This window comes from Arachis hypogaea, chromosome 14, assembly GCF_003086295.3.
Source record: "Arachis hypogaea cultivar Tifrunner chromosome 14, arahy.Tifrunner.gnm2.J5K5, whole genome shotgun sequence".
NCBI classification, from domain to species: domain Eukaryota; kingdom Viridiplantae; phylum Streptophyta; class Magnoliopsida; order Fabales; family Fabaceae; genus Arachis; species Arachis hypogaea.
Window position 1 is genome coordinate 106,821,445 of NC_092049.1, and position 72,089 is coordinate 106,893,533.

Here is a 72,089-nt window from a genome sequence, read left to right on the forward strand (position 1 = left end):
TGCTAGAAATGTAGTGTATGGGGATGAGAAAGAGCAATATAGGATGGTTAGGGATTATGGTATGACGCTGTTGAAGACTAATCCCGGTTCTAGTGTACAAATATGCACCACCCCCCAACCAGATGGTGAAGTTACCTTTGATAGGATGTATGTATGCTTAGGCGGCTGTAAAAATGGGTTCAAGGATGGCTGCCGTCCATTGATTGGTCTGGATGGTGCTTTCCTGAAGACAAAGTTTGGTGGCCAGATTTTGTCAGCCGTGGGGTTAGATGCAAATCACCATATCTATGTCATAGCCTGGGCTGTTGTGAGAGTGGAGAATACAAAGACATGGAGATGGTTTCTTGAGCTACTTCATCAGGACTTGGATTACTATAAAGATCATGACTGGTGCTTCATATCAGATATGCAAAAGGTATATGCTTATATTGGATATTCATTGTTAGATGGTCCATTAAGAATTGTGCTGTTATATGCTTATATGCTTGTATGTAGAACTTGTAATTATGGTGTGTAAACTCAAACTTTGCTGCTATATGGAGAATGTTGCTTTCATTGGATATTGATGCCGTTAACAATTGTGCTTTCGTTATGCTTGTATGCTTATATAGAGAACTTGTAATTATTGGCTGAAATCTGATTAATCAGGGTGTCCTGTAAGCATGTTATATACTGCCTGAGTCATTATGTGCACGCTGGATAAATGTTAGGGACTTGTATGGGTCACGACTACGAATTGTAGGGACCATTATGGAGATACTAACCAAATTTCAGGGACTTTTATGTGTCACGATTATAATTTCAGGGACGTTTATATGCAAATTACTTTTATAGTCATGTATGTATAATGTTTATAATGTTGCAAGAATCTGGCAGGGACTGATATCAGCAGTGAAAGAGGTGATGCCTAATGTGCATCACCGTTTCTGCGTCTGGCATTTATAGAAAAATTTCAACAAGAATTGGAAGGACTTACAGCTACGGGGACTTTTATGGGAATGTGCAAGGGCAACAACATACCAAGAATTCAGGGATGGAATGGACAAGATCAAAAGGTTAAATGAGGATGCTTGGGTATATTTGGAGAAGTGGCCGATGGATGCTTGGACCAGAAGCTTATTCAGCCATAAGCCGAAGTTGGATAATATTTGTAACAACGCATGCAAGGTGTTCAATTCTAAGATCAAGGATGCACGAGCCAAACCCATCATAACATTGCTGGAGGAGGTAAGGATGTTTGTTATGCGCACCATAGCGAAAAACAAGGTAAAACTGAAGAATCATACTGGAAAGCTCACACCAGTTATAAAGAGCAGGCTGGAAAAGGTTAGGAAAGAATCCAAACATTGGAAGCCTATTTGGACTGGGAATAACAGATAAGAAAAATTTGAGGTGCACGGACATCCAACTAACCATGTTGTGGACATAGGAAAAAGATTGTGCACCTGCCAATTTCGGATGCTAACGGGTATGTTGATTGTGTAACACAATTGTCTTTATGCATTTTACTCACTTCAACCATAAATATTATAATGTTCATGTCAATATTTGGTACCTGTAGGTATTCCGTGTGTGCACGCTTGTGCTGCCCTCTCTCGTGTGAATAAGCAGCCAGAGGACTTCTGTCACAGATGGCTGACCATGGAATCATACAGGAAAACTTATAACCACCACATTAATCCAATTCCAGGGCAACCAATGTGGGAGCAAGCAGAGTACTGTCACATACCACATGCCCCTAAAATCAAGACAAAACCTAGAAAACTAAAGATGAAGAGGATGATGGATGCAGATGAGAAGAGTGGTTTTGGACCTAAGAAGCCTAAGGTTGATCCAAAACTGTCGGGCAACACTGTAGATGGTGTGCACCTAAAAAGACAACTGGGGACCTTTACATGCAGTTTCTGTGGTGAAAAGGGGCATACGAAGAGAGGCTGCAAAAAGAAGAAAAATGATGAAGAACATCCTGCGCCTGAGCAGCCTATTCAGCAGCACCAAGACGATTCTGGCCAAGTAGATTTGGAAAGCAATCCCCAGGAGATCGACATAACTCAGCCTATTACTTCTGAGCAAGAGGATTCTCAAAAGGTAACTAAAATTTTACATATTCAAGCTTTTATTATTTCCATGCATCAATCATGTTTATAATGCCAAGTTTTTCTCGTATAGGATCCTGGACAGAAAAGACATTCGAAGCTGTCACCAAGAAGACGATCCTCTCTGCCGCCAACCGCACCAACGGTGGACCTTTTGCAGGGTGCATCTTCAGCCACAGCTTCAAAGTTTGCCAACTTGATGCAGTTCATCCCAATGCCAGGATTTAAATCGCCAAAAAAGAAGAACTGAAGACTTTAGATACATCTACTTAGGAGTTTCTTTTTTGTGTTATTAGTCTTCTCCATCGTACAATGACCAGATCGTGAATTGTGATCCAAAGGCCTTTTTGATATGCCTTGGCCTTGCTTTTGATGAAACTACAGAGTGTAGCATAATGGTTTCTAGGCTACCTTTTACCTTCATCTTTTGTTCTTTTTTGACAAACAATAAAATTTATCTTAATATACTATGCTTTTTGGTTTACCATTCAAGCAGCAATTTTTTTATTTTTTTCATAAACAATAGAATTTATCCTAACAACAGTTTCATAGTTAATAGCATTTTTTATTCCATCAAGAAGCAGTTTTTTTGATAAACAATGGAACTTATCTTAACAACAATTTCATATTTAACAACATTTTTCATTCCATCAAGAAGGATTTTTTTACATTTGTCGCTAACAGGGAACCCTAAACCACCAACTAATTCATCATTTACAATACAGGATCACCACCAACACTATCAATACAAACACAGCTAACACTAACATATGGGTAATCAATTTCTGCATCTGGACATCCTCCTCCAACCTTCGAAGTCTCCAATCAAAGTTCATCTTCACTTCATTCCCATATGATTCTGACTTCTCAACCTGTTCCTCATTCACAGAATCTGCCCACACAAAAAGCCCATACCATCTCTTCCCACTTGTCTGTAACCAAGAAAGGATTAAAGTTCAGAGAGGAACAACACAAGAACAGTCAGGGGAGGAGAATCATAACAACACAAGTAATTATTTTAATCCACATTATAGTTGGGGCAGCCATAAAACGGTTTGTTCGGATTCGAATCTGTGCTAGACTATCTGAGGACCGGCCTACAGCCACAGCCGCACCATTCTGGCGGGACCGATCTTCTGCTCTTCGTTTGCGTTCTACTCCGGTTCCAGCTAGATGGGGGAACGAACAGAGCTTCCACCTACAGTGCTACCACCGCCAATAATCGACATGAGTAGCAGCCCCAACTGGAACTGTGTGAGAACAGGAAGAAGTGTATGAAAAAAGAAGAAGAAGAAGAGATGAATAAGACGAAGGGATGAAGTATCTGAGAATTTGGGAATTTAGGGTTACATATAGTACGAGGGACCAATATGAGTACAAATTGCAAATTAGCCAGTTCAGCTAGCCGTTGAGAGCCCTCCAACGTGGTAATCTGCGGCCACGTCAGCGCTCCAGTGATGAGTCATCACCTGAAATATGGCAAAGGATCAGTTTGAGTGCTTGGAGCTCTATCTGGAGGAATACAATAGGAAAGTTGAGATCTTAGAGATTACTATGAGTAATTGCGTGAATCTCAGGGACGACTATGGGTATTTACTCGAACTTGGCGAGTTCTCCCAAACGGCGCGGTTTCATTCATATCAAAAAAAAAAAAAAAAAAAAGAAGAAAAACAATCACTTCAGTTCAGTAGCTGAGCCAAGCCCATTCTCCCCTTCTCCAGAACTCAGAAGCAAGGTCCGAGAACCCTTGCCTCTCTTCGTCCGTCCGTCCGTCCGTCCGTCCGTCGAGCCACTATCGCCGTCCGTCGAACACAGGGGCTTCTCTTCGTCCGTCGAGCAGAACTGCGAGTAGCCCTAGCCCCTCACTGAACCTCGCAACTTCTTCGTGGAGCTTGGCGGCCGTCGTCTTCGTCTGCTCAGCCGCGCTTCCACCTTCGTCCGTCGCGCTCAGGATATTCCGTCCTCGCCTGGTCGCCAGCCTCCAAGTCTCGAACCCCTCTCATTCCCCAATCGTGTGGTCGTCCTCTGGTCTTTGCCTGGTCGCCGTCTTCCGTCGTGCTCAACCGCTCTCCGGCGTCCGTGGAAGGTCAGTGCTCACTGCTAGTGCTGTTTATTCGTTTTTTATGCTCTGTTCAGAAATCAAACCCTCTTCCTGGTTTTTTTATGCTCACTGCTACTGCTAGTATTTTGTGTTTTTATTGAATAATTAATTGATTAGCTCTGGCTGCTCTGCTGTGCTGCTGTTTTGTATGATCCACTTACAAATCCTTTTTATGATCCACTTTGTATTTGGAATGTGAAGCATAGAAAGAATTAATCTAAATTATTTACTCAAAGCATTGAACTGAGTGCAAATTATAATCAGAACATTTTTTATCGGAGAGTTGTGAGAAAACCCTAGTCGATCATCAAATGAAAAACTTTGAGGCTGATTTAGATTCTACTTCTCCAACAAATGTTGGTGTGCAAGCTTGAAGCAACAAAACTTTCGTAGAGAATGCTGGGAAGAAGAAACTAGATTAATTGAAACTAATTAGCACTTTTGTTAAAAACTCATCATATGTATTTTGGATATGTGATTAGTCGTAGGAGCTTTTCCAAATCTTAACTAATTATAAGAAATTTCTTCAGGTTAGTTTATATTTCGTTGGTTGGTTAAATTTGTTTCAAAGATGGAAATATCTTGATTTTAATTATTTTGTGTGCTTAGGCTTTTACTTATGCTTTTGGTTCTATCATCATGGAGAACATTAGTAGGGGATCAAGTAGTACTAGTACTTTATTAGCATATAAGCATCTAATTTGGTTCAGATGGGACAATAATTGCTTAACAAAAAAGTTATTATTATTATTATTAATTTCCATTCTCATCAATAATGAGATTAGAGTTAGATTCAAAATATATTCAAAATATATTCTAATTTCATCTATCATGGTGGAGCTAACATAGTGCTTCATTTCTCCCTTGATCGTCTATTTATTATGTAGGTGTACTATGAAATGAAAAATTAGATTTTTACTTGTCAAAGTAGACTTTGGGTTTTTCACAATTTTTCTATGTTTATTTACTCTTACATGTGCTTTTAGTTTATTAACCTTTGTGCATATGTTGACTATGAATAAGATTGTACTATGGTTTATGTCTCTGCTGCTGATTCTGATGAAAAGGAATGTTACTTGAAAATTTATCCATGAAATCTTATTGAAATTGACAAGAATAAATTTGGTTATGAAGTAAGACAACATTAATAAAATATAATGCAAGGTTAAAGTACCAAACCTAATATGCTTTTAGTTCAAAGATTAAGCCAAGCTGCTGCACAATTAGTTTTGCTTTCAAACAAATGCATGCACATTTATCAAACAAGCAGCGCAAATCTAAAAGTTGAATGGTTTAATTTCTTTTAATTTGATGCCTGAAAGTTGCTGCATCTATATTCGGATACTATGAATTAAATTTTGTAGCACTCTTATTCATTGGAGAGAATGAATTTAAGGAGGATTTGATTTTCTTCTTCTGAATGGAGCTGAAATTATTTCGTTGACTTGTGTAATTAATAATTAATTAAGTTCTACTGCCTTTGCAGCCTGTAACTGAAAACAATGCCAATCTAAAGACATGCTTTTTTCATGTTCTCTTCAAGGTTTGGTTTATCTGATTATTATCTCTTGCCATATCTTCCTCTTCCTATGAGTCATATCTTCCTATTAGTGTGGATGAATAATCAAATGTGTTTTTGTTTTATTTTTTAAATTATTTAAAGTTTGAAATTATAAGATTAAAATTAGTTGAATTTTCAAATTTGATTAATTTAAAGGGGTAGTTTTTGTTTAACATAAAAAAAGATATTTAAGCCTTTTCATAACATTTAAAAAAATATTTTTATTTTTATTAAATTATAAGGGTATTTTAGTAAAAGTATTGATATGATATATATTTTTTGAAAAAAGATTAGATGCTGACGTGGAAAATATAGTCCACGTGTCGTTTTGTTATTTGTCCACGTTCTTAACGTATCGGTACGTATGAATTTATCATTGTACCGAAATAAACACCTTTGATGTATATTGACTTCTGCAATAGAATTAGATGTCACAATGAAAATAATAATAAATATTAATAATAAGATAATGAATAATCGGAAAAACAGGGAGGATATGGTGAGTGCGTGTCTTGTTCCCATTCGAAGTTAATTGTGCAGAGAGATATCGCAAAAGCATGCTTTTGGACAAATCCCCTCCAACACCAAAGCAAAAGAAACTGTGCCTTCTTCCTTGCTTATTATTCTCTTCTCTTCTGACACCAATCCGAAATTGATTCTGAGAGCATCTTGTCTTTTTTATCTGCAAATTAAAGGCACCGATGTGTTTCCCAGGTAAGACATCATTGCTATCTTGTTTTTTGCTCAAATTAAGATTCACTAATGGATCAAGTTAAGTACCTTCTGAAAAAGCATTAGTTAGGTAGAGCTTAGGAGTTAGGTAGTGACTCTGTGGCCCTCTCTCACGATCCCAAGTTAGATCTAAATACAATTCGCATCCATCAAATCAAAATACTACTAGTTTGAAACTACAACTCTTGCTGATTCACTTCAAATGTTTAACCCTTCAGTGGCTTTGTTCTAATCTTAGTAATTTATTCATCACTAGTTGCTACTGAATCACAACCATTTATAATATTTTATTTATTTTCATTTTCCAAATAGGTGGTGTGTCTTGACTTGCGTCATTTCGTTTGTAAATCGTACTCAATCTAGCTTGGGAAAGTGGAAGTCATGAACGCTTATGCTCAACTTCATTAGCCCTTTCTAAGAGATATCAACAGCTAGCAGCAAGGATTATAAAATTTTGATCACAAGCCATACAAATAAAAGATGCCACAGGTTGTAAATCCCAGGCAGGGTATTTTGCATACCTATTCCTTTGCCTGTTTCAGAGAGCACTTGAAGGAGCCAGCTGATTCTAGGATTTCCCATGTGGTTTTCAGCTTGTTTTCAAGGCACCATCGCGGGAAACTTTGTCTTGGTGACACAAAAATTAAGCCTTTAAAATTGATGAGGCGCACATTATGCCCTTGTAGTAGAACAGGAGTTGTTGCAGATGAACATCAAGAAGACTTTCCTGATGAAGATGAGGACCTGTGTCCCGTTGATTGTGTAAGGGAATTCACGACGGATGAAGAGTTCTGCAGGATTCTGGACAAGGCTAAAGGAACAGGATCTTTGGTGGTAGTAGATTTCTACCGCACCTCTTGTGGAAGCTGCAAATATATAGAGCAGGGTTTTGCCAAATTGTGCAAGAAGGCTGGTGATGATGAAGCCCCGGTTATTTTCCTAAAGCATAATGTTAGTATATATAAATCAGTGATTCTTATCTTTTGTTGATTACGGGACTGAGCACTCATGCTATCTAGAAAGTCTTTTATAACGCTATTCCTTGCAGGTAATGGACGAGTATGATGAGCAATCCGAAGTTGCAGAGCGACTAAGAATCAGGGTATCTCTCTTTAGTTTGTTATGACATGTCGTTGTAATTTTTCACAGAATCCTCAAGGAATTCTAAATCAGACAGTTTGGTCCCAATAAATCTTTATTCACTAAAAGTCCTCAAGAATTATTCTCATAAATACAAATTGGTCCCTCCATGATGTTCAATTAGGTAAACTAATATTATTATAAGATAAATTAATTCCTCTTCAAAATGACAAAAGAACCAATATGTCCAACGTAAATAACTCTTGAAGATTTATAAGAATAAAAATTTATTAGAGGTTCTTTGGGTACCAATTTGAGTGTTTATTCTTTTTTTAATATCTCTCGAAATATCCTCGTTTCTCCCCTCTCTTTTTTGGATGATCAATCTTCTCTATGTATGGCAGTAGGTATTTGATAATGTATCATTTGTGCTGAAAACAGCATTTTAAGTCTTCATGTTTTATGATCCTAGGAATTCTAAAATAGTAATTCAATTTATGCAGGCTGTGCCTCTTTTCCAATTCTACAAAGATGGGGTCCTGTTGGAAGCATTCCCAACCAGAGATAAAGAAAAGATTGTCGCAGCCATCCTCAAGTATTCATCTCTTGAGCCCCAAGATATTGTGTGTTAATTTTATGGGAAGGGATCACTCATGCAAAATTAGTTCTACATGACACAAGTTCTTTAAACATAATTTTGTAGACCACAAAATATTTTAGCCATGTGATTATATTTCACTTAATTGGAACACTTGCTTAGTCAGTGATTCTCAATTTCTCATAGACCCTTCAGGGGGTTTCAATAAATATTTTTTTTTCTTGTTAACCTTGTACGTCTCGTTTGTTTATATTTGACCAAAACCTTTCACTGCATATAGATTTAAATAATAGTTCAGGCCTACTGGTCTACAGTGCCTGTGGATGTTATTTAATTACTAGTAATACGATAACTTGTGTGTGTATGTCATTAGGAAGAAATATATATGTCCTATTTACATAAACCAAGAAGGGATATGCGATAGCTTTTTTCCATTCCAGGCCACTTTTTTTCAGGAAAAGAAAAATTCATGTTAAATTCAGGTCATTTTTAAGATTGTACAGAGTGTATTGTAGAATTTATCTACACAAATTACAAATATCACCGGTATTAGAAACAGAAATGATTAATCGTATTCATTCAGCATTGGGCGGCACACAATAAAAAACCTTTCCGATTAAAGCTGAACCTGTAAATTGACCTTAGCCCTATTCGAGGCAAGAAATTGATGTTCAAACCAATTAAATTATGCCCTTTTTCCATATGACCTTTCATGGACCCGCACTTCTGGTCCATATATCAAAGGACAATGCTGAACCAACCATCTTAGAGGCTACCTCCTTGAAGAACATAGATGCAATTTGACCAACAGAAAAGGAACGTTGATTAGTCACCACCCGAAAAATACATAATAATGTTAACATTGATTTTATAATGTTAACATTAACGGAGTTTATTATGATGGAATGAGCTGCATAGTAGATTGTATGAACACAGATGCAGGCATATAAGAGGGTTAGACATGTCAAGTTAACATAAAAGTGAGGATAGAATATTGATTCCAAGAAAGCATAATGACATTTAAAATAAGTTGATCAAGACAGATACAGAATGACAGATGTAACACCCTACCATACTTAATCTTATGCTTAAATTATAAGAGTGAGATAGTAAGGTATTATGACCTCAAAAAAAAAAAAAAAAAAAAATATATATATATATATATATATATATATATATATATATATATATATAGGAAAAGAGATACTTAACTAGGAGCCTTGAAAAACAGATAAAACAAAATCGCAAAATTTAAAAGCGCAACCCACAGAAAACGTGGTTACTTGCGTGAGAAGAAAACTAAAGTTCAATAACATATATGTACAGATGATACGAGTAGAGGGCCAAGAACACAGCATAACTAGCTCCTGACCCAAAGTAAAACACTTCGCCGCAGAACCTTCAGACGCCTACCGAGGTGCCGCTCGACCTGCATCTGAAAACAACAACACAGTATGGGGTGAGAACCGGAGGTTCTCAGCATGGTAAAGGTGCCACACATATAATATATAAGGTCTTGGGAATGCTAGAGGCAATCCTAGAACTCCAACATACAGTTATAAGTCTTAAACTCTAAGCAGAAGCCATAAAAGGGTGGTCTTCTAAGGGTACCGAAACTTAACTAAAACTTGACCTACACACTAAACCCTTCTATTCTTCCTCCGTTCCTCCATCCCCGGTAAATACAGGGACAAACAAACAGACAAGGCAAACACATGTAAAATACAGATAATACAGATATCAATTATGACAATTAGCATATTATAATCAATTAGGCAATCTCAATTAATGCACAAACAAGTCATACATGCAAATGCATATGATGCATGCCTGTCCTATGGCTGTTGATATCAACTGTCAGTTACGTAGCCATCCCGACATGTTCTCAAGCTCGAAACTACACCATGGGGAGAATTCCTAAGCTGACATGGGGAAGAGAATGCCCCCAAGCTCAATAATATCCATGGGACAAATCCCAAGCTGACATGGGGAGAAGAGACAACACCCCAAGTTGACATGGGGAAAACAATACCCCAAGCTTAATGTTATCCAATCTTTAGCTTACATATGCAACCCCGGCATACTCGCGACACTACTGCACTTTCTTAATAAATACCACGGGAAAATTCCGGCTGACATGGGAGAGACAACGCCCCAAGCTCAAGTCATTCAATCGTTTCTTACAATTTATCATTTTCAATCTTACAGTGATTCATATCTCATCTCATTATTCTCAGTTTTACTTAACCCATTGATCATACATTTTCTTATTCTTGATTAATTATTAACATTATCAATTCTCAATTCCTTACATTACTCTCTTACTTGCCTCATATACTTCATAATGTAGAAAATTAATCATTCAAGTCGTAACGTCATAATTCATTCCTATATACACCTTCTTATACAATTCATCATTTTTAACCTTTACTTCATTCCCAAGTTATCTCTATTTTCTAGCTTTAACTAATTACTAGGTTTAATATCCCTTTATATGACTAAAGGAATTAAAATAGAGGTTTGGAAGTCTGAAATTTGATTTTAAAACACATCAACCAGTTTTGCAAAAAACAGGGGCCACGCGTACGCGTGGTAGTATGAAAAGGTAGCATGCGCGCGCATTCCCTTACCATGCGTACGCGTTGGTGAGAACATCATGTCACGCGTACGTCTGGGTCATGCGTACGCGTGGTCATGCATGTGGACTCACCGCGCGCACGCATGGGCTATTCGCGCATGCGCAGTTTAAAATGCCATGCCACGCGTGCGCGTGGATGTACGTTTTTCCAAAAAAAATAACTGATTGCCCAGAAAGCTGCAAAACCAGAATTTAGCCACCTGCATACCCATTTTTCACACCAAACTTCTGTTGTCCATAACTTTCTCTACAAAATTTATATCGTTCAAAAGTTTGCAAAACCATCTTTTATTTGAAACAAACCGCATTTCCATCCAAAATTTGAGGAGCAAGCTATGGACTTCCAAAGTTCATCAAAAATCACTTTTTACCAAATTACACCAAACCTCATTTTTTACCAAAACCACATTTTTCCTTTCAAATCTCTTTTTCATTCAACTTAACATACCATAACCATCAATCTAACTAGCCTTTAATCATAGCACAACAATCCTATCATTTCCTTAGCTCATTAATATCTCATTACAATCCAACTCTACAAGTTTTAATCACAACTAACATAATATTCTATATGCACCTATTGTCACTACCACAAAATTCTCCAACCATCAACACATCATTAATCATCATACCAATGCCAACAAATTCAAATAAACACCACTCAACCTCAACCACATCATTATGATATCCAACCTACATTATTAATTGCTCAATTATAACCAAACACCAAGAAAACATCACACATTCACCATATTCCTCAACACATACTCAACATCAATTTATCCAACAATATCATAAAGACTAATCATTTAACACCTTTAACCACTTCAACCTATCCTATAGTTCTCTAGCCTAAGTTTTCACAGAGCCTTACATATTAAATGCGTGAAACCTAAACCATACATTGGCCGATCGCTATATTTAATCCAAGACAGCCACACTAGTCACAAGCACAGCCCCTCAAGCTTGAGAAATCAACCAAAATCTTAGCTCCAATCACCACCAAGCTTCCAATGCTCACAATTCAAGCTCCAACATATACACTTATACACCTAATTTCACATATATCACCACACACTCAAAATTCACAATCTAACATGCTAGAACCGAGATTGGCTAGGGTTGATGAACCTTACCTTGTATATGCCTCAATCAAACCAAAGCCCACCAATTTCTCAAGTCAATTTGATCCTATAACATCAATTTAACCAAAATCTTACCACACCAAAAACCCTATCATTTCAGATTTGAAGAAGAGATAATAGGAGCTGAGATTATGATTGTTTCACCTTGAAAGGTATCGGGTTTTGTAGAGCTCATTACTGTGAACGCGTGGCCACAAACGGGGCGGCGATCGGAGCTTCGGATCAAAATTTATCTTGGTTTAAAGATTGAGCTAGGGTTTGAGAATCTCCTTCCTTCTCTCTTTTCATTGTGCAGCGTGGAAGTGATGAAGAAGAAGGATGAGCTGAAACTCATGTTTTAAATATATTGGGCTGGGCCTTGGGCCAATACGGGCTCGGTTCGTCCGGTTCAGCCCGTTCGGCCCAATCTTGGGCCAAATCCTTTAAAATTGGTGTCAAAATTCTCGTTTTAATTAGCTCTATCCTATTTTACTATTAAATTTGCATTTCTAGTTTTCTTTATTAGAATTTAATTTATTGACTAATTATTCACTAATTTAGCGGGGTTTACAACAGAACCATACCTATATGTGAAGTGGTGACTGAAACTTCAAATCTACCAAAAAATAAAGATTGCAAGTCTCTGGAACTGGGCCTTGATTGGATTTCCATATGTTTATCAAATGATCAAACAGTGTACTTGATGAATCTACATTTCATGATATTTATTTGTTCTATTTGGGTGGATTTCATCAACTTTTCTTGCACTTATCCATTAAAATAGCATAGTTTCATGATTTCTTCCTAAATTGTACTTGAAGGTAAAAACATGCTTTTTAGGCCTTTTAATTGCTAAATTTTATTCGCTTTAATCCTATTTGGTGCCTTGATGTATTTATTAAGTGATTTCAGATTTTCAAGGCAAGTATGGGTTGAAGAAGTGAGAAAAAGAGCTTGCAAAAGAGAAGAAACCATGAAGAAATGGAGTTTGGAAGATTCAGCAGCCGTGGCGTACGCATAGTGATGCGTGCGTACCGTCAGGTGTGAGCTCATGGCGACTCATACGTGTGACTCACGCGTACGCGTGAGGATGAATTTCGCCAGGTGGTCACGCGTACACGTGACCCTTGTCACGTGAGCTCATTAATTGCAAATCGTTGGTGGCGAATTCTTGGCCTCCAAAATCCAGTCCAACTCATTTTTGAAGCTATTTCAAGCCAAAGTGAGGAGGAATGAAGGGGAGAGCAATTAGGGTAGATTAGAAACATGCTTTAGGTCATATTCTAGAGAGAGAAGCTCTCCCTTCTCTCTAGAATTAGGGTAGATCAGGTTAGATCTCTCTGAGATTTAGGTTTAATTCTTGTTTTCATTCAGTTTTCTTTGCCATTTATTGTTATTGCACCTTGTTCTTTACTCCTATTTGTTATTTCCCTTCTTTTGTTCTTTTATTTTATGGTACTTTGTTACTTTTAATTTTAATTAATGCAATTCATGTTTTATGTTTCTTATTGTTTAATTTAGTTGTTATTATTGTTTTCTTGCAATTGGTAGTTGTAGATTTTATTATCTCTTGTTATTTTACCATGCTTCTCTTTTAGGCCTTCCAAGTGTTTGATAAAATGCTTGGTTGGATTTTCGCCTAGTTTTTCACACTCTTGGTTGGGAAATTGGGTAATCAGGTGAACTTGAGTTGTGGATGTCCATTCTACATTGTGTTAGGATTGTTAGTTAATTTGGTTTCCACTAACTCTAAGCCTTCCATTAATAGAGTTGGCTAGGACTTGTGGATTGAGATCAATTATGCTCACTTGACCTATCCTACTATCGTAGGTGGGAGACACCCTACCATGGTAACATTGTTCTAACTCTTCTCTATTTGTTTATAGTTCTTTGACTTAATTGCTTTTTGTTATGTTGATTCACTTAGGATTAGTTTAATCTTTGAGTTACATAGGTTAATTTGCTTATGGGTCATGAATGTTTGAATGTTTGTATGTTTGGGGTTGAAATTTTGATTGAGCTAAGGTTGAGTACCTTAGAAATTAAGAAATTTTTTTGGAAAAATAGGGGATCGTGCGTGCGCACAAAGCCTCTATTTTCTGCATCCTGTGCGTGCAAACCAAGTTGTGCGCGCGCACACTCATGTTTATGCCCTCTGTTCGCAACGCCCGCACGGCTTGTGCGTGGGCGCTCCCCTGGTTCTTTTGCGCCTTGTGCGTGTGCACCTGCTTGTGCGTATGTACGCATCACTCTTTCGCACACTCTGTGCGAACGCACAGGCTTGTGCGTCCGCACACCAGCTTGCAGCCATTCTGTTGGGAGCGCTAGCACAGCCTGTGCGCATCAACCCCTGCAACTTTTCGCCCTTGTGCGTGCGCACGGACTTGTGTGCGCACGCACACATAACCCTTCCCCAATTAATTGCAAAAAAAAAAAAAAAAGAAAAAAGAGCTACCTGTGCGCGCGCACAACCTTCAACACACCCATCCTGTTCGTGACGCTCGAACCCAGTGTGCATGGGAACAACCCTTTAATTTCCCTTGTGTGCGCACACACACACCCTTGTCCGCGCGCACAGACCTTGATACCTCTTTTGTTCGCAGCGCTCACACGCTACTGTGTGTTCGCACACCCTTCCATTTCCCTAGTGTGCATGGGCACAAAGCCTTGTGCGTACGCACAAGGCACCTTTCGAACGTTAATTTGAAAGGGGATACCATCGTGCCCCATCAGATAACCCCCCAAAACCCCTTTCTTCTTCTTCCTCCTTTTAGCCCAACCTAAACACACCTCCCAATTACCCCCCGTCCGACGACAACACCACCGGCGACCACCGTCGCCTACCTTCCCTCTCTTCTTTCTTCTCTTTCTTCCCCCTTCCACCATTTCTTCTTTCGCTGCGCGCGACAACTCTACTTTCTGCACGCCAGCCCTAGTCCGTGCTCGTCAAGTTTTCGGCGAGCAACCACCAGCGGTGGCGAAGTTCTGTGCCACCGCAACATCACCACCACCCTTAAGCTTACCCCATTCTTCTTCTTTCTTCATCAACGCAGGTTCTCTTCCTCAGTTCCCTGTCGTTCTTTTCTTTATTTTCACTGCTTTTTAATTTTGATTTTAGAAATTTTAGTTAGGCTTAGTGACAGAGGAAAAATATCAGTAAAGATTTTCATAAAAAAATATCGCGTTGCAAGTATAGTTCCAAACCGACAATTAAACCTCAATCAATATTTAAATTGTTTGTCACTTAAGCAAACCCAATAAAATTAACCGAAGTATTAAACTTCGGATCGTCTCTCAAGGAATTGCAGGGAAGTGTATTTATTATTGGTTATGAAAAAATATATTTGGGTTTTTGAAATAAGGGATAAGAAAATATAAATTGCGAGAAAAATAAACTAATAACTAAGAATGCTCTTAGCAAGGATTAAGAATTAGAAGTCCTATCCTCATTATCATCGTCAATTGTGATGGTAAATGTGAATTGCCTTCACTTAGTTAACCTCTAACCAATGGAGGAAGGTCAAGTGCATACAATCAACTTGAGTTCACAAGTCCTAGTCACTCGTAGTGAGAGACTAGCTTTGGTGAAGTTCAAGCTAACCGGCAATCTTCAATCACCAATCAACAAAAGAGTTTTGATAACTCAAGAGTCTCTAATTGATCAATCCAAGTTAAGAATATAAAAATCTAATTCAAAATCCATCCAAACATTTTATCAAACACTTGGAAGACATAAAATAAAAGCATAGAAAATTAATAAGAGATAATAAAATCTAAACAGCCAATTGCAAGAATCAATGACTATCAATTAAAGAGAGCAACAATAAACATAGAAAACATAAATTGCATTAAAAGATATCAAACGTAACAAGAGCTCATAAACATAAAAATGGTGAAAAAGGGAAATTAACAAGAGAAGAAGATGAACTAAAGTGCTTAAACAAATAAAAGTAAGAGAAAACTAAATTAAAGGAAGATTGAACCTGAACCTAAGGAGAAATTGAAAGAAAAAACCCTAAAACCTAGAGAGAGGAGAGAGCCTCTATCTAGAAACCTACATCTAAATCTAAAATTGTGTGAATGAAAGTTAGTTCCCTTTCCAGCTCCACTCTGTAACATCTAATCTGTATTTTCGGGCCAGAAACTGGGTCAAAAGCAGCCCAGAAATTACCCCCAGCATTTTTTATAAATTGCAACACGTGACGCTCTGTCACGCGTACGCGTCATCCACGCGTACGTGTCGTCCACGTGTACGCATTGCTGAACAAATTCCTGGTCATGCATACGCGTCATCCACGCGTGCGTGTAGCTTGTCTCCTGCACCAGTCACGTGTACGCGTCATCTACGCGTGCGCGTTGCTACCAGATTCTGAAATACTTAATTTCTTGTGTTCCTTCCACTTTTGCATGCTTCTTTTCCATCCTCTAAGCCATTCCTGTCCTATAAACCCTGAAAACACTTAACAAATATATCACGGCATCGAATGGTAATAAGAGAGGATTAAAATTAGCAAATTTAAGGCCAAAGAAGTATGTTTTCAATCATAGCACAAAATGAGGAAGGAAAATATAAAACATGCAAATTATATGCATAAGTATGAGAATAATGGATAAAACTCACTCAATTCAATGCAAAATAAACCATAAAATAGTGGTTTATCACTTAGGTTAGTTAAACTTGTGTATCTGGACTGAAATTATTGTTTGCTGTTTGAAACTAATGCACACTACATGTTCAGTGAAATGCCTGAATGGAGTTTTTGTTTTGATTCTCAAGTCTGATAAGCATGAGCTTTAAATTTTGTTTTCATTAGACATTTGGATTTGTACTTGTGCAATTTTATATAATTTATGATGATGTTTAACATGAGATTCTCTTCTGCACTTGATAGATATTCTTGCTTAACACCAAATTGAACTGAAATTTTAGATTTAATTCCTTGTTTGGTGTTATATGTTAAGTGCATACAGAGTTAGCAAGTGAATTGATGATATTGCCTATCCATGTAGTTGTTGAACATAAATGATCATATACGCAATCACTTGTGTCTTGAAATTTTTGAGCAATTCAATTTGATTTTAATCAAGTAATTGCTTTTTAAACAAGGATTATGGTTATATGATTATTTCCTACTTCTTGACATGGATAAGCAAGCTCCTTTAGTGTTGAATTGGTTGTTGCCTTTGAGCTAATTTTTATGAAATATTACACTTTCAAGGCACAATTAGGCAACAATCAACTTTTGATTCAATTCACTCTCCCTATTTCTACCTATTCCAAGGGTTACCTGAAACTGTAGGTCGATCTCGGACGAGATCTTCTGTACTGGTCGGAGATGACGTGTCCGGCTGGTGGGTGGCGGCCGGAGCTGTCGTGTCCGACTTGTGGGACTGGCTGCACTGCTGATCCTTCGTCACCAGAGGGTGGGAGGTACTTGCAAGAGACTCTGATGCTTAAGTTAGCATGGGTATTAAACAGGTTTTTTGTAGAATCAGAGTATGAGTTATACCTGGGTGCCCCAGTGTATTTATAGTAGTTGTAGAGTGACCTTTTTAGATAAGATAAGTTAGTTATCTTATCTTATCTTATCTTTTTGAGTTGAGGTCAGCTTATCTTCAAGGGAACCGCCCTTATCTCTATAGGCTTGGGCTGCCTTTGGATTCGGGTCGTGTTCCTCTATTTGGACCCTTTACTGGGCTTTCCTGTCGATTTGTCCGAGCTCTTTGAGAAGAGGTCGGATAGTCGGACCTGAAGAGGTTGGTCGCTTTGTTGCTAATCATCCCGGGTCGGACATTGTGACCCAGGGTATGAACAGTGCCCCTGCTCGAGCTCGGTCTTTCTTCTGGGAGGTCGAGTCTTTGACTTCGAACTTTTTCTAGTGAAGCCGAACTCGAGCATTTTGTCGACTTCTTCTTTGTAGATTTCCTCATTTTTTGAATGCGGAACGTTTTCTTCTAAAAGCGCGCGCTTTTGTATTAGCGCTTTGTTCTTGGGAACGTGCGAGGGTTTAATACCTTCATTAATTGGTATTAATTGCCCCGTTTCTCTTGGCTTTATTTTGAATTTTTGCTTATCAGAAACGATTTCTCTTCCTCGTAACCTCTCCTTACTTTTCTTTCTTTCTGTTTTTCGCCTAGACTTCATAGTTTCTCCGAAGCGACGCCTGCTTGCTACTGCTTTCTGTAGAAGAGGGGTGATTCTGGATTTCACCTTCCGTTTCCTACTTTTGGCGAGTTTTTTCGTTTGAGGGGTGGCTCTTTCGCCTACCGCTTCTGCTCTTCAGCTTTCTTTTGAGGTTTTCTCCTGTTTTCCCAGGTTTGATTTTTCTCCCTCTCTCTTTTCCGTGTCACTTTTTCATGTTTGATTTTGAGAAAGTTTGGATCTTTCTGCTTTTGCTGTGCCTGATTGCTGTTGTAATGTGTGTTCTAGGAGTTTCTTCGCCCTTTTGCATGAACCTTTTCATCTTTCCTGTTGCTTGATGCTCTTAGGGCTTTTGCATGTTATCACCGTTTCTGTTTGTGCTTTTGATGATGATTTTGTTTGATTCTAAAAAAAGGTTGTGCCTTTGACGATTTCCGCTTGGCGTGTTTGATGTTGTTGATGCTTTTTGCTGATAGACTGTAAAAAGATAGTGGCTTTGATGACTTTATGTGTTTTGTCTTTCTCCTATGAAAATGTTTGCTGTTTGAAATCTTCTTTTCTTGTTTGAGAGATGCCGGGACGTAAGCTGTAGATTTTTCCTGAAACCTTGCTTTGTTACTGCCTCCAAAGGATGCCTCAGGACTTTGGTTTGAGTCTTGGAGTTTTTCTTTTCTGTTTGTTCTTCTGTATCATATTAGTTGAGTTGTTTTGCCCCTCGTCTGAGATGTTTTTTAGTAATCCAATCTTCTTTTCTTATTGTAGGATTAGTTGGCCTCATGTCTTCTCGCAATAACATTATAGAGATGTCTTCTAAAGTTCCCGAGGGGATGTTCGATTGGCTAGACTCCCTTGTCTTAATGTGTGTCTCTGTTGTTGATGCTGAGTTTTGTGTAGAGCTGAGGAAACGTCATAGAGTTTGTGGTGGTGGTGCCCGAGAGAGAGATTATGAGCTTGTGGCGCCTGACTCTGACGAGACGGTTTATTTTCCTACTTCTGTCGAGGGGGAGCGTCCCTTTCTTCTATGCCTATGAATATTTCTTCAGCCAGTTGGACATTACTTTTCCTTTTATTGCTTTCGAGACCGACTTGTTGTGGTCGTGTAACATTGCCCCATCCCAGCTTCATCCGAATTCCTGGGGTTTTATCAAGATTTTTCAGCTGCTTTGCCAAGAGTTAGGCATAACACCTTCTCAGACTCTTTTCCTCTATCTTTTTGTTTCTGCCAAGCCTGGAGGTTCTTCCAAAAAGAAAACTTCCTGGGTTTCTTTCAGGTCGGCCCAGGGGCATAAAGTTTTTTCCATGTACGATGAGTCTTTAAGGATTTTAAGAATTATTTCTTTAGAGCCCGCGCTGTGGAGGGGGCCCGCCCCTTTTTCTTGATGAAAATGATGAGCCTGCTTTTCCTCTAGAATGGCAAAGGAATGTAAGAGTGTCTCGCTATACGTGGGAGATGCTTGACGAGGTTGAGCGGGCTTTTGTAATTGTTCTTGAAGATTTATGGGGGGAACCACCCCATCTTGATAGAAAAAAGTTTTTGAGTGACCCGTCTTTGGTTCGAACTGCTTTGGGTACTGTTCGACTTGTTTCTATACTTGCTTCTTAGTTTTGCTTCTTCTAGATTGTAACTCATCACTACGGTTGATTCTGTATTTTCAGAGATGTCAAAAAATAACGATTCCATGAAGGCATTCAAGAAGGAAAGGAAGGCTGCAGCTGCTCAAAATATCTCGGCTAAGGTGGCAGGAGAGGGATCTTCTCACGTTTCGGTGAAGCCGCCCGTGCCGAGTTCTCCTGGGCTAAGGAAAGTGATCCCCACTCCTCGAGTTCGTCTGGCTGACCCTCCACAGACTTCTGCCGCTATTTTTGGTGCTCCTCCCAACAAAAAACAAAAAAAAATTGAGTCTTTCAACCTTGACGCTCCTGACTTTGATGCGGTGGAGTTTGTTGACCAACAGATCGGTCCGTATGGTGCCCTCCCCATGGATGATGTTTCGCTCCTCCGCCACTTAGATTTTATAACTCGGAGTAGCATCAAGATGGCATACATGGGAGCTGCCCTATATCGGACTGCTCAAAATCTTCCTCTCCATGCCACCAAAGCTTTTATGGAGGAGGCAAAACAGGAGTTCGACCGGATGAAGGGCTTGAAGGAGGAGCTTGAGGTGAAGGTGGCCAAACTGGAGAAGGATCTGAAGAATGAGAAGGCGAGTTCCCTTGCTCTGGCGGCTTCTGTGCGGTTGGCCGAGGACACGACATTAAGGCATAAAGACAGCTACGTCACATCCTATCGGGAGGGAATGCATTTGAAGGAGGAGTTGGAGAACGCCCGAGCTAATTACTCCGAGCTCCAGGGTCATCTTGTTGGCAGTGTGAATGCTACTTACGAGAACCTGAAGGAGCAGGTTCGAATTATTGCTCCCGAGGCCGACTTTACTCTTTTTAGCCTGGACGATGTTGTGAAGGATGGTAAGATTGTCCCTGATGACCAGGATGATGACGATGTCGAACCTCCCCCTGTGCCTTCTGCCAAAGTGTCAACTTCCACAGTTCCTCTAGTTGAGGTCGGTTATTCCGCTTCTAATCCGGACTGTCAGATCTTGAATCGGGATGATGGTACCGTGGATGCTGTGCCTATTCAGACTCGCCCTCCTTCTCCCCGTACTGATGCTACCGAGAAGGCTCCCGATCTTAGGTGATTTTTCTTGGATATTTGTGTAGATAGCCCGGCTTGTGGGCTTTAAAACTCTTTATTTTGTAGTTTGAATATTTTGCTGACTGTTGATACTCCTTCTGGTTGCTTGTTTAGCAACTTTTTATTTTGAAAAAACAACAAGTAGCTTTCAAGCTTTTGGGCCTGACCCTGAAGCTTGTTATAATATTGTATTTTATATCATGCTTGTTTGCACTTGTCTTGGTGCCTTTCTGGGTTTTGAGAATGCTGGAGTCTTGCTGCTCGGCCTCTTTGGATTGCTTTGTACTTATTGCTTGTAGCTTGGATCCTTTGAGGTCGTGGATGTGTGGATCCAACTTGTATTTCAGTTTTCTCGCTTTTACTTGTATTTATTTCTAGCAATCCATAACCAATTTCGTTACGTTGGTCCTTTTTCCAGTTATTTTTGTAGTCCTCTTTTTTGGACCTTTGTTAGGTATCTTTCAGGGACTACTTTTATAACTTGTTTGTGGGAGACCGACTTCTTTGCGTCGTCCTTTTCCAAGTTATTTTTGTAATCCTCTTTCTTGGACCCTTGTCAGGTCTCTTTCAGGGATTACTTTTATAACTTGTTTGTTGTAGGAGACCGACTTTGTCATGTCGATCTCTTCTAAGTTATTTTGTTATCCTCTTTCTTGGACCTTTGTCAGGTCTCTTTCAGGGATTACTTTTATAACTTGTTTGTTGTAGGAGACCGACTTCGTCATGTCGATCTCTTCTAAGTAATTTTGTAATCCTCTTTCTTGGACCTTTGTCAGGTCTCTTTCAGGGATTACTTTTATAACTTGTTTGTTGTAGGAGACCAACTTCATCATGTCGATCTCTTCTAAGTTATTTTGTAATCCTCTTTCTTGGACCTTTGTTAGGTCTCTTTCAGGGATTACTTTTATAACTTGTTTGTTGTAGGAGACTGACTTCGTCATGTCGATCTCTTCTAAGTTATTTTGTAATCCTCTTTCTTGGACCTTTGTCAGGTCTCTTTCAGGGATTACTTTTATAACTTTATGTTTTGGGCCGACTTTGTCATGTCGGGCCCTTCGAAGTTAAAGTAATCCTCTTTAATAGGGTTGGCCAGACCTCTTTCCAGGGTTTACTTATAACTTGGGTTGACTTGGTCCGACTTCTTAACGTCGGCCAGTCTTTAAGTTATTATTTAGCAATCCATAAGACCTCGTCAGGTTCTTTTTCCGGATCACTTTCGATAACTTCTTGCATTATTCTGTGTTAGTCTTTGCCGATTTGTAGAAGGTGGTTTCTATCTTTGTTTGGTCAACCTTTAGATGAATCGCGTTTTCATCTCTATTGGTCTTTATCGTGATCGTGTAGTGAATCTGTTTTTCACTTTCTGCCGATCTGTTGCTTTATAATTGGACGATGAATGCTTCAGATTAATGCGTCTTGAGAATTTGTAGAATATCTAAAATATATTTTATTCAAAAGAAAGTGCAAATATATACATGCGGGAGTTTTTCATCCCTTTAAGTCGGATAATTTCTGAATCTCAACTTGGTGCCTCATTAAAAAACCTTTTCAGGGAAAAGAGTGCATCCTATGATGAGATCTTTTACCTTCTCTAGCTATAGTACCTTCTTAGGTTGCAGGCGTGCCATAATCTGGGAAGCTCTCGTCCATCGAGTTCGGACAGTCTGTAGTAGCCCTTCCCAAGTACTTCTATGACTCGGTAGGGTCCTTTCCAGTTTGCTGCCAGCTTTCCTTCTCCGGGTCGAGTTGTTCCAATATCATTTCGGATTAGGATGAGATCATTCTCAGCAAAACCTCTTGGCACTACCTTTCGATTATATCTGGAAGCCATTCGACGTTTTAGTGCTTCTTCCCTGATCCGAGCTCTTTCTTGGATTTCAGGAAGTAGGTCGAGCTCTTCCCTTTGAAGTTGGGAGTTGACTTTCTTATTGTAATGAACGACTCTAGACGACCCTTCTTCGATCTCTACTGGGATCATTGCTTTCGTTCCGTATGCTAATCGGAAGGGTGATTCCTTTGTGGTGGAATGTGGCGTCGTTCCATATGCCCATAGGACTTGTGGAAGCTCTTCAGCCCAAGCTCCCTTTGCGTCTTGTAATCTCCATTTTAACCCAGCCAATATGACTTTGTTCGCAGCTTCGGCCTGCATTTGTGAATTGAGTGCCATTGTCTATGGTGATGGAGTATGGAACCCCGAACCTTGTGACAATGTTCCTATATAGGAATTTCCGGCTTCTTTGAGCAGTGGTGTTGGCTAGGGGCTCTGCCTCGATCCACTTTGTGAAATAGTCTACCCCTACTATGAGAAATTTAACTTGTCCTGATCCCTGGGGGAAAGGTCCGAGAAGATCGAGTCCCCATTTTGAAAATGGCCAAGGTGAGGTTACGTTGATGAGCTCTTCTGGCAGGGCGATGTGAAAGTTGGCATGTTTCTGGCATGGTGGGCATGTCCTTACAAACTCTGTAGCTTCCTTTTATAGAATTGGCAAATAAAATCCTGCCCGGAGTACTTTTTTAGTGAGAGCTTGTGCTCCGAGATGATTACCACAAATGCCACTGTGTACTTCCTCTAAAACTTCCCTTGTGTTGGAGGTCGGCACACATTTTAATAGTGGTATTGAAATCCCTCTTTTATATAGGGTGTTGTTTATGATAGTGTAGTACCGAGCCTCTCGTTTTAACCTCTTTGCCTCATTTTCATCTGTGGAGAGTGTTTCTGTTTTGAGGTAATTAATTATGGGGGTCATCCATCCTTGATCCTGACTTGTTATGGCTAGGACTTTTTCCTCTTCCGAGATTGACGGGTTCTGTAGCATTTCCTGGATGAGGCTTCTATTGTTGCCCCCTGGTTTGGTGCTGGCTAGTTTTGAGAGTGCATCAGCTCGGGCATTTTGTTCGCGGGGTATGTGGCAGATCTTATATTCCCCGAGTTGTCTGAGCTGTTCTTTGGTTTTATCCAAATACTTTTTCATGGTGGGATCTTTGGCTTGGTAGCTCCCTGTTATTTGTGAGGTGACTACTTGTGAATCGCTGAAGATGTTGAGTTTTTGAGCTCCAACCTCCTTAGCCAGCTTCAAACCAGCTAGTAACGCTTCATATTCCGCCTGGTTGTTTGAGGCCGGGAACCCAAATTTGAGGAAGAGCTCAACTTGGGTTCCTTGGTTACTTTCTATTATCACACATGCGCCACTTCCACTTTCCAGGGTATTTGTGAATTCTGCAATGAAATCAGCTAAGTACTATGATTTGATGGCTGTCCGAGCTTTATATTGGAGGTCGAACTCGGTTAACTCGACTGCCCATTGTAAAATTCTGCCTCGGAGATCTGTTTTCTGCAATATCTCTTTTATGGGCTGGTCGGTTTGAACCTTAATGGTGTGAGCCTGGAAGTACGGGTGAAGTCGTCGAGATGTCAGTATGAGAGTATAGGAAAACTTTTCTATTTTTTGGTAGTTCAGCTTAGATCCCTACAGCGCTTTACTAATGAAGTATACAGGTTGTTTCCCTTTGTCGTCCTCTCGAATCAGTGCTGAGGCTACTGCCCGACTTCCTACCGCAAGGTACAATACGAGTGGTTCTTCCTCTCGTGGTCGAGTTAGGATAGGTGGTCGTCCCAGGAAACTTTTGAAATCCTGGAAGGCTTGCTCGCATTCCCTTGTCCATTTGAACTTCTTTCCTTTCCTTAAAGTGGCATAGAAGGGGAGAAATCTTATCGCTGATCCTGCTAAGAATCTGGATAAGGCTGCCAATCTCGCAAGTTGGGCTCTTCATGTTGAGTATGGCCTGGCATTTGTCTGGATTTGCTTCAATTTCTCTTTGTGTGAGCATGAAACCTAAAGAATTTGCCCGCTTCTACTGCAAAGGTGCATTTTGTGGGATTGAGTCGCATGTCATGCTTCCTTATAGTGTCAAACACTTGGGCCAGGTCGGACAATAATATCTCTTCGCTTTGTGTCTTTATTAACATGTCGTCCTCGTAGACTTCCATGATTTTTCCGATATGATATGAAAAGACTTTATTCATTAGCCTTTGATAAGTAGCTCCCGCATTCTTGAGACTGAAAGGCATCACAATGTAGCAGTAATTTGCTTTTGGTGTTAAAAACGAGGTCTTTTCTTGATTTGGTGGGTACATGGGGATTTGGTTGTATCCTGAATATGCATCCATAAACGAGAGGTATCTATATCCAGATGAAGCATCTACCAGAGCGTCGATACTTGAGAGTGGGTAAGGATCTTTTGGGCAGGCTTTGTTGAGATCAGTGTAGTCGGTGCACATCCGCCACTTCCCATTTGATTTTTTCACCAAGACGACGTTAGCTAGCCATAGTGGGTACTTGACTTCTCTTATGAATCCTGCCTCCAGTAGTGCTTGTACCTGTTCTTCCACAGCTTGGGATCGTTCTGGCCCAAGTTTTCTTCGTCTCTGCTGTACCGGCCAAGATCCTGGATAGACCGCCAACTTGTGACACATTAGCTTGGGGTCTATGCTTGGCATGTCTGCAGCTTTCCATGCGAAGAGATCGACATTATCTCGTAAGAACTGTACTAGTAATTCTTTTGCGTTTCCTTTCAGGATCGAGCCAATATTAGTTGTTTTGTCCGAGGTGTCTCCGATCTGAACTTTCTCTACTTCACCTTCGGGCTGTGGACGGAGTTCTTCTCGTCTCTGAACTCCACCAAGCTCAATTGTATGGAACTCTTCTCCTCTGCCTCTGAGGTTTAGACTTTCGTTATAACAGCGGCGTGCCATCTTTTGATCTGCTTCTATCGTAGCTATCCCTTCTGTAGTTGGAAATTTCATGCATAGATATGGAGTTGAGACTATTGCTTCGAGTTGATTTAGTGTTGTCCGACCTATTAGGGCATTGTAGGCTGAACTCACGTCGACCACGATGTAGTCTATCTTGAGTGTTCTGGATTGGTTCCCTTTTCCGAAGGTTGTATGTAGTGGCACGTATCCTAGTGGTTGTACTGGGGTATCTCCCAGTCCGAACAGGCTGTTCGGGTATGCTCTAAGCTCCTTTTCTTCTAAGCCGAGCTTGTCGAAGGCAGTTTTGAATAAGATGTCGGTGGAGCTCCCTTGGTCTATTAATGTGCGGTGGAGATTGGAGTTTGCCAGTATGATGGTGATGACCATGGGATCGTCGTGTCCTGAGATGATACCGGATGCGTCTTCTTTTGTGAACGTGATTGCAGGGATGTCGGGTGCTTCCTCCTTCCCTTCGACATGATATACTTCTTTGAGATATCTTTTGCGAGATGATTTGGAGATTCCTCCTCCTGCAAATCCACCGTGTATCATATGGACATGTCTTTCTGGTGTACGAGGTGATCGCTTTGCTCGTCCGACATCTTCATCCCTTCGTCTCTTTCTTTGCTCATCATCTCGGGTGGCCAGAAACTGATATAGCTTTCCTTCTCTCACCAATTTTTTCTATGACGTTTTTTAAGTCAAAGCATTCGTTGGTGGAGTGCCCACGGACTCGATGGTATTCACAATATTCATTCCGGTTTCCTCCTCCTCTTTTGCCTTTGAGGGGTCGAGCTGGGGGTATTTTTTCCGTATGGCAGACTTCTTTGTAGACATCTGATGAGCGGATAATTTATACGCTTTTTGACATTATTTTTAGTATGTTTTTAGTAGGATCTAGTTACTTTTAGGGATGTTTTCATTAGTTTTTATGTTAAATTCACATTTCTGGACTTTACTATGAGTTTGTGTGTTTTTCTGTGATTTCAGGTATTTTCTGGCTGAAATTGAGGGACTTGAGCAAAAATCAGATTCAGAGGTTGAAGAAGGACTGCTGATGCTGTTGGATTCTGACCTCCCTGTACTCAAAGTGGATTTTCTGGAGCTACAGAACTCGAAATGGCGGGCTTCCAATTGAATTGGAAAGTAGACATCCAGGGCTTTCCAGCAATGTATAATAGTCCATACTTTGCCCAAGTTTAGATGACACAAACTGGCGTTCAACGCCAGTTCTCTGCCCAATTCTGGTGTCCAGCGCCAGAAACAAGTTGCAAAGTGGAGTTCAACGCCCAAAATGGCACAAAAGGTGGCGTTCAACTCCAAGAAGGACCTCTACACGTGCAACACTCAAGCTCAGCCCAAGCACACACCAAGTGGGCCCCGGAAGTGGATTTATGCATCAATTACTTACTTCTGTAAACCCTAGTAGCTAGTTTATTATAAATAGGACCTTTTACTATTGTATTAGACATCTTGGATTGTATTCTGATCCTGTGATCACGTTTTAGGGGGCTGGCCATTCGGCCATGCCTGGATCTTTCACTTATGTATTTTCAATGGTAGAGTTTCTACACTCCATAGATTAAGGTGTGGAGCTCTGCTGTTCCTCAAAGATTAATGTAAAGTACTACTGTTTTTCTATTCAATTCAACTTATTCCGCTTCTAAGATATCCATTCGCACCCAAGAACATGATGAAGGTGATGATTATGTGACGCTCATAATCATTCTCCCTTATGAACGCGTGCCTGACAAACACTTCCGTTCTACATGCAACAAGCTAGAATGAATATCTCTTGGATCCCTTAATCAGGATCTTCGTGGTATAAGTTAGAACCCATGGATGGCCATTCATGAGGATCCGAAAGGTCTAAACCTTGTCTGTGGTATTCCGAGTAGGATTCAGGGATTGAATGACTGTGACGAGCTTCAAACTCGCGATTGCTGGGCGTAGTGACAAATGCAAAAGGATAGTAAATCCTATTCCAGCATGATCGAGAACCGACAGATGAATAGCCGTGCCATGACAGGGTGCGTTGACCATTTTCACTGAGAGGATAGGATGTAACCATTGACAAAGGTGATGCCTCCAGACGATTAGCCGTGCCGTGACAGGGCATTTGGATCATTTTCCCGAGAGAAGATCGAAAGTAGCCATTGACAATGGTGATGCATTACATAAAGCTTGCCATGGAAAGGAGTAAGACTGATTGGATGAAGATAGCAGGAAAGCAGAGGTTCAGAGGAACGAAAGCATCTCTATTCGCTTATCTGAAATTCTCACCAATGATTTACATAAGTATTTCTATCCCTATTTTATTATTTAATTTCAAAAACTCCATAGTCAATTATATCCGCCTGACTGAGATTTACAAGATGACCATAGCTTGCTTCAAGCCAACAATCTCCGTGGGATTCGACCCTTACTCACGTAAGGTATTACTTGGACGACCCAGTGCACTTGCTGGTTAGTTGTGCGAAGTTGTGAACCATGGTATTGGCATCATGTTTTTGGCGCCATTACCAGGGAAAGAAAGAGCGATGAATTTTATATAATTAAAGTGTAATCACAATTTCTACGCACCAAGTTTTTGGCGCCGTTGCCGGGGATTGTTTGAGTTTGGACAACTAACGGTTCATCCTGTTGCTCAGATTAGGTAATTTTCTTTTTGTTTTGTTTTCAAAAAATATTTCAAAAAATCTTTCAAAAAATTTTTCATCTGTTTTCGAAAAAAAAAATTTTTTAAAATAAAAATATTTTCAAAAATAAATTATTCTATGGCTTCAAAACTTTCAAGAATGAATTCTAGAGTTTCATGGTAACATGTTGAATCCTATCTGGCTGAAAAGCCATACCCAAACTCCTTTGGGATTGGTCTTCAACTAATCACCTCAATGGATGTAAATCCATTCTAAAGCTTGAATGGCTTTTAAGCCATGCCTGACCCTTTGATTGGAGCTTTAGAGCATAAGATTCCTGGAATTCATATTAAAAATTTTGGAATCCTTATTTTTGTTTTTCAAATAATTTTTGAAAAAAATACAAAAAATTTATAAAATCATAAAAATCAAAAATATTTTTTTGTGTTCTTGTTTGAGTCTTGAGTCATGTTATAAGTTTGGTGTCAATTGCATATTCATATTGCATTTTTCGAAAATTCATGCATTCATAGTGTTCTTCATGATCTTCATGTTGTTCTTGGTAAGTCTTCTTGTTTGATCTTTGCATTTGCATGTTTTGTGTCTTTTCTTGTTTTTCATATGCATTCTTGAATTCTTAGTGTCTAAGCATTAAAGATTTCTAAGTTTGGTGTCTTGCATGTTTTCTTTGCATTAAAATTTTCAAAAATGTGTTCTTGAGGTTCATCATGATCTTCATAGTGTTCTTGGTGTTCATCTTGACATTCATAGCATTCTTGCATGCATTCATTGTTTTGATCCATAACTTTCATGCATTGCATCATTTTTCTTGTTTTTCTCTCTCATCATAAAAATTCAAAAAAAAAATATCTTTCCCTTTTTCTCTCTTAAAATTTTGAAAATTAGATTTGACTTTTTCAAAAATTTTCAAAAATCTAGTTGTTTTTATGAGTCAAATCAAATTTTCAATTTAAAAATCTTATCTTTTTCAAAAAATCAAATCTTTTTCATTTTTCTTAGTTATTTTCGAAAATTTTAAAAATATTTTTCAAAAATCTTTTTCTTATCTTTATCTCCTAATTTTCGAAAATAACAATAACAATTAATGTTTTGATTCAAAAATTTCAAGTTTGTTATTTGCTTGTTAAGAAAGATTCAAACTTTGAGTTCTAGAATCATATCTTGTGATTTCTTGTGAATCAAGTCATTAATTGTGATTTTAAAAAATCAAATCTTTTTCAAAAACTAATTTCAATCATATCTTTTCAAAAATATCTTCTTATCTTATCTTTTTCAAAATATGATTTCAAAATATCTTTTCTAACTTCCTAACTTCTTATCTTTTCAAAATTTGTTTCAACTAACTAACTAACTTTTTGTTTGTTTCTCATCTTTTTCAAAACCACCTAACTAACTCTCTCTCTCTATTTCCGAAAATATCTTCCCCCTTTTTCAAAAATTTCTTTTTAATTAACTAATTATTTTATTTTTTTTATTTGAATTTTCGAAAAACTACTAACCTTTTTCAAAATTATTTTTCGAAAATTACTAACTCTTTTTCAAAAATTATTTTCGAAAATCCTCTCCCTCTTTCATCTTATTCTATTTATTTATTCATCTACTAACACCTCTTCCTCACATCACTCACCAAATTCGAACCCCCTCTTCTATCTGCGTTCGAATTTTTTTTTCTTCTTCCTCTCTTCTTCTACTAACAATAAGGAACCTCTTTACTGTGACATAGAGGATTCCTCTTCTTTTCTTTTTCTCTTCTCTTTCTTATGAGCAGGGACAAAGAAAAAGGCATTCTTGTTGAAGCTGATCCAGAACCTGAAAGGACTCTGAAGGGGAAACTAAGAGAAGCTAAATTACAACAATCCAGAGAAAACCTTATTGAAAATTTCGAACAAGTAAAGGAGATGGCAGCCGAACCCAACAACAATAATGCAAGGAGAATGCTTGGTGACTTTACTACACCTAATTCCAATTTACATGGAAGAAGCATCTCCATTCCTGCCATTGGAGCAAACAACTTTGAGCTGAAACCTCAATTAGTTTCTCTAATGCAGCAGAACTGCAAGTTTCATGGACTTCCATCTGAAGATCATTTTCAGTTCTTAACTGAATTCTTGCAGATATGTGATACTGTTAAGACTAATGGAGTAGATCCTGAAGTCTACAGGCTCATGCTTTTTCCTTTTGCTGTAAGAGACAGAGCTAGAGTGTAGTTGGACTCTCAACCCAAAGACAGCCTGAACTCTTGGGATAAGCTGGTCACGGCTTTCTTAGCCAAGTTCTTTCCTCCTCAAAAGCTGAGCAAGCTTAGAGTGGATGTTCAAACCTTCAGACAGAAAGAAGGTGAATCCCTCTATGAAGCTTGGGAAAGATACAAGCAGCTGACCAAAAAGTGTCCTTCTGACATGCTTTCAGAATCGACCATCCTGGATATCTTCTATGATGGTTTATCTGAGCTATCAAAGATGTCATTGGATACTTCTGCAGATGGATCCATTCACCTAAAGAAAATGCCTGCAGAAGCTCAAGAACTCATTGACATGGTTGCTAATAACCAGTTCATGTACACTTCTGAAAGGAATCCTGTGAGTAATGGGACGCCTATGAGGAAGGGAGTTCTTGAAATTGATACTCTGAATGCCATATTGGCTCAGAACAAAATATTGACTCTACAAGTCAATATGATTTCTCAGAGTCTGAATGGAATGCAAGCTGCATCCAACAGTACTCAAGAGGCATCTTCTGAAGAAGAAGCTTATGATCCTGAAAACCCTGCAATAGCAGAGGTAAATTACATGGGTGAACCTTATGGAAACACCTATAATCCATCATGGAGAAATCATCCAAATCTCTCATGGAAGGATCAAAGGCCTCAACAAGGCTTTAATAATGGTGGAAGAAACAGGTTTAGCAATAGCAAGCCTTTTCCATCATTCACTCAGCAACAGATAGAGAATTCTGAGCAGAACCCATCTAGCTTAGCAAACTTAGTCTCTGATCTATCTAAGGCCACTGTGAGTTTCATGAATGAAACAAGGTCTTCCATTAGAAATTTGGAAGCACAAGTGGGCCAGCTGAGTAAAAGGATCACTGAAATCCCTCCTAGTACTCTCCCAAGCAATACAGAAGAGAATCCAAAAGGAGAGTGCAAGGCCATTGACATAACCAAAATGGCCGAACCCAATGAGGGAGAGGAGGACGTGAATCCCAAGGAGGAAGACCTCCTGGGACGTCCAGTGATCAATAAGGAGCTTCCCTCTGAGGAACCAAAGTACTCTAAGGCTCATCTAGAGACCATAGAGATTCTATTGAACCTCCTTATGCCATTCATGAGCTCTGATGAGTATTCCTCTTCTGAAGAGAATGAGGATGTTACTGAAGAGCAAACTGCCAAGTTTCTTGGTGCAATCATGAAGCTAAATGCCAAATTATTTGGCATTGATACTTGGAAAGTTGAACCTCCCTTGTTCATCAATGAACTAAGTGATCTGGATCAACTGACATTGCCTCAGAAGAGACAGGATCCTGGAAAGTTCATAATACCTTGTACTATAGGCACCATGATCTTTAAGGCTCTGTGTGACCTTGGTTCAGGGATAAACCTCATGCCCCTCTCTGTAATAGAGAAACTGGGAATCTATGGGGTGCAAGTTGCTAAAATCTCATTAGAGATGGCAGATAATTCCAGAAAACAGGCTTATGGATAAGTAGAGGACGTGTTAGTAAAGGTTGAAGGCCTTTACATCCCTGCTGATTTCATAGTCTTAGATACTGGGAAGGAAGAGGATGAATCCATCATCCTAGGAAGACCTTTCCTAGCCACAGCAAGAGCTGTGATTGATGTGGACAGAGGAGAATTGATCCTTCAATTGAATAAGGACAACCTTGTGTTTACAACTCAAGGATCTCTCTCTGCATCCATGGAGAGGAAGCAGAAAAAGCTTCTCTCAAAGTAGAGTCAAACAAAGCCCCCACAGTCAAACTCTAAGCTTGGTGTTGGGAGGCCACAACCAAACTCTAAGTTTGGTGTTGAACTCCCATATCCAAACTCTAAGTTTGGTGTTGGAGAGTCTCAACAATGCTCTGAACATCTGTGAGGCTCCATGAGAGCCCACTGTCAAGCTATTGACATTAAAGAAGCGCTTGTTGGGAGGCAACCCAATTTTTATTTATCTAACTATATTTTTCTTAGTTATATGTCTTTATAGGTTCATGATCATATGGAGTCACAAAATAAATATAAAAATTGAAAACAGAATCAAAAATAGCAGAAGAAAAATCACACCCTAGAGGAAGCATCTGCCTGGCGTTCAACGCCAGAACAGAGTATGGTTCTGGCGCTGAACGCCCAAGATGGGCAGTATCTGGGCGCTGAACGCCCAAAATGGGCATCATCTGGCCGCTGAACGCCAGAAATGCACCCTGGAGAAGAGCTGGCGCTGAACGCCCAGAACAAGCATGGTTTTGGCGTTCAATGCCAGAAATGGCCATTAAATGGGCGTTGAACGCCCAAAATGGGCACCAACCTGGCGCTAAACGCCCAGAGTTGCGTGCAAGGGCATTTTGCATGCCTAACTTGGTGCAAGGGTGTAAATCCTTGAACACCTCAGGATCTGTGGACCCCACAGGATCATCTCAGGATCTGTGGACCCCACAGGATCCCCACTTACCTCCACTCACTTCTTCTCACCCCTCTTTCACACATTCCCATAAACACTCTTCCCCAAAACCCTTCACCAATCACCTCAATCTCTCTTCCCCATCACCTCACCACCACTCACATCCATCCACTCTTCCCCATAAACCTACCTCATAAACTCCACCTACCTTCAAAAATTCAAAATTAATTTCCCACCCAAACCCACCCTAAATGGCCGAAACTTAACCCCCCTCCCCCCTATATAAAGCCTTCCATTCTTCCTCATTTTCACACAACACAACCCTCTCTTCTCTTCTTGGCCGAAACACAACCCCTTCTCCCTCTCCTCCATTTCTTCTTCTTCTTCATCTATTCTTTCTTCTATTGCTCGAGGGCGAGCAAAATTCTAAGTTTGGTGTGGTAAAAGCATAAGCTTTTTATTTTTCCATTACCATTGATGGCACCTAAGACCGGAGAATCCTCTAGAAAAGAAAAAGGGAAGACAAAAGCTTCCACCTCCAAGTCATGGGAGATGGAAAGGTTCATCTCCAAAGCCCATCAAGACCACTTCTATGATGTTGTGGCCAAGAAGAAGGTGATCCCTGAGGTCCCTTTCAAACTCAAAAGAAATGAGTATCCGGAGATCCGACATGAAATTCAAAGAAGAGGTTGGGAAGTTCTAACAAATCCCATCCAACAAGTCGGCATCCTAATGGTTCAAGAGTTCTATGCCAATGCATGGATCACCAAGAACCATGATCAAAGTAAGAACCCGGATCCAAAGAACTATGTTACAATAGTTCGGGGGAAATACTTAGATTTTAGTCCGGAAAATGTGAGGTTGGCGTTCAACTTGCCAAACATGGAAGAGAACGCACGCCCCTACACAAGGAGAGTCAACTTTGATCAAAGGTTGGACCAAGTCCTTATGGACATATGTGTAGAAGGAGCTCAATGGAAAATTGACTCAAAAGGCAAACCGGTTCAACTAAGAAGATTGGACCTCAAGCCTGTGGCTAGAGGATGGTTGGAATTCATCCAATGCTCCATCATCCCCACTAGCAACCGATCTGAAGTTACTGTGGATCGGGCCATCATGATTCATAGCATCATGATTGGAGAGGAAATAGAAGTTCAAGAAGTCATCTCTAATGAACTCTATAAAATAGCCAAAAAGTCATCCCCCATGGCAAGGCTAGCTTTTCCTCATCTTATTTGCCATCTATGTTACTCAGCTGGAGCTTTCATAGAAAGAGACATTCCTATTAAGGAAGAGAAGCCCATCACTAAGAAAAAGATGGAGCAAGCAAGAGAGCCCATTCATGGAGCTCAAGAGGCGCAAGAAGCTCATCACCATGAGATCCCGGAAATGCCTCAAATGCATTTTTCTCCACAAAACTATTGGGAGCAAATCAACACCTCCCTAGGAGAACTGAGTTCCAATATGGGACAACTAAGGGTGGAACATCAAGAGCACTCCATCATCCTTCATGAAATAAGAGAAGATCAAAGAGCAATGAGGGAGGAGCAACAAAGACAAGGAAGAGACATAGAAGAGCTCAAAGACATCATTGGTTCTTCAAGAAGGAAACGCCACCATCACTAAGGTGGATTCATTCCTTGTTCTTATTTCTTCTGTTTTTTGTTTTCTATGTTATGTGCTTATCTATGTTTGTGTCTTCATTACATGATCATTAGAAGTTAGTAACTATGTCTTAAAGTTATAAATGTCCTATGAATCCATCACCTCTCTTAAATGAAAAATGTTTTAATTCAAAAGAACAAGAAGTACATGAGTTTCAAATTTATCCTTGAACTTAGCTTAATTATATTGATGTGGTGACAATGCTTCTTGTTTTCTGAATGAATGCTTGAACAGTGCATATGTCTTTTGAAGTTGTTGTTTAAGAATGTTAAATATGTTGGCTCTTGAAAGAATGATGACTAGGAGACATGTTATTTGATAATCTGAAAAATCATAAAAATGATTCTTGAAGCAAGAAAAAGCAGCAAAGAACAAAGCTTGCAGAAAAAAAAAAGAAAAATAGGCGAAAAAAATAGAAAAAGAAAAAGCAAGCAGAAAAAGCCAAAAGCTCTTAAAACCAAGAGGCAAGAGCAAAAAGTCAATAACCCTTAAAACTAAAAGGCAAGGGCAAATAAAAAGGATCCCAAGGCTTTGAGCATCAGTGGATAGGAGGGCCTAAAGGAATAAAATCCTGGCCTAAGCGGCTAAACCAAGCTGTCCCTAACCATGTGCTTGTGGCGTGTAGGTGTCAAGTGAAAACTTGAGACTGAGCGGTTAAAGTCAAGGTCCAAAGCAAAAAAAAGATTGTGCTTAAGAACCCTGGACTCCTCTAATTGGGGACTTTAGCAAAGCTGAGTCACAATCTAAAAAGGTTCACCCAATTATGTGTCTGTGGCATTTATGTATCCGGTGGTAATACTGGAAAACAAAGTGCTTAGGGCCACGGCCAAAACTCATAAAGAAGCTGTGTTCAAAAATCATCATACTGAACTAGGAAAGTCAATAACACTATCTAAACTCTGAGTTCCTATAGATGCCAATCATTCTGAACTTCAATGGATAAAGTGAGATGCCAAAACTATTCAAGAGGCAAAAAGCTATAAGTCCCGCTCATATGATTGAAGCTATGTTTCTTTGATAATTTGGAATTTATAGTATATTCTCTTCTTTTTATCCTATTTGATTTTCAGTTGCTTGGGGACAAGCAACAATTTAAGTTTGGTGTTGTGATGAGCGGATAATTTATACGCGTTTTGACATTGTTTTTAGTATATTTTTAGTAGGATCTAGTTACTTTTAGGGATGTTTTCATTAGTTTTTATGTTAAATTCACATTTCTGGACTTTACTATGAGTTTGTGTGTTTTTCTGTGATTTCAGGTATTTTCTGGCTGAAATTGAGAGACTTGAGCAAAAATCAGATTCAGAGGTTGAAGAAGGACTGCTGATGCTGTTGGATTCTGACCTCCCTGCACTAAAAGTGAATTTTCTGGAGCTACAGAACTCGAAATGGCGCGCTTCCAATTGCGTTGGAAAGTAGACATCCAGGGCTTTCCAGAAATGTATAATAGTTCATACTTTGCCCAAGTTTAGACGACGCAAACTGGCATTCAACGCCAGTTCTCTGCTCAATTCTGGCGTCCAGCGCCAGAAACAAGTTACAAAGTGGAGTTCAACGCCCAAAATGGCACAAAAGGTGGCGTTCAACTCCAAGAAGGACCTCTACACGTGCAACACTCAAGCTCAGCCCAAGCACACACCAAGTGGGCCCCGGAAGTGGATTTATGCATCAATTACTTACTTCTGTAAACCCTAGTAGCTAGTTTATTATAAATAGGACCTTTTACTATTGTATTAGACATCCTGGATTGTATTCTGATCCTGTGATCACGTTTTAGGGGGCTGGCCATTCGGCCATGCCTGGACCTTTCACTTATGTATTTTCAACGGTAGAGTTTCTACACTCCATAGATTAAGGTGTGGAGCTCTGCTGTTCCTCAAAGATTAATGCAAAGTACTACTGTTTTTCTATTCAATTCAACTTATTCCGCTTCTAAGATATCCATTCGCACCCAAGAACACGATGAAGGTGATGATTATGTGACGCTCATCATCATTCTCCCTTATGAACGCGTGCCTGACAAAGACTTCCGTTCTACATGCAACAAGCTAGAATGAATATCTCTTGGATCCCTTAATCAGGATCTTCGTGGTATAAGTTAGAACCCATGGATGGCCATTCATGAGGATCCGGAAGGTCTAAACCTTGTCTGTGGTATTCCGAGTAGGATTCAGGGATTGAATGACTGTGACGAGCTTCAAACTCGCGATTGCTGGGCGTAGTGACAGACGCAAAAGGATAGTAAATCCTATTCCAGCATGATCGAGAACCGACAGATGAATAGCCGTGCCGTGACAGGGCGCGTTGACCATTTTCACTGAGAGGATAGGATGTAACCATTGACAAAGGTGATGCCTCCAGACGATTAGCCGTGCCGTGACAGGGCATTTGGATCATTTTCCCGAGAGAAGACCGAAAGTAGCCATTGACAATGGTGATGCATTACATAAAGCTTGCCATGGAAAGGAGTAAGACTGATTGGATGAAGATAGCAGGAAAGCAGAGGTTCAGAGGAACGAAAACATTTCTATTCGCTTATCTGAAATTCTCACCAATGATTTACATAAATATTTCTATCCCTATTTTATTATTAATTTCGAAAACTCCATAGTCAATTATATCCGCCTGACTGAGATTTATAAGATGACCATAGCTTGCTTCAAGCCAACAATCTCCATGGGATTCGACCCTTACTCACGTAAGGTATTACTTTGACGACCCAGTGCACTTGCTGGTTAGTTGTGCGAAGTTGTGAACCATGGTATTGGCATCATGTTTTTGGCACCATTACCAGGGAAAGAAAGAGCGATGAATTTTACATAATTAAAGTGTAATCACAATTTCTGCGCACCAACATCTACCAGGGATACCCTAAGAGGAGTGTAATTGTGATATTTTTTAATTTTCTCCCCTTGTCGATCTTCCTTCTTTTTGGATTCTTTATCTTTGTCTCGGTAGGAGAATCCGGATTTTGAGGTTTCTCCCAACCGAGAGTTTTCTTCTATGTTGATATATTTTTCCGCTCGCTCCTGCACCTCATCCAGAGATGTGGGATATTTTTTTGAGATAGATTGGCTAAAAAGTCCCTCTCGTAGGCCATTGATGAGGCCCATGATGGCGGCCTCTGTTGGTAAGCTTTGTATGTCTAGGCATATTTTGTTGAATCTCTCCATGTAGTTGCAAAAACTTTCCCGATCTCCTTGCCTGATTCCTAGTAGACTGGAGGCGTGCTTGGCCTTGTCTTTTTTGATGGAGAATCTGGCCAGGAATTTTTTGGCTAGGTCATCAAAGCTTGAGATGGACTTAGGAGGTAAATTGTCGAACCATCTAATTACTGTCTTCATGAGAGTCGTTGGAAAAGCTTTGCAGTGAACAACGTCTGAGGCGTCGATGAGGTACATTCTGCTTCTGAAGTTGCTGAGGTGATGGTTGGGATCTGTAGTGCCATCATACAAAGTCATATCCGAGAGTTTGAAGTCCTTAGGAATTTTAGTTTCATGATTTCTCTAGTGAATAGATCTTGATCTTTGCGTGAGTTGTCCTCAGGGGTGGTCTGGGTAGCCTTTGCTTTGAGATCGGCTTCGAGTTGTAGGATTTTATCTTCTAATTCTCGACGTCGCCTTACCTCTCTTTGTAGATCCTTGCCAACTTCTCGTTGATGCTGGCTTTCTTTTTCAAGTTGCTTTAAACGATCTTGAAGCGCTTCTATTACTCCTGGATTTGATGAGTTTTTGTCTCCGTTAGATTCCGGAGTATCTTTTGGTGTAGCGTCCGCGTTTTTGTGCGGCGTTCTATCCTCTAGATCTGAATCATGGTCGTTGTCATTGTCGTCCGCCATGGTGGTGGGATGACTTCCAGGTTCTCCGGCAACGACGCCAATGTTCCGAGGGTTACCTGAAACTGTAGGTCGATCTCGGACGAGATCTTCTGTACTGGTCGGAGATGACGTGTCCGGCTGGTGGGTGGCAGCCGGAGCTATCGTGTCCGACTTATGGGACTGGCTGCACTGCTGATCCTTCATCACCGGAGGGTGGGGGGTACCTACAAGAGACTTCGATGCTTAAGTTAGCATGGGTATTAAACAGGTTTTTTGTAGAATCAGAGTATGAGTTATACCTAGATGCCCCAGTGTATTTATAGTAGTTGTAGAGTGACCTTTTTAGATAAGATAATTTAGTTATCTTATCTTATCTTATCTTTTTGGGTTGAGGTCAGCTTATCTTCAAGGGAACCGCCCTTATCTCTATAGGCTTGGGCTGCCTTTGGATTTGGGTCGTGTTCCTCTATTTGGGCCCTTTACTGGGCTTTCCTGTCGATTCGTCCGAGCTCTTTGAGAAGAGGTCGGATAGTCGAACCTGAAGAGGTCGGTCGCTTAGTTGCTAATCATCCCGGGTCGGACATTGCGACCCAGGGTATGAACACTACCTAAGTTGTCTATGCTTTGATTATCATTTATTCCTTTGTTATTCACTTAGGTTTCTTGATTGTGGAAAACTACATTTTCGTTTGAGCATATCACTTCTTTTGAATATGTTTTCCTCAATTAAGTGTCTGTTTACCTTATTGGCTCTAATTTGCATTGTTTGACTATTTCCTCTTTGATTTTGTGATTTTTATCTGTTTCTCCTGAGTTATATCCCATTTTTCTCCTTTTTCAGGATGCGTCGTAAGGGTAAGGAGAAAGCCAATCCTTTGGCTCCTCCTCCTGCACATCCAAGCACTCAGTTGGACACCTTTATTAATGAGGAAGCCCATGAGCAGTATAAAAGTAAGAAAAGAAAGTGTTCTACTATGAGCAGAAGCTAAGCGTGCCGGAGAAATATACGGAAACAATCCACAACCGACTTGATTCTTACCAGTGAAAATTCATAGAATTTGACCCGATGGAAATCAATGAACACCAGGTAAAAAAATTCTATGAAAATCTGCTGAAGAGAGAGGCCACCACTGTTTTTCTCAGGGGGGTGCAGCTAGACACCTCTGACCATGCTTTAGAGGCTCTCTTACAACTTTCGCATATTCCTCCGGGCCGCGATGCTTACCCGAAGATAGTGGCAGATTTGACTACGGGCAAGTTATCGTTGGACAATATTTTGAAGAGGATTGACCTACCTGAGGCCCGATGGGAATACAGCTGAGGAGAGAATGCGGTCCCCATCAGCATTGCATGTGCTCATTTACACCTGGAGGCAAGGATTTGGCAGCAAATCATTGCTGATTACATTCTGCCGAGCACACATGCTACACACATTCGCGTCTGAGTGGCAGTTCTTCTTTGGGCCATTTTGGAGGGCAAGAAGACCTCTGTTTTGCCCTTCAACAGAGAGTCGATGTGGAAGATGAACTAACAACAGAAATATAACATTCCCTTCCCATCGATGATCACCCGCTTGGCCATCTTATTTGGGGTAGAGAGGCGACCAGGAGACCAGACGTCTGTCTATATCAGCACCAATCCCTATCTGCCATACGGAGAGTATGATGGACTACTGCAGAAGAAGAGGAAGACAACAGAGCCATCATCATCATCAGCTCCACCACCACCTTCAGTTCCCATACCTACACCTTGGACCCTTTATGAGTTGGCCCAGGATATACTTCAGGAACTCTACTGATACGAGAGTCGCAGTGAGCGCCGTTTTCAGTTGTTGGCAGCTAGACTAGATGGTAGAGGCCCCGGTCCACTTCCTGTATCTACATTAGAGCCTGAGTCTGAGCTTGAGACTGAGCCGACAGCAGAGGGACAGACAGCAGAGCAAGGAGTTGAGAGAGCTGAGCAAGCAACAAAGGTAGTAGCTAAGGAGGCAGCTGACCAGGCCATTTAGGAGCCGGCAGCTGAGACCACCAGAGAGTCGACCTAGGACATCATCATCCACCAGCCACTATAGCACCTACCACCGCCAGACGGTGGAGCTTCTCAGAGTTAGCCACCCCCGGTCTAATTTTTGGCACGGAGGACCGTGCATTATTTAAGTGTGGGGGAGGATCTGCTATTTTTTGGGTGTAAAATTCTCTCCTATACACTCCTTTATTCTAGTTTTTATCATACTTTTGTGGATATTTTTAGTACTTTGTCTTATACTACATACTTTTGTTTTGATCATTTGTATATATGTTAGTTGCTTCTAGTTTATCTTTTGTATTGCATTTTATATATATATATATATTGCACTTTATTTTACTTGATATATAGCTTATAGATATTGGTTGTGATTGGATGATGTGAATAGCATATGCCTAGTTCAATTTTTCTCCTAATTGTTCATGTTAGTTTTTGGATGTTGAAAATTAGGAATAGAACTAGAAAGATTTTAAAATTGCATCCATCACATCATACATACATATAGAAAATAATTTTGGTAAAAAATAACAAAAATTTTCAAGAATTTTATTTTTAGGGTGTTCTATTGAATTGATTTAGAAAATTATTTTTAAACTTGCTTGAATGATTTTTGTGGAACATAGAAGAGAGATAGAACAAACAACTTTGTGAGTTGTTGAGCCTATAATGAGTGGTTGCATATTTTAACCACTATTTTGTTTTTGTGTGATATGCTCCTTCTATGATTGTGATATTGGTTTTGCTTGATTCTTTATTTCTGATGTTTGATATCTTGAATGCATTTAGCATGATTGAGGCTATTTTTGAATTAAACTCACTCACCCATATGGACTTACCCTTGCATCTACCCTTGTTAACCCTTTTTGAGTTTTTTAATCCTTTTTTTTCTAATTTTAAGCACATTATTCTCCCTAAGTGAAAAGCCATTAATGTCCATGTATTGTATCTTTGATTAGCTTGGGTTGAAGAGTGTGTGTTACTCAAGTATGGGAGAAATTTGTGGAAAAACATTGGTAGAAAGTTCACTTTGGGTATTCATGGTGAAATTTTGGAAAAATTGGTAAACACTCATGCATTCATTACTTAAAACATGTACATTTCTTTTTGGTGATAAAATAAAAAGAGAAATTTTGGTGTACATACTTTGTTTATAAAAAAAAGAAAAGAAAATAAATGATAATAAAAATATAAGTAAAGAATGCATATGTGTGTGAATTAGAAAGAAGATGTATGAGTGAATGTGAGAAAAGAAATGAATGGGAAGTTAGGTTGTTTTCTTTTGTGTAAATAGGTTAATATAGGATTAGGTGGGATACTTGAGCTAATCAAAGGTCCAATTTAGTAGTCCACCTAACCATATTAATCCTACTGTTACCCTAGCCCCATTACAACCCTCCAAAGACCTCATGATATTTGCATTCATTCATCAAGTATTTGTTGATTGTTAGATGACTAGCAAATCCTAGAAAACATGATTAAAGGAGAATTGAGTGATTAAGCCCTAAACACTGAGCGACTAGAGTGTATACACATCTGGTGAGGGGTTCGATCGCTCAATTCTATGTTTCCATCTCTTATCTTGGCTTTCTTACAAGTTGTTGAAAATAATTTTGAAAACTTCAAATCACATCTTTGGACACTGGTCATATTGCTATATTTTCTTACCTTAGTCCTAAGGTTTTATTTTGGATTGATTGAGATTCCATTGTTTGTTATTTTTCCAAACTCAATAGGAAACCATATTATAGATATAGGTAGTTAACATTTAGCATAGTTACATGCATGTAAGTAGTTGTATTAAACAAGTTGCTTGTCCTTTTATCCTTCTCATTTGATTGTGATTAGCATGAGGACATGCTATTGTTTAAGTGTGGGAGAATTGATGAATCCATATTTGACGATATATTTTGGTTTGATTTGAGTGGATTTCATCATATAAACCCACATTTATTCATCTAAATAGCATACTTTTGTGTTTTCTCTTAAATTGTTCCTAATTGGGAAAACATGCTATTTTGAGCTTAATTTAATCAATTTTATTCTACTTTTATTCCATTCGATGCCTTGATGGTTTTGATGAGTGATTTCAGGTGTAATAGGTTGGAATGGCTTGATAAGAGTGGAAGAAAAGCATGTAATTGGGAGGAAACATGAAGAAATCAAAGGAGAGAAGCATTTCAGAGTGTGCCCACGCACACTTTCTGTGCCTATGCACAAGGGTCAAAATCAGCACCTGTACCCACGCACAGCTCTGTGCATACGCACAGAATAGAAATCAGCAAGTGTGCCCATGCACAACTACTGTGCATACGCACAAGAGAAAATTCAGCATGTGTGCGTACGCACAGGTACCAGCACGTGACTTCATTAAAAAGTCACGTGGCTCGTGATTTGAGTGGCTTTTTGGCCCATTTCTGATAGCTTTGGAGCTTATAAGGAGGCTAGCAACATACCGCAAGAGAGGATTCATACCATACATTATAGAACATACTTAGGGTAGTTTTAGGGTAGTTTATTTTAGGTTTTTCTATCAATTTTCTTTAGGGTTTAATTAGGGTTTGTAGAATTTTATAGTTCAAGTTTTGATCCTTGGTCTCTAGCCTATCTCATTGTAAGTATTCCTTAATTTTCCCTTTTATCACATTACTTGTTCTACACTTTCATATATTTTAATTTCCTTTGTCAATATATATAGAGTTTTGCAATTTTGAGTTTTGGTTAATGAATTTGATGTTTGATAGTTTTTATATGTTTATTGGATTGCCTTTGTTGATTTTGATCATTTGGTTGTTCATAGTTTTCATCATTTTTCTAATTTTGCCATGTTTTATGATTATGCCCACTATGTGTTTGATAAAATATCAATTTTGATTATGGGTTAAATTTTCACCTCTTGACTTGGGAAAAATGAGCATATGGGTTCCTAGAGTTGGAATGTCCAACATTTAGTGATAATTTTTGGATTGTTAATTGTTCTTGTTTTCACTAATGCTAACTTGTTGCTAAGGCAATTAGCAAGTGAGTTAGGATTTGTGGATTAAGAACAACTATGCTCACTTAACCTACTCTCTGATGTAAGGGTTAACTAAGTGAGATTAATCCATTACAATTGTCATAGTTGTGGTTGCAACAAAGAAAGGATCCCCTAACTCATCCCAAGCCAAGATTTCATTTATGCTTGAACTACACACACACATACATACATCAATCACTTTTACATCTTACTTGTTCATATTACATAGATAGTTCTTTAATCCCTTTATTAGTTCTAATTGCAATTTTAAATGTTCTTTTATTCCTTTAATTGTTTATCTCTTTATTGAAAATATCTTTTGCCTTCACAACCAAAATTGTGCACTTATTGATCACTAGTCCTTGGGAGACGACCCGGAAATTAAAACTCCTGGTTTATATTTGTTTTGAATAGTGACAATTTGTCCTTCTAAACTTTGGTGTTGCCCGATTGTTGGGTTGGGGCTATACTTGCAACGCTAATCCCATTTTTGGAGGAAAATCCCTAACTCGCTTTGGGACAACCACCAAGTTGTTGATTTGGGCTATACTTGCAACGAAGAGATTCTATTTCGTGAAATTCTAGATCAACACTAATTCTCGCATCAAGTTTTTGGCGCCGTTGCCGGGGATGCAATCGGTGTTACGTTTTTTGTTGTTGTGAATATGTTAATAGTGTAAATAGCACTTTTTAGTTGTTTGTTTACTTTTGTTAGTAAGTTTTGTTTATACTTTCTCTATGACTTATCCACACCATTACCACAATTCACCCCAATAGAACCCAAACACTTACCATTCTAGTCATCAATCTACACACCACCACCTCACTACATACAAAATCAAAATCCTTACTCTCATGAGCTTAATTATCAACCTTCATCACCCTAAATTTCATCTTCATATATGGATCAAGCCACACAAGAAGCACTCTAAGTGCTTATTTAAGAACAACAAGAGTTCTGGAAGAAGCAAGATCAAGTCATGTCTACCTTAGCGAAAACCTTGGATCGGTTAGCTTCAATGCGTTCATGCCACAACCAAGAAATTCTTGTGGATGAATGTGTGGAATCAAGCGGAGAGTGTGGAATGAAGAAAAGATTGAAAAATCTAGTAGAAGATGTCAAGTCACAACATGAAGTGCAAGAGGAGATGAATGAATAGTTGATGGAAATTGATCAAGTGGATTCCATCATTCATGATTTTTGTCCAACTTGGTCAATCCCTTCAATGACCTTCATGAACCTCCCTTGATTGAATTTGAAGGAGTGTTGATGTGGACTTCACACAACCTCCAATTTTTGACTTGAGTGATAATGAGGAAGATTTAAAGGAGGTTGAGGAAGATTTTAGCTACAAAGAAGTGAAGGTACATGTACAAGAGCAAATTGAGTGGGTGAAAATTTTACCAACAAGCTTCTTAGGCCCACATCAATAGGCCATCTTGGAGACGGATCATCAACTTCGAACCCTTCTTAGAGTAGTGGATGATGGAGAGAAGAATGTCAATTGGCAACGAAATAGAAAGTTCATCAAAGAAGTTAATTCAACATTTGAAGGTCAACTATGGTGCAAGAGTCAATTGAGTGGATTCCAGGGAGTGTACAAGTGTGTCAATGGTGATTCAAGAAGTTGTTCATCTAAGTGCAAAAATGAAGATCAACAAGAAGGTGAACAAGAAACTAGAGTATGGGATCCGAGTATTAGGTTCAACACTCAATACTTATGGATCCTAGTTGCTAGCTTGGAATTTCTCAAGAGTTTGATGCATTTCATTTGGGACCCCGGAGGTCAAATCAAGAGCAAACTCGGATGGTGATTCAAGGAGGAATGGAAACATAAGCCGCCCTAACAAGAATCTCCTTAAAAAGTCCAACTTAAGGACTTTAAACCAAAGTGTTAGGTGGGAAACACCCCACCATGGTAATATCTTTCTATCCCCTTCTCTCTTTTAGCTTTTATTTCTTGAATAATTGGTTATGTTGCTTAGTTAGTTAGTTGCATTTTGAAGTTAGTTAGGTAATCTTAGTGGAATAATGTGTTTTTAGAGTTTTAACATGTTTTGGAGCTTGAAAACATGTTTTGGATGTCATGTTTAGTGCCTTAAAGGCATTAAAATTTTTGCAGAAACAAAGCTCCGTGCGCACGCACGTACCTGTGCGCGCGCACACTTCCCTTATTTTTCACCATCTGTGCGTACACTCCTTATCATCCAGTCTGTTCAGGACGCTCGCACCAGTTGTGCGTGAGCACCCTATCCGTTTTCTCTTTCGTGCGTTCGCACACTCGTTGTGTGTAAGCACACTCACCCCTTTTTACTTTAAAAAAAAATAGCTACCTGTGCGTGGGCACAACCTTCAACACACCCATCTTGTTCGTAGCGCTTGCATCCAGTGTGCGTGGGAACAACCTTCTAATTTCCCTCGTGTGCGCACGCACACAGCCTTGTGCGCGTGCACAGACCTTGATACCTCTTCTGTTCGCAGCGCTCGCATGCTACTGTGTGTTCGCATACCCTTCCTTTTCCCTAGTGTGCGTGGGCACACTACCTTGTGCGTACGCACAGGGCACTTTTCGAACGTTAATTCGAAAGGGGATATGACAAAGAGAATTTGTTGTTGATCTAGAATTTCAAAATATAGAATTCCATCGTTGAAAGTATAGTCCAAACCAACAATGAATTCTCTCAATCAAATGTTTTATATTCAAATTATAATAACCGAGATCAAGAGTACTTCAACCTCGGGTCGTTCTCCCTAGGACGCAATTGGAAGTGTTTCTCTTTCAATTAAGAAATAAAAGAACTAAGAAGTGATCAAAATTGTAATTAATGCAAGTAAAGAGAAGGTAAGATCAAAACTAGTGAAAATGCTAAAAATACAATAAAAGAGCCTTGACTTGGGAGTGAGGATCCAAAGAATCCTATCATTGCCATAACCACAACTATGGTAATTATGATGAGTCAATCTCGCCTAGTCAACCCCAACCATCAAGGAGTAAGTCAAGCAAGCATAATTGATCTTAATCCATAAGTCCTAGCCAACTTACCAAACTAGTTGATAAAAGGCTAGTGTCAATGGAAACAAGAGTCAACTAACTACCCAAGAATTACCACTAAATATCGGACATTATGACTCTAGTATCCTAGGAACTCAAACCACAAGTCAAGGTGGAAAAATCTACTCAAAATCTAAGGTTGGCATTTTCACAAACACCTTGTGTGCATAAAAGTAAAACATGGGAAATTGTAAAGGAAAATAGAAACTATAACCAAGCTATCAACAATATCAACAATAAAAATCCAAACAAACATAAAGAAAGCATGAAACACTAAATGCATTGATCAAAACTCCAAGAAACACAAAATTGCAAATATGAACAAGTAACTTGAACTAAAAGGAAATGAAAGTAAAGACAATGTAATTAAAGAGGAATTGAAGAGTACTTATAATTAAAGATGATCAAAATCCAAAATTAAGCTTGCTATAAAATGCTACAATTGAAATTGCATAAACCCTAGGAGAGCTCTCTACTCTACACTACTCCTACTCCTAATACTATTTTCTATCTAATCTACTTAATGAAAAGCCTCCTCTCATTTGTATTGAATCCCCCTTATATAGCACTCCAAAATCAGCATCCAAGCCTTCCAAAATGGGCCAAAGGCCTTCAAAAAATGCTCAGCACGCGTTTCATTAACAAAATCACATGCAGGTACCTGTGCGAACGCACAGACGTGTGCGTCTGCACACTCGACTGAAAGTTGACCTGTGCGTACGCACAGGTGCCTGTGCGCACGCACACATGGAAATTATCGCTTGTGCGCACGCACGCACACTTCGCTGTGTGTGCTTTTCCTTGTTTTCTTTATGTTTTCTCCCTTGTACATGCTTTCTTCCACTTTTGGCCATCCATTCTTGCCTCTAAGGCCTGAAATCACTCACAAACCATATCATGACATCGAATGACATAAAAGTGGAATTAAAAATCACTAATCTAAGCATTAAAACGCATGTTTTCACATTTAGAATCAAATTAGGGATCAAACACAAAAGTATGCTATTTTGGTGATTAAGTGTGAGTTCATGTGCTAGAATCCATTCAAATCAAGCCAAAATACATCGAAAAATATAGACTCATCAAGATACCATCGCACCCCATTAGATACCCCCCAAAACCCCTTTCTTCTTCTTTTTTCTCTCAACCTAACCTAGCCACACCTCCCAATCACCCCCCGTTCGATGACAACACCACCGGCGACCACTGTCGCCTACCTTCCCTCTCTTCTTTCTTCTCTTTCTTCCCCCTTCCACCATTTCTTCTTTCTCTGCGCGCGACAACTCTAGTGAAACGGTTGTCTGAAAATACAAAACATATAATATAAGGCTATAAGCACAACAAAATAGCAATCAATAGAAACAAAAAATTCTATTGCCATAAACAAGTTAATTTTGTGCTGCCCCTTTCAACAAACCATCCAACCCCAGTCCTGCTAGTGGTCACTTGGCTTGACCCACTCTATAGAAGTGGAAACAATTGCTAGAAGGCCAAATGACACATGCATTTTTGCTGTCTCTAGTTTTGAGATATAGCATGATACCCTCTTAACTTATAGCAATTTTCACATCAGAGTGATACCAATGGCTGATGACGTAATACATTATGTAGAGTTGTGTAGCGACGACATATTGGCAAAGCAACTCTATTGCATTAGCATGAACAACATACTGCCCACATTTTTGTAGAAACAGAATCCAACAGATTTTAGTGGTAGAAAAAGAGAAAGTAACCATAATCATCTTGAGTAGAAAAATGAACTACCTTTATATGCTTTGGTCTCTCCAATTCAACATGAGAAATATAACTTTCAACAAGGAATTTAAATCCAATCACCAACTCAGCATCAAATGATCCATCTGGATAGTGCCTAAGTATTTCCAACCTTCGACACCAGGGGACAATCCTATGGTAGAAGTCAACAACTGCAACAACATCAAATAATTGTTCTACCGAGTACCTGATAATAAAAAAGCATATCAGCTCACAAATACAAAGCGTATTCTCTATCAATCCAAATGTGTCGAGTTCCAATTAATTACACATTAAAATGATCAAATTATTTAAATTCAACACAGGGATTAGTGATTGGGGAGGAACTCAGGAAGAGAAGTGTGTTTCCCAAAATGCACTTCTCCTTGTAAATTTTGGAGAACACCTTCTTCACCATCTTCACATCCAAGAAAGTGCCTCGTTTGGACAACAGCATTGCTATTACTCAATGCTCCCGTAGACGGGGAACTGGCAACGTGGCATCCAAGAGACTGAATCTAATTGGTGGCACCACCATGAGCAATGCCGCTTCTGCTTAACGCTAAGGAGCGGAGTGCCTTCGTGGTGGACAAAAATGCCGGCATTTTTTCTTCAACTCGGAAAGAATAGGAACATGGAAACCTAAATTGAGAAATTGGGCAGGTTTTAAAATGAGAGATTGAGAATGGAAGAATAGAATATTGGGATTGGAAATTGAAAGTGAACCCTAGAATATGGGAAAGCAGGGGATTAGGGAGAAATCTTGGAATGTGAGAAGACACAGAATCGTTTATTCAAAACAGATAGGCTCTACTTCGAATCATTTATTCAAAACAGAAAAATTTTTTCATGATAATCCTTGAAGAGAACATGAAAAAAGCATGTCTTCAGATTGGCATTGTCTTCAATTACAGGCTGCAAAGGCAGTGGAACTTAATTATTAATTACTCAAATTAAGGAAATAATCTTAGCTCCATTCAAAAGAAAAAAAATAAACCCTCCCTAAATTCATTTTTTTTAAATAAACAAAAGAGTACTACAAAATCTAATTCATGATATCCGAATATAGATGTAGCAACCTTCACTCATCAAATTAAAAAAGCATAGTAAATGATTCCGTGCGATGTACGAAAATAAATAATTTGTACTTAATGATACAATGATTCATAATTATTTTCTGTAAAAATTGAATTAAAGAAAGAATGCTTGATCATAATAATATATAAAAGAATGATATTAGAAAAATTTAAATTTTAAAAATTCTAAAATGAGGGACAAAATTTGAAAAACAATAGATAAGAAGGGGCGAATGAAGAAAATGTGTATGATTTCATACTTAAAAGTAGGGAATAGAGATATAAAGCAATTGATTTTATTGGCTAAGAAGAGGAACTATAGGAAGATGTTTTGAGTAACTAAAGCAAGTATTAGATGGAAGAAAAATTACGATGTAAAACACCAAAAATCCTTGTATGGTGTGCATAAGCTATCTAAACATCATACCTGTGAATATTATGATGTTGAGAGATGCTGGTGGCCAATTGTTATGCATATATACACCATGACATAAATAGTGTCACCCTGTTTAGGAGAGTTGTTAGCTTGAAATTCTACTACAACATGCTCTCTTTTATAATAATAGTAAGAGATTAAACCATTCAATTTTTAGATTTGTGTTGCTTGTTTGATAAATGTGCATGCATTTATTTGAAAGTAAAACTAATTGTGTAGTAGCTTGACCTAATCTTTGAATTAAAAGCATTGTAGATTTGGTACTTTAACTTTGCATTATATTATGCTAGGAAAAAATTCACTCACTCAGACAAGGAATATAAACCTAGTTATACATGGAGAAGCATCTGGGAAACAAAGTGGGTGCTAGAGCTGGGTGGATTATGAAAAATTAGCTAAGAAAAAATACAAAGATCTGGGAAGATTTGTGATTCCTAACCAAAACGGGTTCAAAGTGTGGAGCACAAAAACATGCTTTTATAAGAAAACCACAGTGGATAGCCTAATTAACTAAGAAGACAAAACATAGAACTAGGAGATAATCAATAATACTTTTCTACCTTTTGAAGCAGAGCAAATTCTAGAGCTGCTTATAGAAATATTCATGCACAGGAAGATAACTACTATTGGAAGTACAATAGAAAAAGAGATTATGAGGTAAAAGAGTTACCACCTCATCAGAAGCCATAACTAGACCGCAGTTTGTACCAGCACCCCAATCCAAGCAAAGCAACAATTCTGAAAAAAATTTTGGAAGATGAGAATTTTCTTGAGAGACCAAAACTTCATTTGGAGACTGATGAACCGATCACAACCTACAAAGCCAAATTTACAAAAAAGAGGCGTGGGAAGAACTGCAATGTGCCCTAGGTGCTGGGAAAAGGAAGAGACAAATTCTCACCTATTCAGGGACTGTAATTAAGCGAGGCATTTCTAGTTTATCTCCCCATTTATGCTCAAAACGGAAACAGCAACCAACACCTCCTTGCAACAATGGATTCAGTCAATGCTTAATCATTCTGGGGATGAAAGGGGTGGGCTCTTTCTTTGTTGTCTTAACACAATTTGACTTGGTAGGAACAAACTAATCTTCGACTAGGAACACTCTCTACCAGAGACTCTGCTGGAGAAAGTGCACCGAGCCTTCACGGAAGCAACCAGGCCCGACCTGCCTATCACCTTATCACGAAGAACACCTCCGGAAAGCCAGAGTGTGAGCAAATGGAGGTCTCTAGAGCAAGGAAGATACAAAGTTAATATACATGCTGCCATCATTACTGAAAGGAGATGAGGAGTTGGTGTTGTAATTAGAGACTGGGAAGGGGTGGTTGTGCTTGCTGCCACGTTGGAAGTTGCTGCATCACCAGTTACAGAGGCAGAAGCATGGGCTATCTTTATGGGCCTGAGCTTGGCGGCACAAGGGTGTTTTTTAGAGGTAGAAGTGGAAGGGGATAATGTTGAAGTAATATAAGCTCTGAAAGCTACATAAACTTTTACGGCTCCCTTCGGCACTATCATAGTAAACTGTAAAGCTTTTTTGAATAGTTATAGGTTTTACAACTTTACACATGTGAAAAGAAGTGGAAATTCAGTAGCACACACAATTGCTAATTTAGCTCTAACCAAGCCAAATTTACTGTAGTTGGAAGAAACCCCTATAATTATTTGTAACTTGGTCCACCTTGATATTATGAGCCTTTCTTCTTAATATAAATCTTTCCTTCAAAAAAAAATTTTTGCATTATATTTTATTAATGGTATCTTACTTCGTAACCAAATTCATTCCTGACAATTTCGATAAGATTTCATGGATAATTTTTTAAATTAATTAATAATATTTCTTTTAATCAGAATTAGTAACAGAGACATAAACCATAGAACAATTTTATTTATAGTCAACATATGCACAAAGGTTAATAAATTATAAGCACAGGTAAAAGTAAATAAACAAAGAAAAAATGTGAAAAAACCCAAAGTATAAAAAATCTAATTTTTTATTTCATAGACCTACATAATAAATAGATGATCAAGTGAGAAATGAAGCACTGTCTGCACTATGATAGTTAAAATTAGAAGAACAAAACTTATATTCTAAGAAATACAAGGAGAAGGGGAATCTGAAAAAGACAAAATAGGGAAAGCAATGGTCCACAGTCCATCACGACGGCAAAGAGTGAAAACCAGATGACGACGAGTGACAACCCCACAACGGTCCATGATCCAAGGTGACTCGACGACGACAAGAACCCAAAACCAGAAGACGACAAGCGACGATGATTCGACGAGTTGCTTCTGTAACTGGAAACGAGGGGCCCAGGAAAGTTTGTGAGATATTGAAACACTTTGTGACGAGACGAGAGGAGCAACGAGAGGTCAGCAAGTGTGAAGGAGAAGAGACTCGAGTGAGACCGAGACTCTAGTGGCAGCGAGAGAGAAGAGAGAGTTCAAGTCTGAGACTTGAAAGTGAGAGATTGAGAGTGTGAAGGTGGGCTGAGAAAACCCAATGAAGATGAAGAGCTTCTTTGATATTTTTTAGTTTTTCATATGTGTTTGTAGTAGGAAGCGTGCTGAGTTACTTTGCTGTGTTCCATAGGAGATTCAAGGATATGTTCCCATTTAGGGTGATAAAAGCATCCAACTAGTTTTGCACATGGGGGAGGAACGCGCAAACTGCTGGGGGAGGAGAGTTATTGATTGCTCGTTAACCTAACTCTAAGTTTGAAAGAAGAAAGCCACTTTCTTTTCATTTTAGGTTATGAAGGTGATTGTAACTGAAAAGCTGCTTTATGACCTACGCTTCCTTCTAAGGAATTGTGAATCTCCAAAACTACAAAGTAATTTTCATCCTCCATCCCTCGTAAGTTCGAAAGCTCTCTCTCTCAACCATGTATTATCTTTCATTATTTTTCTTTCTTATTTCCCGTCCTCCATCCCTTGAAAGTTCGAAGGCTCTCTCTCAACCCTGTTATGTCATTCATTATTTTTCATTCTTATTTCTAGGAATTTTGCAATAATCTCTATTACCAGTTACCACTTTCTCTTTCTTTCCACCACCCCCAGCCCCAATTATTCCTCTATTGTAATCTGATATCTTCTCTTCCTCCATTTTCTCTCCAAAGATTAAACCTTTACCTTCCACACAACAACCCCTTTTCTGCTCACTCCTCAAATTTTACCCTTCTTATCTTCTTCTCTAAGCACCTTTTTTTTCTCAACAAGAGTGGTATCATTTTCAACAAGTAAGGGCCCGGTTGTAGTGTGGTGTAGCTTGAGCCTACCTTCGCACAATTCCATTACTCTTTAGGAGGCATCCTCCATAGATAAACTACCCACCCCACAGTGTTTTCCTTCGAAAGCTATCTCATAATCATGGGGTCACTGGTGCAGTTGGAATCGGGGTCAGCACCAGTGCAGCCAAAATTGGGATCACCATTGGCGCAGCCAATACCAGCCTACGAGGTTCTCAGAGTACCGCACAGACGGACCTCTTTGGTCTGGCTCGGCGGCGTCGTTTCTTACTTTGTTCTCCATTCCATTCTCAGTTACTACGGCAACCGATCCACCTATAAACTTAGGCGCCACCGTCCTTTCATCCTTGCTGGGGCCGTTGCCATCAACATATCTCTTTTGACGATTGGCTTCATCGTAGACATCAGCAACGCCTTTGGAGACATCCTCTTGGAGAAAACTCGGCCATGCGCCATAGCCATTTTTGGGATTGGATTCTGGATTATGGATACGTTGATCAACATAATTGAGGTCCCCTGCAAAAACTTCCTTGAAGACCTTGCCGCCAGCGACCAACGGAAGATCAGACTGGTATACACGTTCTTTTCATTCTTCATAGAAGCGGAAAGTGTGCTGGGTTACTTCGCCGCATTCCTTAGGAGATTCGGGGATATGTTCCCATTAACAGTGACAAAAGCATGTGACCGGTTCTACACGTGGTAGTGGAATGCGCAACCCGCTAAGAGAGGAGTGTTATTGATTGCTCGTTAGCCTAACTTTAAGTTTGAAAGAAGAAAGCCACTTTTTATGTTAGGTTATGAAGGTGATTGTAACTGGAAAGGTGCTTTATGACCTAGGAAGTCTCCGAAACTTCAAAGTAATTTCCATCCTCCATCCCTCGAAAGTTTGAAAGCTTTCTCTCTCAACCCTATGTTGTCTTTGATTATTTTTCATTCTTATTTTCCATCATCCATCCCTCAAAATTTGGAAGCTCTGTCTCTCAACCCTGTGTTGTCTTTCATTATTTTTCTTTCTTATTTCTAGGAATTTTGCAATAATCTCTATTACTAGTTACCACTTTCTCTCTCTTTCCACCACCCCAACCCCAACTATTCTTCTTTTGTATTCTGATACCTTCTCTTCCTCCATTTTTTCTCCAAAGATTAAATCTTTACCTTCCATACAACAACTCTTTTTCTGCTCACTCCTCATATTTTACCCCTCTTATCTTCTTCTCTAAGCACCTTTGCTTCTCAACAAGAGTAGTTTCACTTTCAACAAGTAAGCGCTCAGTTGTAGTGTGGTCTAGCTTGAGCCTACATTCGCACACCTCCGTTATTATTTAGCAAGCATCCACCCCAGATAAACTACACACCCCACAATGTCTCTCGATTGATAGCTGATTCAGTTATTCTAAATAAAATTTTTTTAAGGGTGATTCTTAAATCACCTATTATAGTATTTAAAATATAAGTTAATTCGATTATGGAATTATGTTATTTATATATAATGTATTTTGTAAATATTTGGTATGAGCATTTTCCGTGCGCAGGTACGGAACCAGGAATTTGGTGGAGGAGGGGCCGAAAATTAAAATATCATATAATAAAATATAATATTATATATTCATTAATATATATAATCATAATTAATATTTTTTGATTAAAAAATACTAATAAGTGCTTGTTATATAAAAAATTTATCTTAGTTCTTATAATTTTTTTTATTTTGGATTCAATAAAATATAAAAATTATCTTTTTTTTATTAGTTTACTTTATTTAGTATTATTGTGACAGTAAATTATATTTTTATGCTTCATATAAAAAAAAACATATACTATAAAATAATATAAATAAGTTATTTTAATAATTTTGTTATATGCATTCAAAACATATTCATGAATTAAATATATAAAATATAATTATTTTAATGAATTTACTTAATATGTTATTAATATAATATCATGAAAAAAATAAATAATTTTTAAAATAATTTACTTTTATGTATGTACTATAATATATAAAGATTTTTTTAGTTATTATAAATATTAAAATATTTTTATATGATAATAGGGGTAATAATTAAGAGAAAAAATATTTAAAAAGAGAAAAAAGTTTAAATATTTAAAGATTTGAAAATTTATTTAATTGGAAAGTGATTGGCAATAATATTTTTTTAATTTAAAGATTGTTATTTATTTTTAAGTTTAATAATTTAATTATTTATCTAAGATAATTATTTACTCTATTTTTTAAATAAAATTATATAATATATAATAATTTTATATACTTAAAATTGTTAACTTTGTTCAAAACGTTGGGGGACCAAGGCCCATACTTGCCCCCCATGGATCCGTCTCTGCCTATGCGATCCTAGTGCGATCCCTGTGCATCGCAGGAGTCACTCGCTAGTATTTACACTATAGCATCCCCGTTTCTAGGTCTGTTCTCCATCTCATCCTCAGTTACTACAGCAACCGATGCACTTGTAGACTTGGGCGCGACCTTCTTTTCATCCTTGCCGGTGCTGTTGCCGTCACCATACCTCTTTTGACGATTGACTTCACCGCAGAAATCAGTTACGCCTTCAGAGACAATCTCTCTGAGAAAATTCGGCCACGCGCCATAGGCATTTTTGGGATAGGATTCTGCATGTTGGACACGTCGATCAACATGATCGAGGCCACCTACAAAGCCTTCCTAGATGACCTTGCCGTCAGCGATCAACTAAAGATCAGACTAGCATACACGTTCTTCTCATTCTTCATGGTAATGGAAAGCGTGCTGAGTTACTTCACTGCATTCCTTAGGAGATTCGAGGATATGTTCCCATTCACGATGGCAAAATCATGCAACCGGTTTTGCACGTGGGGGAGGAACGCGCAACCCGTTGGGAGAGGAGTGTTATTGATAGCTTGTTATCCTAACTCTAAGTTTGAAAGAAGAAAGCCACCTTCTTTTCATTTTAGGTTATGAAGGTGATTGTAACTGGAAAGCTTCTTTATGACCTACGCTTTCTTCGAAGGAATTGTGAAATGCTCTAGGGGGTGGAAACGAATTGTCCAAAACTACAAAGTAATTTCTATGCTCCATCCCTCGAAAGTTCGAAAGCTCTCTCTCAAAACCCTGTGTTGACATTCATTATTTTTCTTTTTATTTCCTATCCGCCATCCCTCAAAATTTTGAAAGCTCTCTCTCTCTCTCTCAATCCTGTGTTGTCTTTCATTATTTTTGTTTATTATTACCAGACAATTTGCAATAATCTCTGTTACCAGTTACCACTTTCTCTCTCTTTCCACCACCCCCCAACCCTAATTCTTCTTCTGTTGTATTCTGATACCTTCTCTTCCTCTAATTTCTCTCTAAAGATTAAAAATTTTCCTTCTAAACAACAACGCATTTTCTGCTCACTCCTCAAATTTTACGCCTCTTATCTTCTTCTCTAAGCACCTTTGCTTCTCAACTAGAGTGATTTCACTTTCAACAATAAAGTGCCCAGTTGTAGTGTGGTGTACCTTGTAACGACCCAATTTCTGGTACGTCATGATCATACTAGAAACTGAGCACTACCAACTTGTCTTCTTAATTATTATCTATCATTTATTATATGAGCCTGATTCGTTATTAAAAGCGTAGTTATTTTGCAAGGTACTTATTTTTGAAAACGTTTGGATTAATAAACAGAATCATTCATAATCAATTCACAAATAATAACAGATAAAATAGTTATAAACAATCACACATAAATACATCTGAAGCAGTTGACAATATTCGGTGGTTCAACCTTTATTAGATTATAGACTTTTAGTTAGAACACCCCTAGATATAGCTAGATAATAACTATATACATATATATATACATACAACATCACAGGTCCTGACCTATTACAAAAATCCCTAAGCTGGCACCCAAGCTAGCCTAGGCTCTATACTCACCTAGTCCCTCTAAACTACTAAAGCGAGGGAAAGTATGTTCTAAGTCTTCAAAACTCAAGTCAGATGGAACGTCATCAATAGGTGGAAGATCACCTACTACTCCTCTACACGATCATACATTGTCATATGATGTCTGGTGCGCAGAAATCATGACGGTTCCATTCCTTGGTAACGGAGCTGAAAAATTTATACGCACGTTCATAATCTTAATTCTTTGTCACAACTTCACACAGCTGACCAGCAAGTGCACTGGGTCGTCCAAGTAATACCTTACGTGAGTAAGGGTCGAATCCCACGGAGATTGTCGGCTTGAAGCAAGCTATGGTCACCTTGTAAATCTCAGTCAGGTGGATTCAAATGTATTAAGAGATTATAGTGTACTGAAAGATAATTAAAATAGGATAGAGATACTTATGTAATTCATTGGTGAGAGTTTCAGATAAGAGTATAGAGATGCTGTCTCCATCCAACCATTCCTACTCCTTTCCATGGCAAGCTTTATGTAGGGCATCACCGTTGTCAATGGCTACATCCCATCCTCTCTGTGAAAATGGTCCAATGCGCTGTCACTGCATGGCTAATCATCTGTCGGTTCTCGATCATACTGGAATAGGATTTGCTATCCTTTTGCTTCTGTCACTAAGGCCAGCACTCGCGAGTTTGAAGCTCGTCACAGCCATCCCTTCCCAGATCCTACTCAGAATATCATAGACAAGGTTTAGAATTTCCAGATCTCAAGAATGGCCATCCATGGGTTCTAACTTATACCACGAAGATTCTAATATCTCGGACTCGGTCCTCTGTATTAGATATCCAAGAGATATTCATTCTAGCTTGTTTGCATGTAGAACGGAAGTGTTTGTCAGGCACGCGTTCATAAGTGAGAATGATGATGAGCGTCACATAATCATCACATTCATCATGTTCTTGGGTGCGAATGGATATCTTAGAGAAGGAATAAGCTTGAATTGAATAGAAAAACAGTAGTACTTTGTATTAATTCATGAGGAACAGCAGAGCTCCACACCTTAATCTATGGAGTGTAGAAACTCTACCGTTGAAAATACATAAGAATGAAGGTTCAGGCATGGCCGAGAGGCCAGCCCCCAAAACGTGATCTAAAGATGAAACTAAAGATGTAAATACAATAGTAAAAAGTTCTATTTATACTAAACTAGTTACTAGGGTTTACAGAAATAAGTAAATGATGTAGAAATCCACTTCCGGGGCCCACTTGGGGTGTGCTTGGGCTGAACATGAAGCTTTCACGTGGAGAGGTCATTCTTGGAGTTGAACGCCAGTTTGTAACATGTTTCTGGCATTTAACTCCACTTTGCAACCTGTTTCTGGCGTTTGACTCCAGAATGCAGCATGAAACTGGCGTTCAATGCCAGTTTGCGTCGTCTAAACTCGGGAAAAGTATGGACTATTATATATTTCTGGAAAGCCCTGGATGTCTACTTTCCAACGCAATTGAGAGCGTGCCATTTGGAGTTCTTTGGCTCCAGAAAATCTACTTTGAGTGCAAGGAGGTCAGAATCCAACAGCATCTGCAGTCCTTCTTCAACCTCTGAATCTGATTTTTGCTCAAGTCCCTCAATTTCAGCCAGAAAATACCTGAAATCACAGAAAAACACATAAAATCATAGTAAAGTCCAGAAATGTAATTTTTAATTAAAAACTAATAAAAATATACTAAAAACTAACTAAATCATACTGAAAACTATGTAAAAACAATGCCAAAAAGCGTATAAATTATCCGCTCATCACAACACCAAACTTAAATTATTGCTTGTCCCCAAGCAACTGAAAATCAAATAGGATAAAAAGAAGAGAATATACTATAAATTCCAAAATATCAATGAAACTTAGCTCCAATCATATGAGCGGGACTTGTAGCTTTTTGCCTCTTGAATAGTTTTGGCATCTCACTTTATCCATTGAAGTTCAAAATAATTGGGATCTATAGGAACTCAGAGTTCAGATAGTGTTATTGATTCTCTTAGTTCAGTATGTTGATTCTTGAACACAGCTACTTTATGAGTCTTGGCAGTGGCCCTAAGCACTTTGTTTTCCAGTATTACCATCGGATACATAAATGCCACAGACACATAATTGGGTGAACCTTTTCAGATTGTGACTCAGCTTTGCTAAAGTCCCCAATTAGAGGTGTCCATGGTTCTTAAGCACACTCTTTTTTTTGCTTTGAACCTCGATTTTAACCGCTCAGTCTCAAGTTCTCACTTGACACCTTCACGCCACAAGCACATGGTTAGGGACAGCTTGGTTTAGCCGCTTAGGCCAGGATTTAATTCCTTTAGGCCCTCCTATCCACTGATGCTCAAAGCCTTGGATCTTTTTTCATTACCCTTGCCTTTTGATTTTAAGGGCTATTGGCTTTTTGCTCTTGCCTTTTGGTTTAAAGAGCTTTTGGCTTTTTCTGCTTGCTTTTTCTTTTTTTTTTCTTTTTCTTTTTTTCGCCATTTTTTTTCGCAAGCTTTTGTATTCACTGCTTTTTCTTGCTTCAAGAATTATTTTTATGATTTTTCAGATTATCAAATAACATGTCTCCTTTTCAGCATTCTTTCAAGAGCCAACATATTTAACATTCATAAACAACAACTTCAAAAGACATATGCACTGTTCAAGCATTCATTTAGAAAACAAAAAGTGTTGCCACCACATCAAAATAATTAAACTAGTTTCAAGGATGAATTCGAAACCATGTACTTCTTGTTCTTTTATAATTAAAACATTTTTCATTCAAGAGAAGTGATGGATTCATATTCATTACTTTAAGGCATAGACACTTAAATACTAATGATCATGTAATAAGACACAAATATAAATAAACATAAAGCTCAAAAATCGAAAAACAGGAAAATAAATAAACAATGAGATTAAGGAATGAGTCCACCTTAGTGAGGGTGGCGTCTTCCTCTTCTTGAAGAACCAATGTTACTCTTGAGCTACTCTATGTCTCTTCCTTGTCTTTCTTGCTCCTCCCTCATAGCTCTTTGATCTTCTCTAATTTCATGGAGGATGATGGAATGCTCTTGGTGCTCCACCCTTAGTTGTTCCATGTTGGAACTTAATTCTCCTAGGGAAGTGGTGATTTGCTCCCAATAATTCTGTGGAGGAAAGTGCATCCTTTGAGGCATCTCAGGGATTTCATGGTGAGGAATCTCCTCATGCTCATGTTGAGGTCCATGATCTCTTATTTGCTCCATCCTTTTCTTAGTGATGGGCTTATCCTCTTCAATGAGGATGTCTCCTTCTATGTCAATTCCAGCTGAATTGCAGATGTGGCATATGAGGTGAGAAAAGGCTAACCTTGCCCAAATGGAGGACTTGTCAGCCACCTTGTAAAGTTCTTGAGGTATACTCTCATGAACTTCCACCTCCTCTCCAATCATGATACTATAGATCATGATGGCCCAGTCTATAGTAACTTCAGACTGGTTACTAGTAGGAATGATTGAGCGTTGAATGAACTCTAACCATCCCCTAGCCACTGGTTTGAGGTCATGCCTTCTTAGTTGAACCGGCTTGCCTCTTGAGTCAATTTTCCATTGAGCTCCTTCCTCACATATATCTAGGAGGACTTGGTCCAACCTTTGATCAAAGTTGACCCTTCTTGTGTAGCGGCGTGCGTTCTCTTCCATCATTGGCAAGTTGAATGCCAACCTTACATTTTCTGGACTGAAATCTAAGTATTTCTCCCGAACCATGGTAAGCTAATGCTTTGGATTCGGGTTCACACTTTGATCATGGTTTCTAGTGATCCATGCGTTTGCATAGAACTCTTGAACCATTAGGATCTCGACTTGTTGAATGGGGTTGGTGAGAACTTCCCAACCTCTTCTTTGGATCTCAAGTCGGATCTCCGAATACTCATTCTTTTTGAGCTTGAAAGGAACTTCAGGGATCACTTTCTTCTTGGCCACAACTTCATAGAAGTGGTCTTGATGGACCTTTGAGATGAATCTCTCCATCTCCCATGGCTCAGAGGTGGAAGCAATTGCCTTCCCTTTCCTCTTTCTAGAGGTTTCTCTGGCCTTAGGTGCCATAAATAGTTATGGAAAAACAAAAAGCAATGCTTTTACCACACCAAACTTAAAATATTTGCTCATCCCCGAGCAAAAGAAGAAAGAAAGTAGTAGAAGAGGAAGAAAATGGAGGAGAGGGAGAGAGATGTGGTTTCGGCCAAGGGGAAGAAGAGAGGGTTGTGTTGTGTGAAATAAAAGAAGGAATGAGGGGTTTATATAGAAGTGGGGAGGGGTTTAGGGTTCGGCCATTTAGGGTTTGGGAGGGAAAATATTTTGAATTTGAAGGTAGTGGGGTTTATGGGGAAGAGAAGATGGATGGAGTGGTGAGGGTGATGGAAAAGAGTAATTGAAGTGATTGGTGAAGGGCATTTGGGGAAAAGAGTTACAAAAAGGTGTGAAGAGGAGAGAATAGGGTTAGCTGGCGATCCTGTGGGGTCCATAAAGAATTGAAGATTGATGGTTTAGAAGTTATGGTAAATACTCGTTGCAAGTATAGTTACTAAACCAAGCAATCAACCTTTCTTACAAACGTTTTGGTTGTCACAAGTAACAAACCCCTTTAAAATTGATAACCGAGTATTTAAACCTTGGGTCGTCTTCTCAAGGAATTGCAGGGAGGTATGTTCTTATTATTGGTTATGAGTCTTGTAAATTGGGGGTTTTTAATGTATAAGATAAATAGCAAGAATAGTAAATGGCAAGAAAGTAATATTGTATTAAATTAAATAAATAATAAAACTCTTGGCAAGGTATTATAACTGGAAGTCCTATCCTGGTTATCCTTATCAATTGTAATGAGAATTGGATTTTTCTCCCACTTGTTAACCTCTAACTATGAAGGTAAGTTAAGTGGATGAATTAATTCTGATTCCTCAGGTCCTAGTCTTTCCTTGAGAAAGGCTAGAGTTATTGGAACTTGAATTAATGAGATGAAGAAATCCAATTTTCAATCAACAATGAGTTTGATAACTCAAGTGTCTCCAATGACTTAACCAAAGCCAAAAGGAAGAAAATATCTAAATTAAATTGAAAGCACTTATAAATAAAGCAAAACAAAATTAAATCTGAAAATACCTCGACTTGCATTAATAATAGAAGATCAATCTAAACATAAAGAGTTCATAAATTAAATTAAAAAAGTAAATAAAAAGAACATTGAACCTGGGATTGAGAGTCACTCTAAAACTAGAGAAATTCTAAATCTTAATCCTAAGAGAGAGGAGAGAACCTCTCTCTCTAAAAACTACATCTACTCCTAAAATTGTGAATAAGAGAGCCTGTTTTTGAATGAGTGCATTTTCCCACTTTATAGCCTCTAATATGTGTTTTCTGGACCGAGAACTGGGTCGAAAACAGCCCAGAAATCGCTGGAGAAGAATTCAAACACGCTGATTTCTGTCACTACGATGTGGCCGCATGGGTCACGCGGTCGCATCGCCTAGCGTCAGGGTAACTATGGCATATTATATATCAAATCGAAGCCCCAGACGTTAGCTTTCCAACGCAACTGGAACCGCATCGTTTGGACCTCTGTAGCTAAAGTTATAACCGTTTGAGTGTGAAGAGGTCAGGCTGGACAGCTTAGCAGTTTCTCCAACTTCTTGTATTCCATCCACTTTTGCATGCTTCCTTTCCATCCTCTGAGCCATTCCTGCCCTATAAACTCTGAAATCACTTAACACACATATCAAGGCATCTAATGGTAATAAGAGAGGATTAATATTAGCAAATTAAGACCAAAGAAGAATGTTTTCAATCAAAGCACATAATTAGGAAGGCAAATGTATAACCATGCAAATAGTATGAATAAGTGGGTAAAGAGTTGATAAAATCCACTCAATTGAGCATAAGATAAACCATAAAATAGTGGTTTATCAACCTCCCCACACTTAAACACTAGCATGTCCTCATGCTAAGCTCAAGAGAAACTATAAAGAATGAAGAGGAATGGTAGAATGTATGAAATGCAACCTATCTATATGAATGCAACTACATGCAAAATGTTTCTACCTACTTGGTTAAAAGTAAACAAATCTTTTAAGAACAAATATGAATTGGATTTCACTAATTCAAATCATGAAAATGAAGTACAAATAGACTTGCAAGAAGAAAATAGCTCATGAAAGCAGGGAACAAGGAATTGAGCATCGAACCCTCACTGGTAGTGTATACACTCTAATCACTCAAGTGTTTTTAGGTTCGATTCTCTCAATTCTCTACTAACCTTGATTTCTAAGGCTTGCTCTTCATCTAACAATCAACATAAATTTAATGCACAAATACACATATCAAGAGGTCTTTTAAGGGTTGTAATGGGGTTAGGGTCAAGGTAGGATTGTATTTGGCCAAGTGGACTAAAATCTGAATCCTTAATTAACTTAAACTTTCCACCTAACTTTAGACAATTCATGTAATTATAATACCACATCTAACTATCCATTAACTATGTTTTCCACATATTCATGCATTCTAATTTCAAGTACAGTATATATGCATTACTTTCACCACTTACTTTAGGGCATTTTGTCCCCTTTTTCTTTTTTTTTTTCTTTTTCTTCTTCTTTTTTTTCTTTCTTTTTTTATATTATATTTTTTTTCTTTTATTTTTTTCAATGCATATGATTAAATTATTGAATGCATGAACATGTCCTAAACATTTCTTTCACATTTTCAGAAAATTCTAACATACTCAATTCTCAAACCAAATGTTTCCAAATTCAACTTTTTCCATACTTAATTCATGAGCACTCTCACTAATCTAAGCTAACCAAGGATTCAAATTAAGGGTATTATTGTCTTTCGCTTAGAGTTAATGATGTGCTAAAATGAAGAACAAAGGGGTAAAAATAGGCTCAAAATTGGTTTGCAAAGGATAATGAAAGGTAAGGCCATATGGGTATGTAAGCTCAGTGAAATAAGGCCTCAATCATGTAAGTGTATGCATACCTTAAACAATGGAAATATAGAATCAAGCAAGACAAAGATCACAATTTTAGAGAGAAAAATACACACTAAAAAAATAAAATATTGGTTGATAAAATGCAACCAATTTAAATAGGCTCAAAAATCTCACAGGTTTTGTGTATTCGAGTTCTAAACCATGTTCCAGTATAATATCCCTTCAAACAAGTGTAACATTAAATTTTATTCAAATTAGTGAAATTCTCTAAAAATTTTCTTGAAAAAGAAAATATTACTTCAACCAAGTGGTAAAATATGCAAAAAAAAAAATCAAATAATTATGCAATCAAACATGTAAATGCAACAATGAACAAACAAATAAATTAAAAAATTTGGTGTTGAGTCAAGAAATAACTAACCCATGGAGATCGGTATCGACCTCCTCACACTTAAATATTGCACCGTCCTCGGTGCATGCTGAGATGTGCAGGTGGACGGGTTGCTTCAACTAATACTTTTCTCATCAAGGAATGTGCGTAGGAACTTGTGTGTCTTTCCCATGTAAACGTCTTCCGGTTCTCTTCCTGGTGGCCATCCTGAAAGAAAAAGAGAAGAAAAGTAACCCAAAGCAAAGATAGAAAACAAATAAAACATGGGTTGGTTAATGCCAATAAATGAGGGTCTCAATTACATGGTAGCTACAACATGCAAATGAGAAAACAGTAGGAGTACATGGCAAACAAGAGTGCAAAAATTTGCATAAATAGGGAAGAAAGTGTGGGTAAGGAGAGATAATATAAATTCATGTCAATGTAAAAGTAATACAGGTATAAAAGGTTGGCATTGATATAAATAATATTACCTATCCAGAATAAAAGAAGTCACTAAGCACCCAAAATAATTCAAGATAAGATGCAACAGTTAAATAAGAAAATCTTAACACCAAAGGAAAAATAATGAATTTAGAAAAGAAAACAAAAATATGCATAAAATTAAGATGCAATGAATAAAATATGTAATTAAGTAAAATAAAATAAAAGATAAGAAGAATGAGAAGGGAAGGAAGGGAAGAAGAAGTAAGTAAGAAAAGAGGGAGGAAAAATTAAGATTGGGGGAGAAAAGATAAGATATTTGGCAAATTAGGATAAGCTGTGCGGCGCAAGCGACGCGGTCGCACGGCTTGCGCTTTAAACTGATTGACGCGGTCGCGTGACCCATTTTAGGCTAATGGCACGAGGGCAGCCTCGCGCTCGCACAACTCTCTGTTCAAAATCATTAAATGCCAAATTTTGGGTGACGCGATCGCATGGGGCATGCGATCGCGCGAGTGGCCACTTAGTAGGATGTGACGCGGCCGCATGGGGCATGCGGTCGCGTGAGATGGACTGCGCGTCCAGCGCCGGTCCAGCACCACTCTAGCACAACTTTCGGCTGTGCACCATTATTACGTCGAAATCCTGGTCACGCGGTCGCGTGAGAGGCCATTATTCCCGTATGACGTGGTCGTGTCAGCGACGCGGTCGCGTGGGATGATTTGTGCTATTGGCACGCCTCCAGCCACGCTCTCGCGTGACTCTCTGTTCATTTTATTATTCTCTCCCACACCTGCGACGCGGACGCGTCAATGAGGCGGTCGCGTCGCATGAAATTTTTTTTATATGCAATATGCAGATGCAAATGTAGTGCTGATATGGATGTTATGAATAATTCCAGGTTCACTAAAATAAAATTCAAAAACAAACAAAACTAAATAAAATTAAAATTGAAAAAGGAACGATCATACCATGGTGGGTTGTCTCCCACCTAGCACTTTTAGTTAAAGTCCTTAAGTTGGACATTTGGTGAGCTCCCTGTTATGGTGGCTTGTGCTTGAACTCATCCAGGAATCTCCACCAATGTTTGTGATTCCAGTAACCTCCGGGGTCTCAAACTAGGCGCAGAAAGCTTTCAAGTAAGTTAAAGCAAGTTACAAGGCCCCAAGAGTGTTGATTGCCAGAATGAATTCCGGGGTCCCAAATCTTGCTTTTGCACCCGTCTTCAAGTTGATTATCATGATTCCATCCGGGTGATTCAGCTTTAGAATTCTCACTGAAGCATCCAAACAACTTCCTAGACCCATTCAATTGAGCTCTACACCAACCTTTGCGTTTAAACTTAAAGCTTCCAACCATAATGAACTTTGCAGGACAGTTCTTACCACTGACCATCTTCCTCTTACTCTTAATGCCACAAAGAGTTCTAAGTTGACAATCCGTCTCCAGTAGCCCATATTCAAGTGGAATTAGAAAGCTAAGGGATATGAATTTTACCCACTTGAATGTTGTGAAGGATGATGGCAACTTAGGGGGAGGTGTTTTTAATGAAATTGCAAGCTCCACTCCCTTGTGCTCTTCTCTGATAATTATCACCTCTTTGCAAGCTTCTTCAATTTCAACCTCTTTCTCTTGGTAGCTTTCTTCCAATTCAATCTCATCTTCATTGCTTTCCAAGGGCATGGGAGGTTATGCTTCTTCTTCTTGAATCTCCATCTCTTGATCAACCTCTTCCAAGTCTTCAACTGTGATATGCCTTGGAGGTTGTACACCCTCCTCAGCATCAATTTCAAACGTCTTGGAAGGGGGTTCTATGACTGGACTTTCCCATGGAGGTTCTGCATCTCCTAAGTCTTCAACCACTTCTTCTTCTTCAATAATTCCGGCTTCCTCCACTTGTTCCAGTACAAAGTCATGCTCCGTACTATTCACTGGAGTTTCTAATGTCTTATTCATGCTACGTTCTTCATTAGATTGTGCACATGAAGCCATGGGGGTTCCTTGAGTATCCGAACGTCGGGAAGCTAATTGATTTATCGCTTGCTCCAATTGATGAAGGGTTGCCGGAAATCAATCCACTGTTTCCTTGAAACGATCCTTTGTCTCTTGATGCGCTCGGCTTTCATAAATAGGATCATAGTGCTCTTGGATTGATGGATATGGAGATGGTGAATATTGAAGTGGTGGTTCTTGTGAGTAATTGGGTTGGAATTGGGGTGGTTCTACATATGGTTCATATGGCTCATAAGGTGGTTGGTATGGTGGTTGAGGGTTAGGGTCATATGGAGGTGAATGGCGGAAAGGGGCTTGTGAGTATGGTGGTCCAAAGTTATGTTGAGGAGGGGGTTCATAGGCGTATGGTGGTGGTTGTTGATAATTGAAAGAGCGCTCACCATAGCCATTGCGTTGATATGCATCACAGAATGGTTGTTGATAGTCCATTGGAGGTGGTTGTTGCCATGAGGGTTGATTAAATCCTTGTGGCTCCTCCCATCTTTGATTCTTCCAACCTTGATGCCTGTTCTTATTATAGTTTCCATTCCTAACAACAACATTGGAATCAAACTTGAAGCGAGAGGGGTAAGAACTCATAGTTAGTTAATAAAAATTTAAAAACAAAAATAAAAGCAAATTTAAATTAAAAGGTTATTTAAAATTTGAATTTGAAAATTAAATTTGGAAATTTGAATTTTAAATTTTGAAATTTGGAAATTTGAATTTTAAATTTTGAAATTTGAAATTTTGAAATTTTAAATTTTAAATTTTTGAAATTTGAATTTTTGAAATTTGATTTTTGAAATAAGATAAGATAAGATAAAAATTTTAAAATAAAAATCAATAACCTCTTAATTTACGAAAAAGCAAAAATCAAAACAAAAATAAAAACAAATAAACAAGCAAAAAGCAAAAAAATATTTACAATAACCAATAATAAGGCACACGTTTGCAATTCCCCGGCAACGGCGCCATTTTGAAGAACTGAAGATTGATGGTTTAGAAGTTATGGTAAATACTCGTTGCAAGTATAGTTACTAAATCAAGCAATCAACCTTTCTTACAAACGTTTTGGTTGTCACAAGTAACAAACCCCTTTAAAATTGATAACCGAGTATTTAAACCTCGGGTCGTCTTCTCAAGGAATTACAGGGAGGTATGTTCTTATTATTGGTTATGAGTCTTGTAAATTGGGGGTTTTTAATGTATAAGATAAAGAGCAAGAATAGTAAATGGCAAGAAAGTAATATTGTATTAAATTAAATAAATAATAAAACTCTTGGCAAGGTATTATAACTGGAAGTCCTATCCTGGTTATCCTTATCAATTGTAATGAGAATTGGATTTTTCTCCCACTTGTTAACCTCTAACTATGAAGGTAAGTTAAGTGGATGAATTAATTTTGATTCCTCAGGTCCTAGTCTTTCCTTGAGAAAGGCTAGAGTTATTGGAACTTGAATTAATGAGATGAAAAAATCCAATTTTCAATCAACAATGAGTTTGATAACTCAAGTGTCTCCAATGACTTAACCAAAGCCAAAAGGAAGAAAATATCTAAATTAAATTGAAAGCACTTATAAATAAAGCAAAACAAAATTAAATCTGAAAATACCTCGACTTGCATTAATAATAGAAGATCAATCTAAACATAAAGAGTTCATAAATTAAATAGAAAAAGTAAATAAAAAGAACATTGAACCTGGGATTGAGAGTCACTCTAAAACTAGAGAAATTCTAAATCCTAATCCTAAGAGAGAGGAGAGAACCTCTCTCTCTAAAAACTACATCTACTCCTAAAATTGTGAATAAGAGAGCCTGTTTTTGAATGAGTGCATTTCTCCACTTTATATCCTCTAATCTGTGTTTTCTGGACCGAGAACTGGGTTGAAAACAGCCCAGAAATCGCTGGAGAAGAATTCAAACACGCTGATTTCCGTCACTGCGATGCGGCCGCATGGGTCACGCGGTCGCGTCGTCTAGCATCAGGGCAACTATGGCATATTATATATCAAATTGAAGTTCCAGACGTTAGCTTTCCAACGCAACTGGAACCGCATCGTTTGGACCTCTGTAGCTAAAGTTATAGCCATTTGAGTGCGTAGAGGTCAGGCTGGACAGCTTAGCAGTTTCTCCAACTTCTTGTATTCCTTCCACTTTTGCATGCTTCCTTTCCATCCTCTGAGCCATTCCTGCCCTATAAACTCTGAAATCACTTAACACACATATCAAGGCATCTAATGGTAATAAGAGAGGATTAATATTAGCAAATTAAGACCAAAGAAACATGTTTTCAATCAAAGCACATAATTAGGAAGGCAAATGTAAAACCATGCAAATAGTATGAATAAGTGGGTAAAGAGTTGATAAAATCCACTCAATTGAGCACAAGATAAACCATAAAATAGTGGTTTATCAGTCCACAGATCCTGAGGGGATCCTGTGGGATCCACAGATCCTGAGGTGTTAAGGATTTTTGATCCCTGTACCCTTTATACGTGTAAAACGCCCTATACATGCAATCCTGGCGTTTAACGCCAGACTGCTGCCTGTTTCTGGTGTTAAACGCCACTTCCATGCTCTGTTCTGGCATTTAACGCCAGGTAGATGCTTGTTTCTGGTGTTTAAATGCCAGACTGTTCTCTTCCATGGTGTGTTATTTTTCATTCTATTTTTCACTCTGTTTTTGATTTTTCAGTAGTTTTTGTGACTTCACATGATCATCAACCTAAAGAAAACATAAAATAATAATTGAAAATAAATAAATATAGTTAGATAACATTGGGTTGCCTCCCAACAAGCGCTTCTTTAATGTCAATAGCTTGACAGTGAGCTCTCGTGGAGCCTTACAGATGTTCAGAGCAAGGTTGGAACCTCCCAACACCAAACTTAGAGTTTGAATGTGGGGGTTCAACACCAAACTTAGAGTTGGTTGTGGCCTCCCAACACCAAACTTAGAGTTTGACTGTGGGGGCTTTGGTTGACTCTGCAGTGAGAGAAGCTTTTCATGCTTCCTCTCCATGGTTACAGAAGGAGATCCTTGAGTTTTAAACACAAGGTTATCCTCATCCAGTTGAAGGATCAATTCTCCTCTGTCCACATCAATCACAGCCCTCGCTGTGGCTAGGAAAGGTCTTCCAAGGATGATGGATTCATCCTCATCCTTCCTAGTATCCAGGATTATGAAATCAGCAGGGATGTAAAGGCCTTCAACCTTTACTAGCACGTCCTCTACTTGTCCATAAGCTTGTTTTCTGGAGTTGTCTGCCATCTCTAATGAGATTCTGGCAGTTTGTACCTTAAAGATTCCCAGTTTATCGATTACAGAGAGTGGCATGAGGTTTATCCCTGATCCAAGGTCACATAGAGCTTTCTCAAAGGTCATTGTGCCTATGATACAAGGTATTAAGAACTTTTCAGGATCCTGTTTCTTCTGAGGCAATCTCAATTGATCCAGATCACTTAGTTTATTGATGAGCAAGGGAGGTTCATATTCCCAAGTCTCATTACCAAATAATTTGGCATTCAGTTTTATGATTGCACCAAGGTACTTGGCAACTTACTCTTCAGTGACGTCTTCATTCTCTTCAGAAGAAGAATACTCATCAGAGCTCATGAATGGCATAAGGAGGTTCAATGGAATCTCTATGGTCTCTAGATATGTCTCAGATTCCTTTGGTTCCTCAGAAAGAAACTCCTTGTTGATCACTGGACATCCTAGGAGGTCTTCCTCACTGGGATTCACGTCCTCTCCCTCCCTTGTAGGTTCGGCCATGGTGATTAAATCAATGGCTTTGCACTCTCTCTTTGGATTCTCTTCTGTATTGCTTGGGAGAGTACTGGGAGGGGTTTCAGTGACCCTTTTACTCAGCTGGCCCACTTGTGCCTCCAAATTTCTAATGGAGGCCCTTGTTTCATTCAAGAAACTTAAAGTGGCCTTAGATAGATCAGAGACTATATTTGCTAAGCTAGATGGATTCTGCTCAGAATTCTCTGTCTGTTGCTGAGTGGATGATGGAAAAGGCTTGCTATTGCTAAACCTGTTTCTTCCACCATTATTAAAGCCTTGTTGAGGCTTTTGTTGATCCTTCCATGAGAAATTTGGATGATTCCTCCATGAGAGATTATAGGTATTTCCATAGGGTTCACCCATGTAATTTACCTCTGCTATTGCAGGGTTCTCAGGATCATAAGCTTCTTTTCAGAAGAGGCCTCTTTAGTACTGTTGGATAATTCCTTCAATCCATTTAGACTCTGAGAGATCATATTGACTTGCTGAGTCAATATTTTATTCTGAGCCAATATGGCATTCAGAGTATCAATTTCAAGAACTCCCTTCCTCTGAGGCGTCCCATTACTTATAGGATTCCTCTCAGAAGTATACATAAACTGGTTATTAGCAACCATGTCAATGAGTTCTTGAGCTTCTGCAGGCGTTTTCTTTAGGTGAATGGATCCACCCGCAGAATGGTCCAATGACATTTTTGATAATTCAAACAGACCATCATGGAATATATCCAGGATGGTCCATTCTGAAAGCATGTCAGAAGGACACCTTTTCGTCAGTTCCTTGTATCTCTCCCAAGCTTCATAGAGGGATTCACCTTCCTTTTGTCTGAAGGTTTGAACATCCACTCTAAGCTTACTAAGCTTTTGAGGAGGAAAGAACTTGGCTAAGAAAGCCGTGACCAGCTTATCCCAAGAGTTCAGGCTATCTTTAGGTTGAGAGTCCAACCATACTCTAGCTCTGTCTCTTACAGCAAACGGGAAAAGCATAAGCCTGTAGACCTCAGGATCAACCCCATTGGTCTTAACAGTATCACAGATTTGCAAGAATTCAGTTAAGAACTGAAAAGGATCTTCTGATGGAAGTCCATGAAACTTGTAGTTCTGTTGCATTAGAGAAACTAATTGAGGTTTCAGCTCAAAATTGTTTGCTTCAATGGCAGGGATGGAGATGCTTCTTCCATGTAAGTTGGAATTTGGTGCAGTAAAGTCACCAAGCATCTTCCTTGCATTGTTATTATTTTCGGCCATGTATTTTTTTTCAAGATTCTCTGTAAGGTTTTCTCTGGATTGTTGTATTTTAGCTTCTCTTAGTTTCTTCTTCAGAGTCCTTTCAGGTTCAGGGTCTGCTTCAACAAGAATGTTCTCGTCCTTTCTCCTGCTCATATGAAAAAGAAGAGAACACAAAAGAAAATATGGAATCCTCTATGTCACAGTATAGAGATTCCTTATTCAGGTAGAAGAAGATATGAATAAAAGAAGGAGAATTCAAACGCAAGGGTGAGGAGTAGGTTCGAATTCTTAGATGAAGAGGAGTGTTAGTAACTAAATAAATAAATAGAAGGAGGTGAGGGAGAAGAATAATTCAAAAATTAAAATAAAATAAAATTAAAATAATTAGTTAATTAAAAAGGAAATTTGAAAAAGAGGGAAGGGATTTTCAAAAATTAGAGAGAGAGAATTAGTTAGGTAGTTTTGGAAAAGATATGATTTGAAACAAAAAGATAGGATTGATTAAAAAATTTGAAAATCAATTTT

General features: G+C 38.7%; 2 protein-coding genes, 2 non-coding genes and 1 pseudogene across 9 annotated transcripts; 3 read left to right on the plus strand and 2 right to left on the minus strand.

Annotated features, from left to right (window-relative positions):
* The first annotated feature begins 3,714 nt into the window (after window positions 1-3,714).
* LOC112742884 (thioredoxin-like 4, chloroplastic) lies at window positions 3,715-8,396 on the plus strand. Of its 6 annotated transcripts, none has more exons than XM_029292159.2 (6): window positions 3,719-4,182; window positions 5,684-5,740; window positions 6,248-6,472; window positions 6,803-7,441; window positions 7,539-7,592; window positions 8,074-8,396. In XM_029292159.2, the coding sequence occupies exons 4-6, from the start codon at window positions 6,971-6,973 to the stop codon at window positions 8,200-8,202; spliced, it is 654 nt and encodes a 217-aa protein (XP_029147992.1). In that variant the 5' UTR covers window positions 3,719-4,182; window positions 5,684-5,740; window positions 6,248-6,472; window positions 6,803-6,970; the 3' UTR covers window positions 8,203-8,396. The 6 variants fall into 6 exon arrangements, with proteins under 6 accessions (XP_029147995.1, XP_029147992.1, XP_072070592.1 ...); XM_072214491.1 differs by having other exon boundaries at window positions 6,299-6,472; XM_072214492.1 differs by lacking the exon at window positions 6,248-6,472 and having other exon boundaries at window positions 6,803-6,979; window positions 7,084-7,441.
* Window positions 8,397-8,853: 457 nt separating this feature from the next.
* LOC112742885 (uncharacterized) lies at window positions 8,854-52,733 on the minus strand (annotated as a pseudogene).
* On the minus strand, window positions 30,475-30,582 carry LOC112746070 (small nucleolar RNA R71). The gene has a single exon (XR_003173970.1). It is a non-coding gene; the product is annotated as a small nucleolar RNA R71 (small nucleolar RNA).
* A 263-nt stretch (window positions 52,734-52,996) lies between the features above and the next one.
* On the plus strand, window positions 52,997-53,578 carry LOC112742886 (sucrose transport protein SUC1-like). Its single transcript, XM_025792126.1, has one exon. It carries the CDS (start codon window positions 52,997-52,999, stop codon window positions 53,576-53,578), a length of 582 nt encoding a protein of 193 aa, XP_025647911.1.
* A 17,503-nt stretch (window positions 53,579-71,081) lies between these two features.
* Window positions 71,082-71,189, plus strand: LOC112745077 (small nucleolar RNA R71). Its single transcript, XR_003173023.1, has one exon. It is a non-coding gene; the product is annotated as a small nucleolar RNA R71 (small nucleolar RNA).
* The last annotated feature ends 900 nt before the right edge of the window (window positions 71,190-72,089 follow it).

Excerpts from the sequence above, each read along its gene's own strand:
- LOC112742884 (XM_029292162.2), top strand. The coding sequence starts at position 6,971 with ATGCCACAGGTTGTAAATCCCAGGCAGGGTATTTTGCATACCTATTCC. Across the intron at positions 7,442-7,538 it reads TTATTTTCCTAAAGCATAAT|GTAATGGACGAGTATGATGA; the intron begins GTTAGTATATAT and ends TATTCCTTGCAG. Across the intron at positions 7,593-8,073 it reads CAGAGCGACTAAGAATCAGG|GCTGTGCCTCTTTTCCAATT; the intron begins GTATCTCTCTTT and ends CAATTTATGCAG.
- LOC112742886 (XM_025792126.1), top strand. The coding sequence starts at position 52,997 with ATGGGGTCACTGGTGCAGTTGGAATCGGGGTCAGCACCAGTGCAGCCA.